Raw genomic sequence first — 72,089 nt, forward strand, 5'->3', positions numbered from 1 at the left:
AATGTTAAACCTCCTACCAAGAGGATTGTGTGCTTGTTTTCTTCCCTCTTTGGTTTTGCAAAATGTGAATTTAAGGACAAATTCCTTTCAAGATAGAGAGGATGATACAAGCATGAAAAGCATAAAAAGTATAAGGTATTGTGGAAGGTTCAAGTTTCGGATCTTGCAAGTGATTAAAGACCTTTTTGGAGCCTTTCAAAGCCTTGTCCAAGTGAAAAAAGGAGGAGGGTCCTTACACTCAAAGAGGCACCTCAATTAAAGGGAAAGATGGACTTTTTATACTCCAAAATAACACTTCATAGACGCGCTTTTCCTAAGCCCTCATTAAGGGCATTTTTGTCATTTGGTTGTAATAAGTTTAAATAGGCCTTTTAGCTTGTATTTTCCTTAGTTTTTGAGAGAATGACTTGAGTGACTTTTAAATTGTAGTGTTCTTCTTCTCCTTAAGAGAGAGAAACCGAAATTAGGGTTAGCACAATTGATGATTTCAATTGTGTTGATAAATTGGCAAGAAAGGTGGGTGCTTGAGATTGTGAATTCCTTTGCGTCCACCTAAGAATGTGGTGTTATCTACCATTGGAGTTGTGTGTCTAGGTATTTGAAACACACTTTAGTGATATTCTTTGGTGTTGGTGTATGTCACATTACTATCCATTTTATTTTATGCATTCTCTTCTTCCTCTCTTTTCTTCTATGTGTTGTTTTCTTTCTCTTTAGTGGCTGGATTTTGTTTCTTTAGGCCTTAATTTTGTTTTAGTGGTTTATTTTTGTATCATTCCTAGCTAGAGCCAAAGTGCTTACAATAATTTTGCAGCAAATGCAAATCACTTGCAGATAATGAGAAATGTGTTTCTCTTTGAGAAGCTACTTCATCCTGCTAGATACAAGATTTCTGTTTTTTTTTTTTTGTGTGTTGTTTTTGAAATCCTAATCTGATTTTTTTAGTGTCATTTTGGTAAGACAAAGGTTGAAGCTCTCTTGAAATGGCTATGGGACATCAAGATCAAGATAGTGTTCCAGATAATTGAGAAAACAACTTGCTCGTGCTGTTAGAGGTATTCAAAGCCAGCTCTTGCTGGCATTCTTCTTTTACTCGTTCTTTGGTTAATTGTTTTTAGCATGAATTTTTTGCTACTTTATTTGTTTTACTTACTCTTTTTTGAGTCCGCTTTATAGAGATAAGAGTATTTAATTACTGTGTGACATAGTAAGTGCGTACCAAATTATATGTGAATCATGGTTGGAAAGAAACGCATTCTTTCAATGAAAAAGATGTGTTTGATATTTGAATTTGAACTTCTACACTAATTTAATCATTAAATTTTATTTAACAGATATTGATCATGAATGCTCAGCGATTGATCACAGCAGGAAGGAAAAATGCATTCTGCTATTGTAGAATTTATTAATGCATATATACCAATGTAAATAGGCAACAATCACTATGATATGTGAAATGAATATCATGTGAGTATCCAGTAGTATGATATTCTCACGGTTGTATAAAACATAATTTGGCATCTTATGATATATCTGTGATAGTGATATTGTTGTATTAAAATGTATTTATTTAATAATATATATACATATACATATAAGTTAAGGGTTGTACCTTATCTCGTAAAAGACCTTTGGTCACTGCCACATGTTTATCGTTATCCTTAAGGGGTCGATTGGTAGGGAATATCTATATCTATAATTTATATCTATATCTATAATATATTAAAAGTGTGAAAAGTCTTAAAAATATTATTTGAACTTTTTGCCTTTCATTAAAAGTCCATCCTTTAGACAAAATCGTCTTTTCACTATTTTCTCCTAATATTTAAGAGTTGAAAATTAATTAAATACATTTATGGTAAAACCTTTCCTTATTAGAAGTCATCATAATTAATGACAACTAATATTTTTTTCATTAATTTAGTTAAATTTCTAAATTTATAGTAATTATTTTTAATGATAAAATATTTTTCATCGAGAAAATTAATTCTAATTATGATAGATAACTAGACAAACCTTCACATAAAAGGACAAAAAGTTAAGGGCTCTTGAATCAAAATCTTATTAATAATTTAATTATTAGTCAATTGAAGTCATCAATAATTTTTGTTAAAGAAAAACAGTTAATTTTTTCTTCTTACCCATTATTGAATCCAAGTTTTCCTAAAATAAAAAAAAAATTATATAAGAATCTTAATGAACCATTTATTTTAGAAATTTTTAATTAATAATTATTAGTTTTCTAATACCAAACATTAGACCTCACGTATGTATTTTCCATTTTTATTGAAAAAATAAATGTGGTTAATAGTTTTACCAAAAAGATTTTAATTGTTGAGTCCTTCCCTATTTGAACTAACATTAAGTCCTAATATTTAGTACTTTTAAATGTAATTGATCTACATCATGACATTTAACACTTCTAAATTAATTTAAAATTTATCTTATTTAAACTAATTCTATTTAAGCAATATTTTAAATCAAATTTAACAAGAAACAAAATGTCTTCATGTATTTCTATTTTTTCTTGTTATATTTTTTATTTTGATTCAAGTGTTCTTCTTGCCTTCGTTATTATCATCCTTTATTTTCTCTTTATTTCTTTTTATGAATAGCTTTAAAAATTGCTATGAATTATACGTAATTAATAATTGATCTCAATGAATTCTCCCGTTTTGATAATTTCTCATGTTTCTCTTTCAGTTGAAAATTTTGCTGAAAATATTGGACGAAAGCATATTGCCGCTGAATGAAAACAACCCCAAAAAATATAAGGTTCATCTCTTTCTTTTTTTCTTTTCCCATTTTTGTGTAATTGTGAGTTGATTTTGATTATGTTATTTAATTATATTTTGAAATATCTTTAATGTTTTAGTTGAGTCTTTCGTTAAACTTATTTGGTTAATTCAAATATAAGATTGCAATTAAGTGTTGAATCTGGATATGGAGAGTTTTATTTTGAAAAGGAACCTATAAATTTCGGATTATAATCCACTTTTTCAATTTTGGGTTTGCCAATTACGTTAGAAGTTGGATCAAGTACATTATTTATTGTAAATAAAGTTTAATCTATCCATCTAGTTATGTTCTTAATAAAGAATGAATAATAGTCCTTAATTAGAAGACTCTATAATGGACAAAATTAATTTTAAATTCTCTTATTTGTTCTTGACATCTCATATACAAAGGTGGCTATGAACTCTGATGGGTAGACAAAACTCTGGATAAAAGCTTATTGAAACATGTATTCTAGAGCAAGTGAAGAGTCTTGCTGCAACTGCTCATAATTGCATACACTTACGGGCGAAATTTTGCATGCAATATTGAAAATTGTTTAGAAGGTATGTATTAAATTTTGTAGGTAAGATGTTATTGAGTTATGCAATCGCTTATTTTGGATGTGGAACAAGCTGGGCTCTTAATATTAGTATGATATCTTGTGTTTGAGAGCTGAATGTACTTATTCAATTTTTATTTTTGGACTAAATCTTTATTTGATATTAATGTAAATAATTTATTGGTGTTGAAAATATCTGTAAGTAAACTATAGGAAATTACATGTTATGGCCCCAATAGTGGGTGACTTTGAATTTTTGACCCCAATAAGAAAAGTCGTTAAAGACTAGTCCTCCTACCCCTTTTAGTATAGTACAAGTACAGTTTTGTCCTCTACACCTCAAATATTTTTAAACTTTTCGTACTCATTTGTCTATCGAATTCTATTTTTATTTTTATTAATTTCTCTTTTTTTATTTTATCCTTTAATTTTATTTTCATGTTTTAATTCATTTGTCTCAAACTTTATTTTTTTCTCAAACATTATCTATTTCTTCATTTTTTTAATTCATTTGTCTCAACCTTTATTTTCTTTTATTTTTTATTTTTATCATTTCTCTTTTTTTCCCCTCAATTTTCTCAAACTTTATTTTTATTTTTCTCTCTTATTTTTATTTTTTTCAATTTTTTAATTCTTTATTTTTTTCTTAATCTTTATTTTTTTATTTTTTTTCTCAATCTCTTTTTTTATTTCTCTATTTTATTTGATCGTTTTTTTCTTTTTTCTCAACTGTTATTATATTTTTCTAATAAATAAAAAATTGGATAATCTGTAAAGGAATTTTTTTTTTTTTACATCAAAGCAAATTTAAGGGCATGAAAACATTACGTGGTAGAGTCAACTCTTGCCCGTGGGGCATAATTGTTATTTGAAAGTCATTGAGCTAAGTTTTGCTTCTAAAACAATAGTTGTAGAACATCTCATAAATGAAAACATAATGTGGTAGAGTCAACTCTTATCCATGGGACATAATTTGTTGTTTGAAAGTCTCTGAGCTAAGTCTTGCCTCTAAGGTAAGAGTTATATAACATCTCATAAATCAAAATACAATGTGGTAGTATCAACTCTTATCCATGAAACATAACTTGTTGTTTGAAAGTCATAAGTCTTGCCTCTACAATGTGGTAGTGTCAACTCTTACTCATGAAATATAGTTTGTTGTTTGAAAGTTATAAGTCTTGCCTTTATAATGTGATAGTGTCAACTCTTGCTTATGAGATGTAACTTGAATGAAAGAAATAGAAGAAAAGAACAAAATAATAAAATTACGAAAAAGGAAGAAAATGAAGAAAAATATTAAAAAAAATAAAAATCAAAGAAAATGTAGAAGTTGAGAGAGAATGGGAAAAAAAATAAAGGTTGATAAAAATAAAATATAAAAAAAAACAAAGGTCAAGAAAAAATAAAATAAAAAAAATAAAAAAAATTTTTTTGATAAAAGTAGACGTTGAGAAAAAAAGTAAGGGTTGAGAAAAAATAAAAAGAACAAAAAGAAAAAAGAAAAAAGAAAAGTAAAAAAAAAAATCAAAGTACAATAAAAAAGAAAAAAGAAGAAGTTGAAAGGAAAAAAGAAAAAAAAAGTAAAGATTGAGAAAAATCAAAAAGAAAAAGAAAAAAATAAAAACAAAAATTAAAGTACAATTAAAAAGAGAAAAAAAATAAAAGTTGTGTTATAAATGTATTCTTTACCATATATAGTGAATATCTACTTTACTATATATTTTGTATGTCTATTTATGGAAAAGTTACAAATCCCAAAGTTAGTTTTCCCCTATAAATAAAGGGATTTTCCTTCACTGTAATTCATCCTCAAGAGAAATAAGAATTCCTTATGAGAAATAAAGAAGTCTCCTCTCTTTTCTCTATTCTTCTTGTTCTTTGCTTTATATTTCATAACACGTTATCAGCACGAAACTCTACCAAACAAGGTGAGATTATAAATCTAAAGGTAATTGCAAGGTTAGTAATTCTTTATGTTATCTTTCGTTTGCTACTAATAATATAATTATTATTGAATTTGAAAAAAAATAATTGGTTTGAATCCATTTATGTTTTAAATTTATCCCTCAAGAGAAATAACAATTACTCTCTTTTCTCTATTCTTCCTGTTTATTGTAAGATTACTGAAGGAAAGGTTGGTCATAAATTTGGAGAGTTTGCTTCTACACGGAAACAAAGACCTTCGAAAACAAATATTGGACCGAAAAAAAGGGGGGGGGGGGGGGGGGGGGGGGGGGGGGGGAAGTAAAGTCTAAGCACATATGGCACGAAAAGTAAATCCAATTTCGGTAAGACTTGATCTGAATCGTACATTAGATTCAATTTGGTTTAGTGAGGGCGACCGCGAAAGTCATCGATTTATGTCTAAGACTCCTTTATATGGATAAGACGTCGAGTTTGAATCTCAATGCACCATATTGATGATGTTATGATGGCTAAGGCAAAATAATGGGTATTTGGTTAAAAGTCATGAAATATGTCCCATTAAATATTCTTCATTCCCTGAATTGAATGTGGTAGCAATAAATCATATGTATGCCTCAATTTGCTTTTGTAGTAGCTATCATAATTTGATACGCTTAAGGCATGATTATATTCCATTCCTGGGATTGAGAATTTCGATTATTATAAATACAGATCTATACCCTGGGATTGAATGTGATTGTATATACACTCGAACGTATTTTTAATTGTGAAGATATCACAATCCACCTTCAAAGGAGGTGTAATAATTGAAAGATTGAATATCTCCAAGTTACTATGATAAGAAACCCGAATGTGAAAAGTTACCCAAGCATGATGAAATCACATGCCATAATAAACTAAGAATTTATTGTTTATTGATACAAAATTCATGTCAGAGTAAACAAGAAGTTTACTAAAGTAAAAGACACATGACATAGTAAACTTGAAGTTTACTAGTACAAATAAATTCATAAGTTGACATGAACGATTATGACATCCCGAAGATGTGCATATTGAGTATTAAACATATATTGAAGAATTCGAAAAATCTTCATGAACTTTAATGTTATTTGTTCTCATGATAAGTTGGTTGGACCAACTAATGTTGGAGTTGGATTCCCTAAATTTTGAAAAATATAAAAGGTGAATATGGGCCCGTTCACCTATCATGTGATATGTTTTGAAAAGATACATCAAGAAGATGATCACATGTACATTTATTGTCAAACTGCAGTTTGACATTCATAAAGTTGCTTGCTCAATCTAAATTGAGTTAAGAGCACAACTTTTAGATTGTGTAAATCAAGACAATTCATCTTGATGATGATGTTTTGACATTGAATTCCTTCGATAAATAGCTAAATCATTTCTAATGAGAACAAAGCTTCACGTATTGGTATGAAATATGATATGTTGCATACAATAACACTTGTATGCATTAGACCAATAAATTATGATTATTTCTTCTCTCTTAATTGGTTCAAGGTCAGGAACCAACTATTTCATCTAATAATTTTGATGTGCGGTATACGATTAATGAATATACCATGATGCACAAGGAAGAATTTTCTCAAAGAAGATGGAGAATATATGTTAGTTTTCCTAACATAAGGGGGAGATTATAAGCGGCTATGACATATGTTAGGAATTATCATCAGATCCTCATTCAAAAGATAATTCAAGTCAAATGCCGAAAGCATCTCATATTTAAGCTGCAAGTGCTCCTATTTTGTATTCCTAAAAGACAAAGTCTATGCATGCATGAAGCATGGTAGGCCAATCGATTTCAAATGGAATAATCCTTGAAAAGGATAAGGAGCAAATAATCATAATACGAAGGCAATGTGCTCTTAAAGAACCTACGACATAACACTTCATGAAACCTTATGAAAGGTTCAGATACTTGAAAATAATGAAGTGATGAGATCTCAAAATGTTATGTCGCATTGTGAATCGATACAAAATGATATATCATCAATATTTTTGATACAATATTGGCGTAATATTGTGAAAGATTATGAGGATCTGAATTCTATGTTTATTTAAGTATGCTGACGTAGAAACATTTATCAAGTAACATGAAAGGGTGTATCTTGGTAAGTGAAAACTTATTTGATTTGCATTCCACACACTTGATGTCACACATGAAATATTGAATATTTTCACTTGACAAAATATAGCTTGCAAATACTACAAGGCCTGATATAGCCTTTTCAATTAATTTGTTAGCAAGGTATAGTTTTGCTCCTACTAGGAGACATCGAAATGGGATCAAATACATGATCTTATACTATTATAAAGATTGCAGTCTCAATCTTATTGATTATGCTGATGCTGGGTATTTAATTAACCCGCATAAATCTCGATCTCAAACAGGCTATGTGTTCATATGTGAGGATACTGTCATATCTTGGAGATATACAAAGCAGTCTATCGTAGCCACTTTATTGAACCATGATAATATAATAGCTATTCATGAAGCTAGTCGAGAATATGTATGGTTAAGGTACATGATATATCTCATTTGAGAAAAATGTGATTCGAAATGTGACAATGTACCCATAATTTTAAACAGAGACAATGCAGCATGCATAACACATCTTAATGGAGGATTCATAAAAGGAGATAGAACGAAACACACTTCATCAAAACTTTTCTACATACATGAGCAACAAAAGAATGGTGATATTAACATGTAACAGATTCGTTCAAGTGACAATGTGACTGATTTATTCACCAAGTCTCCTCCAATTACAACTTTCAAGAAGATGATGCACAAGATCGAGATGCAAAGATTCAAGGATGTTATCATTAGGGGGAGTTAATACGCGTTGTACTCTTTTTTTCTTACGAGGTTTTGTCCCACTGGATTTTTTTGTAAGGTTTTTAATGAGGCAGCCTATATGCGTATTATCTATCAATTAGACATTCAAGGGGGAGTGTTATAAATGTACCATATATAGTGAATGTCTACTTTACTATATATAGTGAATATCTACTTTACCATATATTGTGTATGCCTATTTATGGAAAAATTAGAAACCCCAAAGGTAATTTTTTCCTATAAATAAAGGGGTTTTCCTTCATTGTAATTCATCTTCAAGAGAAATAAGAATTCCTTATGAGAAATAAAGAAGTCTCCTCTCTTCTCTCTATTTTTCTTGTTCTTTGCTTTATATTTCATAACAAGTTGAAAGATATAAATATAGAGTTGTTATCCTTTATAAGGATCATTTATGTAATTTACTCCATTGGTCAGAGATAATTTGGTCCAAAAAAATATTAGTTAATAGGTAAAGACTATTTTAAGAAAATTTTTTTATTGGGACTAAAATTTGAAAGTTACCCCAATTTAGATCTATTCCTGAGATTTACATTTAAATAGTGGAAAACTTAATTGACATCATAGATATCATATGGTTAACTTAATTGTGTAATAGACGAGTGGGAAAACACAAATAAAGAAAATTAAATTATAAGTGTTTGATATGAATACTTTATTACGTGGTCATATGTTCAGTTGAAATACATTGTAGTTTGAGTGTCCAGATGAATTTTTCTTGTAAGTTTAAGGAGATGATGTATTTCACTAACATGTTTGTATCTTAACATAACAAGCTATCTGTATTTACAACACTATATACCTAATTCAATTTGCTTTATTTTACAATTCATTAAAAGTTTCGCAATAGATAAAATCACTTAAGTTTGGCCAAACCCATTGATAGCCCATCTTTTACTTTGGCACCTCAAGTGGACGTTGCTCACTTTTGACACCTCAAGTAGCCATAAAGTATGTCACTTTGGCACCTTTTGCCGATTCAGCAAAGAGAGTATCACACTCGATTTTGAGCACATTTCAGGTTATATGACATGTAAATGAATCAATTATAAAAGGACATGTGACATTTTTATAAAAATAATCTTTATATAATTAATTTAAATAAAAAATTATTAATAACCACCCCACCCCACTCCATATCATCTTCCTAACCACCCCACCCCATATCATCTTCCTCAACCTACCCCACCCTCAAATCGTTGCTGCCATCCCCACCCCAAAATCGTCTTCTCCTACCCTCTCCCCACCCCCAAATCATTTGCCGCCACCTCATCCATTAGTTTTTCACCATTTTTTTTCCTAACACAATTGATTTTTAATAATTTGGAAGAATGCAAGCTAGTGCATATGGTAAATTTCTTCCTTTTATGCATCAATGACTTTTCCTGTGACCTTTTAATTCAGTCGTTTATATTTTCATGAATTAGTTTTGTCATTCTCACAAATTACATTGTCTCTACTATGCAATTTTCGTTCCCGGACACTAATTACATGGGGAGTTTGATGAACTACTAGAACCTTCACTAGTAAAAAATTATGATGTACATGTTTTTCTTTTGTCACTTAAAACTTCCTCTTTCCGACTTTTTTATTTGTACTTTAATTTTTAAAAAAATGGTACAAATTATCTTGTAGAGAACAAAGAAAGCACTGATTTCTTTTTTCAACGGATGTCTTGTCAGTTGTTCGTTGCTGGTGGAGCGGCGACTGGTTCGGTGTGGCTGCCAGCGCTAGTTCGTCGGAGGAGGAAGCGGCAGCAGCCATCATGGGTCGTCGACGGCTGTGTGTGCCGATTTGGGGTTTCACTGGTGTTGATGGTGGTGCGACGACTATGGGTTTGACTGGTGGGTGGGAGTAGAGGAAGGTGAGGTAGTGGCAAACGATTTAAGGGTGGGGTAGGGAATGGTGGCAGAAGACAATTTGGGGGGTAGGGGTGGCGGCAAACGATTTGGGGTAGGGTGGGTTGAGAAAGATGATATAGGGTGGGGTGGGGTGGGGGTGGGGGTTATTAATATTTTTCATTTAAATTAATTATATAAAAATTATTTTTATAAAAATGGCAAATATCCTTTTATAATTGGTTCTTTTCAACGTCATCAGCGCATGTAATACACGCATACGGTATATTTTTGCTGAATCAGCAAAAGGTGCCAAAGTGACACACTTTATGGCTAATTGAGGTGTCAAAAGTGAACAACGCCCACTTGAGGTGTCAAAGTGAAAGATGGTGTCAAGTTGGGAGGATTGTCGATGGGTTTGGCCTTTAAGTTTAAATAATCAAACGTTACACGTGCAACGCACGTGCGATTAAACTAGTTAGGAGAAATAGTTCATGTATTATGTATGGTGTTATTTTAGTATGTCTGATAGAATTTCAGACATATATATAACTGATACATGTATTAGTTATATACCCTACTTGATATTATAGGGTGTATAACTAATACCTTCTATTTGGTGGTATTAGTAATACATAGAACTTAATATCATGAGATTAACATATATAAAGACAAAAATATCCCTCAAATTCTTTTAAGCATTTTTTTTATTTTCTGAATTTTATATTTTATATTTGTAAATTTATTTAATTAAATTAACTTACAAATTTTATTATTTAGAGAGAGTTATCCGTTGCTAAATGAAATTCAATATCAATTGACACTATTTGAAATATGAGTTGTTTAGCTTCTTCTTCTTCTTTTTTTTTTTTTTGGGGGGGGGAGGGGGGGGGGGGGGGGGGGGGGGTTAGAGGAGGGGGTTTACTATCAACTTTTATTTCAGCACCAAAAGTAAAAATTACAAAGCAATAAAGTTAACGGACCCTGCTTAAACTAGGAAGGATCACCCCATGAAACTATATCGACTCTTGTTTTTAATTGAAATTTAACATGTCATGAGTAAATCAATTTATTAAGATAACAATTATTTATCCTCAAATAATTTAAGTGAGGATATAAAAAAATTAAGAATAAATAATAAGGCTTTGAAAAGAAAATACACAAAAAGTATAAAATACACAATTATTTACACTGTGTTATCAAGGATTTTCATAGTTGCACATCACACCTGAAAATTAGAAACAAATTTTTATTCATATTTTAGATTTTAACTTGACTAATTTAATCAAACAAAAAATTCCACAAAAATTCAAGGGTATAATTGTAAGAGAAATTTTATAGTATTTTAAATCAAACACAATGCATGGTATATCTAATTTTTAATATAATGAATCAAACATTTATAAAAAATAATTCAAGCACTACAATCCCCGTATTTCTAATTCCTACATCACTAATCCCTACGTTACTTATCTTCGTACGAAACAACCCCTAAATGTCAAGAAATCCCTCAACAATATTTATTAAGGGCAAAAGCTCAAAAGTGAGAAATCTTCTTCTCATATTGTTTTGGAATAACATGAAGACATAATTGCCAGCTACGATGATGCACTTAGTATCTCGTATTTATACATGACTGGCTAGGATTTTGCAAGCCAGAAAGTGACTTAAATAATCTATCTTGACACAAGCATCAACAGTTGATTTAAGCTAACATGCACCCCCATTCACATGGGTTGGGAAAGAGTCTCACACCAAGATCTGATGAAGGCAATTTATCCTGATGCATGGTTAATTTATGCTTGAACCTGTGATCTATAGGTATCATGAAGATAACTTTAACATTACTTCAAAGAACTCCATACAAAATAGTACTAAATACAATCAATATCCAGTTAATCTTTTGTAATTCCTAGGTAAAATAATTAATGAACAAAGTGGTCCTTATTAACCCCCATTACTCCACACTCTCGTCTCATCAAATCAGAGCTCCATTATTTTCCTTTTGTTGCTTCTTAGATTAGGCATATAAATATCTATGTACTGGATATCTACTTAGCTCTTTCTGGAATCAAGAAGAATATAGCACACTCAACTCAATGGATCTTCTTTTTTTTTTTTAATCTAAATGCTATTTACTCAATCAGTTAATAAGGCTTAGAATCTAGTAGTAAAACTCTTGTTCTTCATAATTAGCGCTTGCAAATGGTGCTCCGCTCTTCAAAGATTCAACGAGGGCATATCGGATTCTCCAAAAGTAGTGTAATTTAGAGAATTCGATACAGGTGCAGGTGCGGCATCTGAAGTGAAGTCTGCAACTTAGGCTCTTTAACGCCAGTGGTTAGTGGAAAAGGCTCATGCTTGCATCTGGTGCTCTAAATATGCCATTAAAACAAAGCTCACGAGTTTGAAAAAGTCATGCAAACAGAAGCATAAAAGGCATTACTACATAATTAAAGATGGCTATACATGTCAAACCTATACTAATTGGGGTCGTATTCAAAACGCTAATGAAATTACTTTATCACTTTCTTCTCGTTGAAAAATTTTATATTTTTCCAACACACACCACCACATTTTTAACATGTTTTTATCACGTTTTATGAACCACTCACATGCCAGTTTACTTTTCCACCCTAAATTGCAAACCTTTTTTCTTTTCTTCTAATAGTGAGACCCAAACTCACACACACCTATTCTTTCCCAGTGCTAGAAATATCAACTATGTCCATCAAAACTTGGGCAAATGTGAGCAAATCACCCTGTGGAGTTTTTCATTTTTTGCGTCTGTTAAAAACATCCAGAAATTCTTCTAGATACTCGGAGAATTATAGGTGGCCGTTCCGAACATGCCTTTTATTTGTAAGGTAATATCGATGAAGCTACTGTGAAGGGCTATTATTACCTTAAGTACCAATTTTTTGCAGTTCAGCACTAATACAAAGTTAATGCTCCCATGCATCAATTATGAACTGGTCATAAGAAAATTTCCAACATACCAAGATTCAATAACAATTTTAATTACTTGCTCCTAAAGGAAAATGACTTGGAACAAATTCTTTCTATATCATCAAGGAATCACAAACCATAAAACGAACATTTCTCAAGAAGGAAAAGGATAAGATTAGGTGGGCACATGTTAAGTCTTATGTTGCTCAAAATCTCCAAAAATGTTGTCACACTCGTGCCGGACCTCCAAAACTGTACTACGAGTGTCGGACCTCCAAAACTGTACTACTTTTAAAAAATCTGACATGCAACTGTTGACATTTTGAAGAGTCTGAGCAATGTAACATGTTACTTGACCTACTAGCTTGATCTTTGTCTATCTTGACCAGCTTCAAGCTAGATTTTCAAAAACCTTGACTGAAGATGATCTCTGAAGACTAGAGAAGCAACTCAAGAAGTAGCAACCCAAAAAAACTAGCATAGCACAAAAGAGATTTAAGCTTGCAAATCGATTCAGCTTTCTTATGACAAACATGTATACTATAAACAGCTCAAGCAAAGAATTGCTGCTACTTTGTCGACAGCTAGATATTTCCTCTATTCCTAGACTGAACTGTAGTATACTAAAACCTTTGCAGAAACAAAGAAATGGAATGTCAACTACAGTGTATGCCTAGAGACGATCAAATCTGATGCTTTTGTTATCCTACTGATGAAAATGTGGCTGAAGAGAGTTTGATTCACCAGAAAATGCAGCCATTAACTTTCCCTTCGTCAGCTGTTCGGATCTACTGGACTTGACCACAAATGTATGATAAACTGTACCATTCACTGCAGAAAGTTTTGTCTCAACAACATTGACCTGTGCCTCTTTGGACACTTCGATGACTTTTCACTGGCAGCTTCAATGTTGATATCAGCTACTCGGGATTGAGTTTCTGAATTTGGGCCTCCTAGTCTTGCTCTCTCATCTTCCATGTCCCTAATCTTCTTTTGCATGTCAGTGATGTGAGCAATGGCACCTCCTAAAAGGGAAACTTTGTCCTTTTTGGAAATATTTGGAACAACAGCTCGTAATGCATTGAACTGCTGGTTCAGCTTTGCCCTCCGCTGCCTCTCCACCTCTGCATGATTGAGGCGTTCTTCCCTCCCACTGGGGTTCAGCTTTTGCCTCCGCTGCCTCTCTGCCTCTGCCTGATCGAGGGCCTCTTCCCTCCCACTGGCTGGTTCTCTTCCATGCTTTCGCGGCCTTGTTTCATCAGCTGGTCCTGCATAGTTCTCCTTACATGAGACTTCAACATCTGGATGCTCTGATTCAACAGTGTGCACTGGAGAAACAACAGGCCTCGAGTTACTGAAATCTATTTGCGTTCCACCAGGCTTTTGATGCTGGAGGTTATTTATCCGGAACTCTTCCCTTCCACCATTGACAGCAAAATTTCGTAAGTTGTTTGCTGGGGCCTTAGGACTGTAGAGCTCTGCCGAGTTCACTGGCTTCACATTACCAAATGAAGCCCATGATACGGGGCGCACACCACTTTGTGCATTCATGAAGGGAACCCTGTTCCCATTTCTGTACGTTTCAACTTGCCTATCCGCCGCTTTCCTAACAGCAAGATTTTGCCTAAATTGGGTACAACCAGAATTCAAATTCTGCCCAAAAATCTTAGGATTTCCATTTGACTGCTCCTGAAGAAAAGAGCTGGAAAATGTGGAATTATTTCCATTGTTTTTCTCAGCTACAACTGTTGCAAATGTTGCTTGCTTAGCCCTAACAAGAGACAAAATCATCGAGAAGCAAGATTTTATAGACTGTACAAGCTCCAAACTTTCCGGTATAGGTCGTATAGATCCCAATTCCACAACCCCTATATCAGTTGGAATCAAAACAATTGTTTGCATACCAGCAGACTTCATCAAAAAAGATCTAGAACAATAATCTACAGACGACTTCAGAACATCCGATAACCACACATGTTTACCAGCACCAAAACATTTCCCCTAGAAGCAAGTAAAAACATTTCAGTATCGGTAACCCTATCCAATCCAAACACAGAGTTCTCTTTGTCTGATCCACCAAAGAACATATGCAACTTCCGAAGTACCCTTTTCCTCATCCTTTGTTGAGCCTCATCCTCGAGGCGTAAATTCAGAATCCTGGTAACTTCAGATTCCTCTCCTTCCCTAGCTTCTCTACAACAACCATCTCCCCATCCTAACACCAATTCCCCCAACTTAGACTGCGAAATCTGCCAAAAAATGGAGTAATTCCAACTAAAATTACTTCCATTCGGGCGTTCCACAAGATCTGATAGCATATTTTGCAAATTCTCATTACTTCCCATTGACATTAAAGAAATTTCAGTAGAAACTATACTAGACATCAAGTAATCATACGCTTTTATTCCTAATATAGCTTCCACCATAGTCTTATCCTCATCACTCCACAACATAGTCATTTCTAAGAAATAATAACAAATACCCAAATACTTAAGACTGCAACTTTCCCCCCCAAAAAATGAAACAAGAACTGAAAAAAACCCTTTTTCTCCAAAACAAAAAGATTTAATCTTTTTCTTGATACCCAAAATTCCAAAACCCCACATTCAGATCTCAAAATCTTGAAACACCAAAATACACAAAAGGGAATATGCACTTATATATAAAAGTGAGCATATATGGTATCGAAAAAAGAGCTAACAAACCAGTATCAACAAGTTCAAGAAACAAAGCAAGCAAAAACACTAACCCCCTTATGAGCAAAAACTAAAATTCAAATTTTTGCCCAAATATATATTTTTTTGTTTTTGAAGATCAAAGAGGGAAAGATACGCGATTATAGGCATTTTGTTGTTTGTATAAACTATGGTTAATAGGGTTTTAAAGGGTTAAAGAGATAATCATGGTTCAACTTGGATTAATTAATCAAACAACAAATTAACAGGCTTTTCTATGGTAATTGTCTTGATTGATAGTTTGATTTTTCGATTTGTTTGAGGGGTAATTTATAGGGGGTGAAGGGGAATTTTTAATGATGAAAAACATGATCACTTTGACATGTTTGTTAAGATGAGATTGACACAAAACATGTGCACTCACATTAATAGTGTGTGCATTTTTCGTGTTTGAACAACTCATCAATCAAATCCGTCACATTTAGTACGTGACATAGATTCAGAATCAGATTTTAAAAATCTATCTTTTAAAATTTGTTAGACAAACAAATTAGACCATTTCATCAAATATTTGAGATATTTAAAGATTTGATCAAATCTAATAACAAATCTAAAAAATAAATTTTCAAAATCTGATCCACAATAAGAGAAAAGTTAGTTCATTGGAATTGGTTAAATTTTTATTTTTTAAAAATTAAAATACATGTCTAAAGACAATTTTAAATTTTAAAAATCACAGCTTTAAAACTTGAAATTTCAGCTTTGAAATTTATGATTAGGGAGCTTTTCAACTTGGATTAAGCATGTTTCGGCCCCCTCCTAAAATATATGAAGGACATTAGTCTACACTCTGCACTCCAATTATTTTCTGATCAGTGCCCATGCTAATATTTTCTTTTCACTAATAGTAGTGTCAACTTTTAAAGGACATTAATTCTTTATTGTTAGTCACTTCTCATATATTCCCATTATATTGAAAACTATTTGGTATTTGCAGATATTCAAGAAGGAGTTGTTATCACACGAGAATATACTACACTAAGTAATTTGTTTAGTTGCTTGTGTTTCAATGAAGTTCACCTCTTCACGCTGAGAGACCAGCTGAGCTTTGTTAATGTTGTCTATAGGTTAGGAGGTCTGTTTATGTTTTTTAGATTCCCTAATTGTGAGTATAATTCCATTTTTATTTTACACAATCATACCTGTGAACGTTCATCCAAAGTAAAGTGGGTAAAATCTTTTGATGAATTTAAGAAGGATAAAATGGGTAGTATGAAAGAGAGTAAGGAGGATTAGGCTTGTGGACTCCTTATCCGGGGGATCTTGATTCAGTTATGTTACCATCTGTAAAGAGAACTTCAAAAGCTGGATGAGATTCAAATTTCCTTTCTATTATTTCACATTTGGTTTCCACCAAATTCTGAATAACATTGTAATACATTTTGTTATCCTTCATAAATTTGAGGTTTTGTTCGGACGGAAATATGTTGAAACTATAACATTGTTTGCTCATCTGAAAAAACTAGTTCACATAGGACGGTCTCTATCTAAAAATACATTAATGCTTTTTTTTTTTTTGCTTTTTGGGCATGGAGGAAGGGGTTGCATCTGCACAGAACAGGTTAATGAACAGTTCTGGACAATGAGTTATAGGATTCAAACATGAACCAAAGAATTACCTGAATGGAGACGGTGGTCTTGGTAAGTGGTCATGAACTGGGACTTCTTGGTTGGGATAACCGTGTTTCAAGGGATAAATTTGGTCATGACACCACCAACAGTTTCAATACCAAGGGTGAGAGAAGTGACGTCCAGGAGATGAATATCTATATCTGCACATAAAAAATATGCTACAATCAATCAGCAAAAGCTTCAAACTCACACATTATCAAAACCAATAAGCAAATTATGGCAAGAAATCTAATTAGATCATGTACCTTTAGTTTCATCTCCATCCTCTCCGTTAAAGATACCATCTTGAATAGCCGGACCATAAGCAACTACTTCATCAGGATTTACACCCTTGTTGGGTTCTTTCCCATCGAAATAATCTTTAAGGAGCTGTTGCACTTTTGAAATTCTGGTGCTTCCACCAACAAGAACTATCTCATCAATCTGTTTCTTTTATAGCCTAGCATCCTTCATTGCCTTCTTCACTGGTCCCATTTTCTTTCTAAAGAGATCATTGTTCAACGTTTTCCCAAATCAGCGTTGAAACCATGATTATGATTACTTGCTGATACCTGTTAACAATATTATCTTTAAGGAGATGGTGCACTTTTGAAATTCTGGTGCTTCCACCAACAGGAACTATCTCATCAATCTGGTTTTTTTCTAGCCCAGCTCCTTCATTTGCCTTCTTCAGTTGTCCCATTTTCTTTATAAAGACATCATTGTTCAACGCTTTCCCAAATCAGCGTTGAAACCATGATTATGATTACTTGCTGACACATAACAATAGAGTAACAAAAAGAAAATTACTTCCAATGACCTCAATTCCTACTCAATTACATATTTTACACTCTTTCACAGCACGAGAAAAGTTCTAATGGATGCTACATGAAAAAACAAGCAAAAATATTTCAAGTCAAACAAGATATATATGTATAATGGTTTCATTAAGCCTACACTGATGTTACAAACATTAAACAATGGCGGCTTATACATGTTGACATGAATCAGAAAAACTCAAAACTTTAAAATCACCAACTGAACAGGGCAGAATGCAAACAGACCTTAATGTCGACATATTTTGCGTACTAATTCGAGCAGGAAGTCTGTATGAAGTTGAGCTACTGGAATTTCTACGGTTATCAAAAAAATTAGTTGAGCTCAAACATAAAAATAAGGGAAAAGCACCTAGAAAGAGTGATAAACTCGCCCCTATTTTAACATATCCTAAAATTAATCAAAAGCAGGCAAATACAGGCTTCAAAAGCTTTTATTTTTTTTTTTTTTCAATTACTCCAGAAAGAAGCAATTAAAAACTAGTTAGTTTGTTTTGCTCCACATGCAATAAACCCACATCACTCCCAGAGAGAGATAAACTCTATTTCATACAATTTTCTACCTGATCGGATGTGATGAAGCTCTGTATGTAAAGCAGATCGTTTTGTCCCATCCTAAAAAAGTAATTCGAGAGTAGTAGTGATTTGGATGAGTAGTGTGATTTGGGAACTAATTTGTGAGAGTAGTGATTCGAAAGTTCTGTAATTTGGGGCAAAACTCTTTCCGCCTATTAGAATATAGGAAAAGGGCCAGAAATTCATTAAAGTTAGTTCAAAAATATCCTCAACTTATTTCATCAGAAATATTGGCTCAAAAATACTATTTCATCTCTCAAAATAGGTGTGTGAAAAAATCGAACTAATTAAAATGTTATTGATTTATTATTATTGGTTTATTGGATTAACGATTTTTTAATGGTTTTATAAAAAAAAATTATTAGATTATTGGTTCGGTTTGATTTTTTCTTATTGGGTTAAACCGATAACCCAATAAGAATATATATATATATATATATATATATATAATATGTGTGTGTGACTTATTATATATTTCTCTTTAATTTCTACAAATTAACAAACCTATTATTTCAATTATACAAACTCTTAATTTCTCCTAACAATATTTAGTTCAAACTTGAAGATTTTTGTAAATTAAAACTCATTATATAGGATTTTTGATTGTAACTAAGATTCATTTTTTTTTTCATGTTAGTTACTACTATTTCTATTTTATGAGTATTTTCTTATCGGTTAAACCGAAAATCGAACCGTTAAGAACTAAAAATCGATAAAAAATATCTTATTGATTTGGTTATTGGTTTAACATATTTAAAAATCAAAAACCGATAAACTGAACCGATAGTATATAAATCGAACCGAACCGACCAATACACACCCCTAACTCAAAAACATCTTGTAATTAACGATTTTTTAATTTTAAAAAATTAGAAAAAGGCTAGAAATACCCTTTAAATATTACAATTAATTTAAAAATACCTCTTCATCCACTTTTATAGCTCAAAAATATCCTTTCAATTAACATTTTTTTAAAATCATAATTAAAAATTTTATTAAATTAGTAACAGCTTTCTATTGATTGAACCTAAATTAATTAAAATATTAAATCCAATCCGAACCCAACCCAAACCGTATAAAATTTGCCCCAACTAAATTATCCGATAGTATGAGTAATTTTTATTATCAAATGCAGGTTCTTTGTTGACTTAGAATCTGTCAGTCTAATGTAATGTTGTGAAGAATTCTATCCCCTAATTATAATGTTTGTTTGATATTTATTTCTAATGTATATTTCTCTCATTCTTTATGTTAACCAGCAAGACTAATTGAAATATTTTGGTTATGCCACGTCTTACGCAGCACTATCTTGTTACTTTCTCCATTTCATTTTACGTGACACATTTAGTTTGTATAAAAAATACTACATTCTTTCCTAAATAGTTGTCACTATTTTTATTTATATACATCAAATTGTCTTGCCATCACTGGCAAGTGCATTCCCGTGCGAGACCACTTCATACCATTCACCGATCAAAATTATGATAATTTTGTAGGATCTGGATCGGATAGTTTTAGTTGAGTCCGGATTGGGCTTAACATTTTAATTAATTTAGTTTCAACCAATAGAAAATTATCATGCATTTAATAAAATATTTAATCATAATTTTAAAAAATCGTTAGTTGCAAGAGTATTTTTGAGCCATAAAGGTGTTTGAAGGGGTATTTTTGAACCAATTTCAATACTTGAAGGGTATTTTTGACCTTTTTTTCAAAATTTTAATTATGATTTTGAAAAATCATTAGTTGTAAGGGTATTTTTGAGCCATAAAGGTTAATAGAGAGATATTTTTTTACCAATTTCAATACTTGAAGGATATTTCTAAAACAATAGATTTACTGAGGATATTTTTGAACCAATTTTAATACTTGAAGGGTATTTCTAGCCATTTTCCGTAGGATATAATACATTAGTGAATATTTTAGGAGAACGCTTAGGCCATATCTGTAAATTATTGTTTTTAGAAATACAAAAAAGGAAAAGGACACAAATGACCACTCGATCGAAATTAATTCCAAGAAAATGGTCATGGAATTCAAATTTCATTTTCTAGCCATTTTAATTTGGAAAAAAGACACAAATGGACACTCGGTCGAAATTAATTTCAAAAAAATGGTCATGGGAATCAAATTCCATTTTCTAGTCATTTTAATTTGTGGGCTTGTTTTATAAGTTTATATACATATTTTATACAGTCTCTAGACATATCTTAGACACATAAATGTTCTATACGAAAATTATATAGTTTCAATACACAAATTATTTAATAATTGTACAATTTTTTTGAACACATTTTATATAATAATTATATAATTTTTATACACTTTCTATGCATTTTATATATGTATCTATATCTATATATCTATATATATATATATATATATTATATACATATTTGATAGAACTATACAATTTATATACATATATCTTATATAGATTCATATTCTATTGTAATAATTATACTGTTTTTATACAATTATACCTAATTATTATTTTTAAACAACCCCAAAAAAAAAACAAAATATTTTTCAGTTAAAAAATTTGTAGCAGAAAAAAAACTGAAATAATTTTTAAAAAGGGTCAAATTGCCCAAGTTGGAAACTGTATCAGTATTATATATGGACTGTATCAATATGGTATATAAATTGTATCTGAACTACATAGGCCAAAATGATCAAAATTAGAAAATGGCTATAATGTGGAAATAAAGTAGCTGACTGGCTATTTTTTGATAAAATGTCAAACTTGGGCTATTTGTTTTTAAAATGGTCATGTGGTGTCTTTTTACCTTACAAAAATAGCATACTTTAATTGATTGAGAAATGAAAGCTTAATGTGAGAAGATTGTCTGTATTATGTTGGAGTATTATATTAAAGAGTAGTATATGAAAATTAAGAGTGGGTGAATTGAAAAAATTTTCTAAGTCGACTGATCGTTCTTGACAATCAACTCACTTGCAGATTAGCATACTGAATAAAATAGATTAAACTTAAATGTGTAAACAAATAAGCAAGCAAGTAAGAAAATGACATAAAAATTTATCCTAGTTTGAAACATCGGTGTAGTGCCTATTTTCAGTCCCCTTGAGTCATAAGGGTTTCGTTAGAGCTTTCAATGTATGAGTTGGAGTACAGATGAGATAAACAATTTTTGAATCTTATATTTGTTATTCAGATCTTGTGACACAGCCTCAACTGGTATGACAAATTGACTCGACCTTTCTCTTTTCTAACTATTGTAAACTTGAATTTACAAAGCTTTATAGAGACTAAGATTGAGACACACTAAGAATTTTCTGTGAAGTTACGTAGTGTCTTCGGTCTTCGGTCTTCTCATTTATAATGTTCAATTGATCTTGCTTCTTTGCTCTATAAGAAAACCCAAGGAATTTTTTCTCAATCAAGAATTTTGAATTGATTCCTTGATTGAGGATTTACACCATACGGTACACCCATATTAGATATGTCCGTACATGTGATGCAACCTTCCTTTCTAGCATATAGACTTACAACCATACATGACTATATCAAATATGTTCATGTAGAGGGTATGGTCTTCTTTTCTTTCACGATTCATTGTGAGGTGTTGTTGCGATTGACTGTCAATTATCTTTCTTATAATTTAAAATCCAACAAAATCTCTTTCTGATGTGATTTCAAATACAGCATTGACTTCTTTGTAGTTAGAGATCACGCGATATGCTCCTCCATATTTAGCACCTGGAAGATCTTCCTTGCCTTTACTACATCTTCAGTGTATCCTGTACATTTTCGTTTATTAGTTTGTCAATATTAAAATATATTATGTCGATATGGGGCTAACAATATTCCACGTTTTGATAATGACAAATAATAAACATTAGTTGACTTCCTTTTTATTGTGTCGACTTGCTCCCCCTTTCGTGATGACTTTTTTGCCTTTGTCGTCAGTTGATTTCTATGCACTAGTAGTTGACTGGCTTCCCTTTCTTGGAAACCCATTTGATGTTTCACCTTCTCCTCCTTCTAACAAAATCAAAAAGAGCAAAGCATACTAAAAGAGGAAAAGTACATAACAAAGGCAGAAAAAGCACCACAACAAATAAACAAGCAATGTATTATGCAAAAAAAAAGAAAAATAAGTATGGCAGGACATGTGAACATAGATGTTACAGACCTAAAAATAAAGAGAAGGGACAGGACCCACTTTTGAATAACAGTCATCATCTCAACATTTGGCTAGAAAATAGGTAAGAGTGTTGGGCATATTGTGACAGAGTCGCTCATAGGATTTTTTGACATTTTTGGAGAAGCTGGAGTAGAAATTTTGGATTGATATGGCAAGCTTATTATTAGATGAGTTGGTCTCGGATATGATGGATTCCACACGATCAAATAGTCTATTTAATATCTTGCACCTTCCTGCTTAAATCCATCAATAGTTAGACATACCTTGCCTATATCAGTACTGGTTTCCTTATCCAACTGCAGCAGTCTGGTAATCAACTCTTGAAGAAGCCGCATACCTTCTTCGATTTCCTTGAGTTGATCCTTGAGTTCCTTAATTTCCTTCATCATAAGGAGTATAGGATTAAACAAAGATTTGCTTACCTTATGGATATTCGTTTGGGATTTGGCAGAGCTTTTCTTACACCATTTCTTGTCAAGCAAAACATATCTCATGCTGGCAAAGGTCTTAGAATCATAAGTTGAGACCTCCAAAATAGGGTATGCAGAAAGATCAATGGAGTAATAAAGGAGGATTCTGGTGATCAGCTGTCCATAGGGTAGGTTAGCAGAGGCATGAGCATCTGCAGTACTTTCCAACATACATTCTCAAAACCAGACAGCCGAATTGATTTTGTACTTTTTCATAATGTAATACAGAATAAACACATCACGACACGTCGCATTACTAAGAGAGCCTTTTCAAGGGATAAGTGTAGTGGAGATAATATGAGACAGTATTCGATATTTGAAGCAGAGAAACAGAGGTATGAAGTTGGATAAACTAACATCTGAATCAGACACGGCCTTTTTAGCTTCCTCGAAGCTAACCTAAAAATTTCCAGGCCACATACCACTCATGAATGGAATGACCCAAGAGTTCTTTGTGTCAAAAAACTTTTCAAACACAAAATCATTTAGAATGATTCTTTTTCCAAGCACAAGGGTTTCTAATTCACCGCTATCTTGAGAAAGGCGAAGATTTACATAAAGCATGCGCACAGGATCCTTATAAAATTCTATACCGCAAAGGCGAAATACCAGAGATAAGTCTTGAGATTTGAAGAAGGAACTTATAATGCAATAAAATTATTTCAACTGAGAGATTGAAAATTCGGTCGGGCACAACTGAGCGGCTTCTGAAGGCGACAAACGTCTCTTATTGTGAGCTAGTCCAAAATTTATGAATGTCCTCTGGTGGAAAAAAATCTAGAAGGGGAGGACAAGTTTTATTGACAGATGAATTTGGACTCGGGGTTGAGCATTTTTTAGGAGCAGTTGAGTGCACGGAGTGCGAAGAGGCTTCCTTAGAGAAGTCGGAGATGAGGACTGGATCATAATTGTCAGAGTGGCAATTTGGAGGGGTTTTTGTAAGATTGGTCATTGATCTTATTCTGGTCACTGAGGAAGGATAAGTTTGGAGAGAGTTTATAAAGGCAGAGAGGGAGATAAAAATGTTGAAAGTTGAAGAGATATGAAGTGAATAGAGGTGACTTATAAAGTGAAAGGACGATAGAGGTCTGGGAAAGAGAAAAGGGTAAAACTGCTGTAATTAAGGGGAGAGAGAGAGAGAAAAGAGGCGTGAAAAGGGTGAATAAAAAGAGGTGACGATGCTGAGTCAGAGAGGGTAAAATTTTTTTAAAAGAAGTTTCTTTTTTTTTTTTTCAATTTAAAAGATTGTACAGTTAAATATCATTAATGCAAGTTATATCAAGGCTTTTCCTTAAGGAACAAAATATTTCTTCTAACAGGGGTTTAGAATATCAGCCAACGGATTTTTCAAATCAATAAATTTTAAGGAAAAATCTTTATTTTCTACATGATCTTGAATAAAATGATGCTTGATATCTATATGCTTAGCTTTAGAATGATGCATAGTATATTTTGATAAACTAGTATTGTCACTCATGATAGGCACAAATTTAAAAGATAAAATGAAATCAAGTAATTAATGCATAATTCATAAAATTTGAGTACTGCAATTTCCAATGGCTATGTATTCAGCTTTACTGTTATTTGTTTTTTGCTATGCCATGAAATTAGGGCATCACCATGAATCTGAAATATTCTATTAGTACTCTTTCTATCATTTTTGTCCCCTACAAAATCAACATCTGAATAGCCAACTAAATCAAAGTGAGAGAAGTGAGGGTACCATAGTCCAATATCTTGTGTCCTAGTGAGATAGAAAATGATGTTTTTGACCGCAGTCAAATGGGACTCTTTAAGAGTCGACTGAAACCTTGTATATTTGCACACACTGAACAAAATATCTTGTTAATTCATCAATATTCTTTTCGGATGTGTCTGAATTAAGATTTATGGCGGAACTCATATAAGTTTGGAAAGCCTTTTTTTTTTCCATACCAAATTTCTTGATGAGTTCCTTTGTATATTTGGCTTGACTGATAAATGTACCTTTGGGAGTTTGCTTGATTTGTAATCCCAACAAAATGTGAGTTCTCCTATAAGACTCATTTCAAATTCTCCTTTTATTAGATTTGCAAAATTCTCACACAAAGAAATGTTAAGACTACCAAAAATAATATCATTAACATAAATTTGCACAATGAATAGATTAGAATCTAACTTTTGGGTAAAAGGTATAGTGTCTATTAGACCTCTTTGAAAGTTATTGTTTAATAGAAAAGTACTCAACCTCTCATATCAAGCCTTTGGGGTCTTCTTGAGACCGTAAAATACTTTTGGAAGTTTGAAAACATGGTTCGAAAAAGATGAATTTTCAAAACCAAGAGATTGTTTTACATAAACTTCCTCATGAATAAACCCATTTAGAAAAGCACTCTTAACGTCTATTTGATATAATTTAAAATATTTAAAAGCAACAAAAGCTAGTGAAATTTGAATCAATTCTAGCGTTGCTATAGGAGAAAAAGTTTCATTATAATCAATACCTTCCTGATGTGAGTAGCCTTAAGCTACAAGTCTGGCCTTAATTCGGATAACCTTACCTTCTTCGTTTAATTTATTTTTGTAGACCTATTTAGTTCTAACAACTGAGTAACTTTGGGTCTTTCAATTAGATTTTGAACTTAATTACATTCAAATTAATCTAATTATTCCTTCGTGGCCTCAACCCAAGACTTGTCTTTGAGGGCTTCATCAACCTTTTGGGGTTCAATTTGAGAACAAGAGCTACATACGCTTGATTTCTTAATGACTCTCTTGTTTGCATCTTATCCTCTGTGTTTCTAATGATGAAGTCATTTGGGAAGCTTGCATTGTGTCTCGATTCTCTTGGGACATTTATTTTTGTTGTTTCAGCAATAAATGTTGACTCTGGATAAACCCATAGTAGACTCGGAGGTTGTTGGCTCAGGAGTTATGTCTTTGGCTCCTGGCTGTAGATCATTTACCTACTCTTTATCAAAACTCAAGCTCAAAGAGGAGTGGTTAGTTTCATCAAATACAATATACATAGATTCTTTGACACGTAGAGTCTGTTTATTATAAGCTCGATAGGAGCAACTCATGGGAAAGTATGGGTCAAAATTTCCTAAGGTGTTTTTACCATTATTGTGGATAAAGCATTTTCATCCAAAGAGATAAAAATAACAAATTTTGGGCTTCTTTCCTCTCCAAATTTCATAAGAAGTCTTCTTTAGGATTGGTTTATTAAGAATATGACTTGTTGTGCTCACTTCCTTTGCCAAAAAGTGATTTGGTAGATTTTATTCTAGAAGCATAGTTCTTGTTGTTTCTTGAAGAAATTTTGTTCTTTCGTTCCACCACATCATTTTGTTGAGGAGATAAGAAGTTCTAAGAATAGTCATTTTGAGTACAGTATTCTTCGAATGCTTTGTTTTCAAATTCTCCCCCATGATCACTATGAACATAAGTGATGAAATATTCTGTTTCTCTTTATACTTTCTATAAAAAATCTCAAAATTAGTAAATGTTTCATGCTTGTGAGCAAGAAACATTACACAAGTAAAACGAGATTAATCATCAACAATGATAAAAACATATCTCTTTCCACCAATACTTATAGTTTTGATGGGTCCAAGAAAATCCATGTGGATTGTTTGAAGGGGATTGGTGGCACTGATAATATCTTTGACTTTAAATGATGTTTGAGTCTGTTTACCAAGTTTACAAGCATCAGAAATGTGATCTTTTTCAAACTTTAATTTTAGAAAACCCTTCACCAATTTAAGTTTAGAAAGCTTTTCGATGGTATGCATACTGGCATGTCCGAGTCTTCTGTGCCACAACCTTATGTCATTGGTTTGCATAATAATACATATCAGTGTGGAAAAATTTAAGATTGTTTAAAATGTAAAAATTGTTAACACGTTCACCGATAAGAGAAATATTTCTTTTTTCATGATTGATGGAGCAACTCTTAGCTTTAAAGGATACTCTAACGCCCTAAATCTGATATCCGAAATACTACACGGTGCTCATGACCCCAAAAGATCACAAGCTAACCCATGACTGATATCTATATCTGACCACAACATAATTTATTGTAAAACATGCAAAATCTAAGTTGTAAGGCCATAAGGTTCAAAACTGAACTAATACTGAATATAAAACAATGTCTGTAATGGGGTATAACAATACCCAAAATTGAATAAACTATCTAAAATATGTTATAGTCTGAAAGCCTCTAAACTTTCTGAAATCTGGGGAGTTGATGGGATATGTCCCCAATTAACTCTGAACTACTGAAATAATACAGAAATAAAATAATCAGGCTATCCTCAAATAATGAGGACTCACTGCTAGTCTGGCTGCTGAACGTCTGATCTACTAAGGATGCTTGAGAGCTCGTACTTCTAAACCTATGGTATAAAACACCATAGCGCAAATGCGTCAGTACGATTAAATGTACTGGTATAGAAATGAGGTAAGCTGAATATAAAGGGTTCATATGCATAAACAATACTAATTGACTGTATACATGAACGTGAGAATACATGCATGAATATGTAACTGTAACTGAGGTCGTGATAGGATTGAGTACTGAGTTCTAACTATTGAATCTACTGACAACATGGATTTACTGATATCTGATTTTACTAGTAACTGATAACTAAAAGACTATTTCTGACAATCTTGATTATAAATAACTGATCTAAGTGTTATACGGAGTTGGATGACTGTGTCTGACAGTCCTGATTTCTATAGAATTGGACTGAGTTCTATTCTGAAGACTGAATCTGAAACTGAAATTGTGGAAGGTAATCAACTAACCGACATACCCTGAATATGAACTGGTGGGTTCTAACCTATAACCCCAGCTAGAAGGGTGTCAGTACAGTGTCACAAGTTAAAGACAAGCTGTGAGTAAACCCTCTCTGACAGGGAGCTCTTCCGTCAACCCCTCCTGTAAGGAAAACTCAAATGAGATGTATAGTCCCTAGACTCATAGGGGTACATTTCAACCTACGTTGGCTACATAGTTATGGAATGCAAGGATTGCTTCTAAGGATCATACCCTCTATGGAGCTGAATCCTACTCCTAACTGAAAAAACACTGAACTAATTTAACTGAACTGAATTGTTACTGATCGTATTGTATAACTGATTTGAACTGGGTTTACTAAATTTCGTTGACTGACGAAATACTACTGAGATCTGATAACTAACTGGGATTGTTGATATTATGAAGATTACAGAGATTACGATTATTATTAAGAATATTGAGGTTATTGAGTAGGACTAGAATGATACTGAATTCACTAAATTTTCTTGAGTCATGAGATTGACTGAACTCTAATGATCATGGCTTGACTGAGAGTATCGTGAAAACTGACACTGACTCTAGGCACACAGCTAAATTATCGGGTACAAGTATCCCCAGGACTCAATAGCATGAAACTGATAAGACTTGACATTTCTTGAACAAATGACCAATATCAACAATTCACCATACAATAAATTTGGGGATTTCATGAAGCACATGGTTATCATAATGTTGTACATGGATAGAAATGCATATAATCATGTCATAATTTCATACTCTATCATCATGAGAATTCCAACAAATATCTACAATGCACATCAATAGCATGGGAGTCATTTGAACATAAGGGTAAAACATGTATTTATCGTTTGGGTCACAATTAAGATATAATGCATGATTTCTATTCTCTTAGGCATTTTATCAAACACCTTGCATGCACAACTTAAGGCATAGGCATAATCATCAAATCATCACTTCAAAACTCCATGAATCGACTAAACTTATAGATTTCAAGCCACACATTAACATAGTTTCATGAACAACATATAAAGATTCCAGCTTGGGAATCACATCATCATAATCTCATGAACATAATCAACCCAAAACAAAATATTCACAATACAAGATTTAAAACTTGATTCTTGAACTTCATGGATGGAAGAAATCCATGAATGAACACTATGCATACCTTAGTTCTTGATTATACAAAGATTGATGGAGAGATTTTTGAATTTGAGTATTGAATTTGAATCTTTAATTGAAAACCCTAACTTGTTCTTGAGAGAAACTTAAGAGAGAGACTATATTTTAGTTGAATTGAGGCTAAATCCTATGTTTTAGACTTATATAGGGGTAGAAAATTGACCCTTTTGCCTTTAAAAATAAGGAAATTTAATAACTAAAACTGGGCATCAACGCTATTATCAATGTGGAGCGTCGATGGCATCGACACAATAGTCGACGCGTCGCACCATCATCATGTAAAGTCTCAGTACTTTGACCCTGGCAACCTGCAACAATATCAACCAACGTGATTGGCGACGCGGCGTGCCAAGATCGCGTTGGTCCACTATTTTGGGCTTTCAAACGTGGTTTAAACGTGGTCCAAAAAATCTGAAACTTATCCGAGACCACCTATGGACCTCTCTGATCATGAATTAACAAAAATACAGACCATTAAAGGACGTTAAGGTAGAGAAATGAGATTTTCAACTTTCAAAGGCCAATAATAGGCTAAGTCTGGGAACTTAGTTAGAATTTTCTAAGTCTGGGACCCCTTGACAAGCTTAAAGGACTGATTTAATCTTAGAAATTTGTAGGGTCTTACAGATACTTTGAACCCTGTGCCACACAGCTGACTGATACTTAATAGGTTGTGTTTGGGTCCATCTATGAGATATACTTCAATGAGTTCATAGGAGGAGCTGAGATTCACTGAGACAACTTCAGTGACGTCACCTTTTGCATTATCTCTAAATATGACTGATCCTCATTTAATTTTCTTTAGAGAACAGAAGTTTTCTTTCTTTTCGGTCGTGACTCATGAGTCTAGAACATTCGCTATCTATGACCCATTTCTTTTATGTAGCTTTTGCGGACATGTTCTAGCAAAACAAGAAGATTAATTTTGCTTAGGTACCCAAGTGGTCTTACATCCTTGAGGGTTAGATGTGCTCCATTTAGGTTGCCAAACCTACACTCCCTTAGACTTTTGTCTGCAATTATGTGATTTGTGCCCTCTTTTACCACAGGTGTAGCAGACTGGTCCACAAAAAAAGTTTTAGCAGATTCAAACGAACTTGATGAAAAGATTGATTCAGTATTAAGATAATTTGATTTTATAAAACCATGATTTGGTGATTTTCTAATGCTGCATTCTTACATCATCAAGTTTTTCTTGAAGTAGGTCAGTTTTAATTTGATATGCTTCAAGTTCAATTTGTCAGTTCCTTCTTTCCTCTTCAAGCTTGTATTTTAATTGAGCTTGTTAATTTTTTTCTCGAGCAAGTTTTTTGTATTCATCAATGTTTTTTTGAAGCGCGCCAATAATCATATCTAGATTTGATTAAACAAGGTTACAATTATGAAAATTAAAGGGTCTTATCTCACTTGGTTTACCTTTTGCCTTGAAGCACATATTGGTTGTTTTTGCATCATTTTTAGTTTCATCTTCATCACTCCATGTCCAAAAATTTTTATTTTTCTTGGATGATCATCTCCTTAATTTAGGGTAATTCTGTTGCATGTGTCCAATTTTACCACCGTGATAACAATGATCATCATTCCTTGTGAAGTCATTATTCTTATAGCCTTGTGGTCTCTACTGCCTTTGTCTTAAGATTTGCCTTACTCCACAATTTATGAGAGTCATTTCTTCGTTGTTGTCTTCATCTAGGGATTCTTCTTCTCTTGTTATTATAGCATTGAAAGCCACAAGTTTCTTCTTTTTCTCCTTGCTGTATCTGTTTATATGATTTTGTTCGTAGGCAATGAGGTTACCTCCTAATTCATCATAGGCCACGTTGTGGAGATCCCCATTTTCTAAAATGGCAGCTTAATTTCTTATGCTTTTTGAAGACTTCTTACGAGCTTTTTAACTTGCAAACTATTTGGATAGATCATTCCTAAGGACTTCAACTCAAATAGAATTTTGCTAAATTATGCAAATGTTGATTCCACGCTTTTATTTTCTTCTATTTTGAAGAGCTCGTACTCATTGAACAAGGCGTTGATTCTTGCCTTGTTTACTTTAGTGGTTCCTTCGTAGGTCACATCTTGTCCAAGTTAACGCTGCTTGATTTTTTTTCTTTTGCTTGTCTTTGTTCTTGATTCTTGAAATAGGTTTTGATCCCTTCTTAATAACAACCCAGGCTTGAATGTCGTTTGACTGAACAAAAATCTTGAATCTATTCTTCCAGTGAGAATAGTATTGTCCATTAAAGTATGATGGGCAGGTTGATGAGTGACCATCTTGAAGGAGTGCTTCTAGAATCTGATAGTTTGCCATTAATCTTTGCTCACGTGCGGTTAAGCAATACTTTGGTAATACTTTCTCTGATACCAATCGAAATTCAAGGGAAGGGGTGAATTGATAACTTTTTTTGAGTCGATTGATCGATCTTGACAGTCAATGCACCTGCAGATTAGTATACTAAATAAAATAGATTAAACTTAAACGCGTAAACAAATAAGCTAGAAAGTAAGAAAACAACACAAAGATTTATCCTAGTTCAAAACACCAGTATGGTTTCTATTTCCAGTCCCCTTGAGTTACAAGGGTTTCCTTAGAGCTTTCAAAGTATGAGTTAGAGTACAGATGAGATAAACAATTTCTAAATCTTATTTTGTTATTCAGATCTTGTGACACAACCTCAACTGGTATGACTAAGTTGACTCAACCTTTCTCCTTTGTAACTATTGTAAACTTAAAATTACAAAGCTTTATGGAGACTAAGATTGAGACACACAAAGAATTTCCTATGAAGTTGCATAGTGTCGTTAATATTTAGTCTTCTCTTTTGTAATGTTCAGTTGATACAACTTCTTTGCTTTATAAGGAAAACCACGGGATTTATTCTCAACAAAGATTTTAAATTGATTTCTTGATTGAGGATTTACACCATATATTACGTCTATATCAGATTTATCTGTACCTGTGATGCAACCTTTCCTTCTCAGATATAGACTCACAACCATACATGTCCATATCATATATGTTCATGTACAGGATGTGATCTTTCTTCCTTTTGTGATTTCTTGTGAGGGGTTATTGCGACTGATTTTCAATTATCTTTCTTATAATTTGGGATCCAATGAGATCTCTTTCTGATGCTATTCCAAATCCAATGCTGACTTCCTTGAAATTAGGGATCACGCAAGATGCTCCTCCATATTTTGCTCTTGGAAAATATTTCTTGCCTTGACTACATCTTCAATGTATCCTGCATATTTTCGTTTATTAGTTTGTCATTATTAAAACATATTATGTCAATATGGGGCTAATAGTATACTACAACAACTTATGTTTAATTTTTATTTTTTTTATTGAACTAATGTTTGATCAATATAAACGTTGTACTTTTTAGAATAGCTTTGTGATAGTGTGTTATATTTTGTTAATAAACTTTTACTTATTTAGGTAATTTTGATAGTTTTTTTTTATATTTATGAGAAAATATACAATATAAAAAGCCCAAATTACGTGTTCAAACAAAATTTCAGATTCATTTCATGATTTCAACTTACATGACCAAACAGAACCTGAGAGTGTAGCCATACGTGTAAATAGGGATTGCCTAAAGCACTAATGAGCATGCTTTACAAGTGTTGTCAATATTATCGAGGTCAAAAGCTGTAAACTAACGCTACACTTCAAAATTATACCTAAAAATATTTTAGGCAACACTTTTCAACCGTTGTCTAAGTTTAGTGTGGTCATAGGCCTAAAATATTGTAGTGATAATTCAAGTTCTGAATGTGAAATCGTTGTTATTAAGGAACCTTTTTACCTTAATATGAAATTCTTACAAAAATTTGTATATAGTCTGGTCCTGATGTAAGTGTGAAAAGTCACATATCGGTCCTTTGGTGAGTGTTGAATGGTCTTTTACTATGACTTGTGTAATTCTCACACCTTGAATTAACTTTTGAAGTTATATACTGAACACCGCGTGAAAAAGAAAGTAAAAAGAAAAAGATTACATTGCTTTATAATTCTCCAAGTGGAAAAAAAGGGGACAAAGTGACATTGCTTTATAATTCTGATTAAGTCATATTGTTGGATGAACAATATTAATCATATTATCCTCAAAAAATAAAATAAAAATAAAAAAGAAACTATGGCAGGTATCTAACTAAGGGAAAATGCATTGTTTCCACCCCAAACTATACCCGAAAAGTCGAAGTCACACCTAAACTAAATAAGTGACCCATTACACACCTAAACTATATAAAAGTGATATTATAACCTTCCCGTGACACCCATGCCCAAGTTTAATGAGTGGAGTGCACTCCACTCGCCCTCTTGTGGTGCCACGTGTCTAATTTAATTTTCCTTTTTTATTAAAGCTTAACCCGACCCTATTACTCTTTTAACGTATCTATCTATTTAACCCATCTGACCCGACCCAACCTCATATTATACCCTAACCCGATTAAACCTCTTCATCCAAATGAAAAATCATCGGATAAGAGCAAAAACATGGTAGAAGATTCACCTATCTTTTTTTTTTTTTTATAATTTTTTATTAAATTTAAACCCGATAAAAGATATAAACAATAATTTTGCTCTATTTTTCGTTGTTGACAAGTAAAAATTATTTTTTATCTCTTTTCAGATAAAGTTGATTGGGTCGATTTCAATGGAGGTGGTACGATCTAGGATAAACACTTAAGGTTATGATCTTTTATGTAGGAACTACTGATTTTCAGTTCAAAGGTAGCTTTTCTCTTTCCTAAATATAGTAGATCTAGGATTTATTTTCGTTCCTAAATTAGATCTAGGGTTTTTTGAGCTAGGGTTTTTTCGTCTTTAATTTGTCCAAATTAATGTTTTATTTTCATTTAGATGCTCAATATATGATAATATAACCCTTGACATTTATAATAGTTCAATTTTACTAGGGTTTTGACTAGGGTTTTTAATTAGGGTTTTTGAATTATGGGTTTTTATTGTCTTTAATTTATCTTGAAAACTGATCTGTTATAGTTTGTTTATGTGCTTCAATCTGTAAAAATATGAGCTGTGAGGTTCAATATGTGATAAATAACCTGTGATCCTTGTAATTGTTGCATAAATACTATAATTTTTTTATTTTTGTGTACTGTTAGACTTGTATCCTTTTGGTTTTTGTGTATTATAAGACTTGTATCTTTATTGTGTTTTTATGGTCAATGATTTCAGGTTTCTAAAATAAGTTTTGAACTGATCACTTTGAGATTTTACCATGGTGGAGAACTTAATATGGGTAAGGTCGGGGAAAAAGGAAAAAGATATGAGGGTGGACAAGTTACTGAATTTTTAAATGTTGATGTAGATAGGTTGTGTTTATTTGAATTTAGGGATTAGGTAAGGTATTTAGAGTATATTCCCAAACAATGCTTACTATATGTCAGATTTCCCAAGTGTTCTAAATTAAATGAAATTAGGTCAGACAAGGACACACTTGATATTTCAAAAAAAATGGGTAATGGGCAAGTTTTAGAAGCTTTTGTGTGTCACATAGTTGGTGAACCTGAGGTGGCCCCACTTTTGGAATTTGTAAGTGATGGATAAGGGCATGTGGAGGGGAAAAGTGGTGTGTCTTTTAATAAAGACACTGAAAATAATATTGGGAGTGTTGACAGGGCATCTAAAAATAGTGAAGATGCCCCTCCTTTTGTCCAACCTATTGCTCATACTTCTTCTTTTTTTATCTAACCAACTGATCATATCTCTTCTTTTGCTACTGACCAACCTAATGCTTATGTCTCTTCTCCTCCTACTGACCAACCTACTACTCATGTCTCTTCTTCTATAGCTGCTGCTCCTAGTAGTTGTACTGCTGCTCCTAGTAGTTTTATTGCTTCTCCTACTAATTCTACTGTTGCACCTTTTGAATTTATTGTAGATTCAGATGTAGAATATATTGATGGAGGTGTAGAGATTGGGAGTAATATGGATGAATATGTAGATGAAGAGTTAAGAGGTTTTAGGGAAGAAAAAAGAAAAAAAAAAGGGAGAGAGACCAGTAATTCCTGAACATATTAAGTTAGGAACTGGAAGAAAGGGACCAGATATTGGCTATGCTGAATCTGCAGGTGGTGATAGAAATTGTTTGGAGGGTAAGTTAGCTGGTGATGAACCTTTTTACCCATATGATGAAGTAGCCAACTTTGAAACTGATTCAGATGATGTAATAGATGAAGAAGATGAAGTTAAACAGGTTGAACATAGAGACAAAGCTAGAAGGAGAAAAAAAGTTAAGAGAGTTGCATATAGTTCAGGCTGTCAGAAAGTTGTGTGGGAGTTAGGACTTGTTTTTGAAAGTGTTAATGATTTTAGAGTTGCTGTTACTAAATATGTTGTTGCTGAATATGTTACAATTAAGAAATGTGTTAATGAACCTACAAGGGTAAGGGTTAGGTGTACAACTGGTTGTCCGTGTCTTTTTTATGCTAACATTGATTCTAGGTCTATGAACTTTGTTGTGAAGACCTACAATCTAGTTCATAAGTGTGATCCTATCAATAGGAACATACTTTGTAATACCAAGTTCTTAGCTAGCCACTTCAATAAAAGGATAAAAGAACAACCAGATATTAGAATTTTTGAGTTTCAGCTGCTTATTAAGAAGGAGCTGGATTTACATATTAGAAGAACAATGTGTAGTAGAGCAAAAAATAAGGTGATTGCAGAACTGATGGGTGACTATAATTTGGAATTTGAGAGAATTTCAGATTATAGAGATGAGTTGTTAAGATCAAATCCAGGTAGTACATGTGTAGTGAAGCTTTATGATGAAATATTTGAAGATGGTAGAAAAATGTTTCAAGGTTTATACATATGTTTTGATGAAATGAAGAAGTCCTTTCTAGATGGTTGTAGGAAGTGCATTGGTTAGATGGATGTTTTTTAAAAGGAGTGACAAAAGGACAGTTATTAGTTGTTGTGTGTAAAGATGGTAACAATCAAATGTTGCCACTGGCATGGGTAGTGGCTGAGATTAACAACAAGACCACTTGGAGTTGGTTTATCAGGATTGTAAAAAAAGATCTTCAGCTGGGAGATGGTATAGATTTGACAGTGCTAACAGACATGCAAAAGGTAAAGAAATATTATTTTTGCTTCTGTTTCTATTTATGTTTATGTTGTAACTATTTCTGTTTTTGTTTTTGTTATAGGGATAAGAAATTGCTGTAACTGAATATTTACCAAATGTTGAACATAAAATGTGTGCAATGCATATCCTTGCAAACTGGTCAAAAGATGTTATATGCAGAGGTATTGAGAAGAAAAAATATTTGTGGAGGTGTGTAAGATCTACCTTTGAGGCTGAGCTTAGGGACAACATTAGCTATATGAAGATGTTGGGGGGAGAAGAAATACTAGATAAGTTAATGTATTTTAATCCAGAGAGATGGAGCAAAGTTTACTTTAGCTTTGGAACAAAGTGTGATATTGTAAACAACAACATGGCAGAATATTTTAATGCATGGGTTTTAGGAGCTAGGCATAAGACTATAATTACAATGTTAGAGGAGATAAGGGTAAAAATGATCAAAGGAGTGGGATAGAAGAGGGATTTTTGTGAAACTTGGATCAGTGACATTTCTCCAATGGCTATGAAAGTGCTAAATAATAATACAACAAGGTCTATGAAGTGCAATATAGAATGGAATTCTGATACAGGGTATGGGGTGCTTGATAGAGGATATAGGCATATTGTGGATCTTCCTAAACAATATTACAGTTGTAGAGCATGGATGTTGAAGGGTATACCTTGTCCTCATGCAGTGGCTGCTCTTTACCATAAAAAACTGGAACCAATAAACTACATTTCTCACTGATACAATAGAGAAACTTACTTGAACACATATAGTTTCTTCATTCAACCAGTTTTGAATATGAAGATGTAGCCATAATCACAAAATATCTCTGTTATGCCACCTCCTATTAAAAAGCTGCCAGGTAGGCCCAGAAAGAATAGGAAGAAAGAAGAAGGTAAAACCAAAAAGAAAATTGGAAAGTTGTCCAAGAGGGGGATTGAGATTTCATGTGGCACTTGCCATAGCAAGGGTCACAACAGAAGAAGATGTCCAACAGGTGCACCTGCTGCTGGCACTAATGAAAATCCTGGCCCAAGTTCATCTGCTGGTGCAGACCCAAGTGCAGGTCCAAGTGTAGTCCCAAGTACAACACCTACTGTTGGAAAAGAGAGAGGTTCAACTGGAAGAGGGAGGGGTAGACCACCAAAGAATTCTACAAAAAAGGTATTTTATTTAATTTGACTGTGTTGTGAACTAATTATGCTTACCTTATACTAAATATCTTCTTTTCTTTCTTTTTAGTATGCTGGCAGACCAAGAATGATTAGAATGGGATTACTTCACACACAAAGTGGATGCACAATTCTTAATGTAAGTTTACTACTATATTTACTATCTAAATTTATTTACTACAATTTTATTTACTAAAGTTGAAACTTTCTTCATTTGAGCAGCCGGGAATGTCTAGTGAAAGATTTAAAATTGCCAAGTCTTCAGCATTTGTGACTGAAAATCTCAGATATACACCAAAAATTGGTGTAAAATGGAAAGAAAAAAAAAGCTATGACCTTCAGGCAACTATAAGAAATGAGAGGCAGAAAACAAATGCAAACAAGGTCCAAGGCTGCACACTTGAGTCAAGAAAGCCCCAATATTCAATCTCTATGAGAAGTTGGTGTAGACTACATTTAACACTGTATAAAGCTTGGCAGTTGTGACTGCATTTAAGACTGCTTTTGATAATTCACTGATGTTGGCAGCTGGGACTGCATTTAAGACTATTTTTTGGTAGTTCACTGATGTTGGCAGTTGTGACTGCTTTAAGAATAATTTATTAGTGGCAGCTTTGACTGTATTTTGTAACTGTAATTAGTTTAACAGTATTGATTTTTTTGTAAATGTATCTGGCTGCAAGATGTAATTGGCACTCATTTTTGGTTAATGATTATGCAGTTGTAAGTTCATTATTGCTAAAATTTGTGTTTGTGCTTTTGCAGCAGTTGTGGCTGCATTTATTAATGTTGAATTTGTGTTGTGATGTTGAAATTTGTGTTTGTGCTTGTACAACAGCTGTGATTACATTTAGTGTTGTGATGTATACAAATTGCAACACAAAGAACCACTGAAAACAAAGCCAAAACTGTCAAGCTCAACCTTACAATTTTATTACACAAACTAGCAGTTTTTTCAAAGGTAACACCTAATAATTGATACAAATTTCAGCCCCTTAAAACATAAGAAAAACAAAGCAACTTAGTTTAGGGCAGCTTTCTTGGAGCTCCTTTCAAGAACATGAATTGAAATAGAAAATTAACACCCAAAATACATACACAAATGAGAGTAGTCCATAGTTGTTTTTCCCTTTTCTTGGACTTAGCTAACTTGATCTTCCATTTCTTCTCATTTGCCTTCATCATCTTCAAATCATCCTGAAAATTGTCCATTTGCAATTATATTTTGTTCAAGTCTATTTTGCTCTCCACAGATTTGGTTGTCCTAGTAGTCTTTTCATCAACTATTTTGTGTTCATAAAATGCACAATTTGCCGAAGATTCAACTCTTTCCTCAAGCTCCCCAATTCTTTCCAATAATTTAGGAATAACAAATTTTGATCGTTTATCAATAGAATTATCCTTTCAAAGCCAAAAATTGCATGATCTAGCATTCTAAAATGAAAGCAATTAGATTCGTATACACTATTCAAGATCAATGTTTGAAGGAAAAATTCACTTACTCCATAGTAAGGACAAGTCCAATATCGTCTACCCGAATTTCTTGAGGTCCATGGAGTCATCAAAGGCAAAAAAATATCCATGTTTGCATCGAACCTCGACCAACTCATGATCTTCTTTTTGCTTACAAAGTCTACTCAAACTTATCTTAGTCATTAAAGTACCTTGATTAAGAAAACAAGGTTTAAGAGAGATTGAACAACACTTGAGGGAAGAAAAAATTATGAAAATGGAAACAAAATTAAGACAAAATAATCATCAATATAGCAAGAAATAAAAGGATTAAAAATATTTAGTTACCAATTCTTCAAACAAATGCCCTTCAATTTCGATTTTGAGAGACAAAATTGGGAATTAGGATTTCCTTTTGATCCCCAAATTGGCTTTAAATAAGAATAGATCCATTGCAAATTAAAGATGATGTACTTTTAGCCATTTATATTTGTTATTTAATAGGCTGGACGCGCCTAAAACAAGTGTAACATACGCGCCTAAGAATGGGTGTCGCGGAGAGGTAATAATATCACTTTTATATAGTTTAGGTGTGTAATAGGTCACTTATATAGTTTAGGTGTGACTTTGACTTTTTGAGTATAGTTTAGGGTGGAAACGATGTCTTTTTCCATCTAGCTAAGCCATGAATAATCAATTATGTAATGTCAGAATTGAATAGAAAACTGTCATCACTCATTTGAATACATCGATCCTTTTAAAAAATGAGTGGTCTTTTAATATGACTTGTGTAATTCTCACATCTTAAACAGAAAGGGGTCAATATACCCTTCAAGTATTAAAAATGGTCCACGAATATCCTCACTCTACTTGGAGACTCTAAAATATCATTTCATCCACCTATATGACTCTAAAATACCTTTACAAGTGATTAAGCTTCTAACTTAATACATGACAACTTGTAATTGGTTGGAAGTTTAATTAATTAAAAATAAATTATCTTTTAAAACTCAACCCATTTTGTCTTCGAACCTAAACAATACCCCCAAACCACAATCCCCATTTTTCAGTTACGGAGCTTCCCATAAAAAACTAGGTCTTCTTTCTTAACGATAATTGGGAGTTTCGATTGCCAAGTTTTCAAAAAATAAAAGGAAGATTCGAATTGAAGATTGATAAATGGGATAATCTAAAAGGATAAATTGGTACTAGGGTCAATGTTAGTGTTTCCAGTCAACATTGGGTATAATCGTACCAATTCGGATCCCAACTTTTTTCCTCCTTCGAGTTTATAATGTATTTTCACAATATTTATCCTTTTAAAATTGACTATAAGTAATTATTAATAATGATGAAAAATAATAATTTACAATGATAAAGATAGTGAAGCTAATTCCATTGTTTTAAAATTTTTTATAGGCTCAGGTAATTTAAGTGGGTATGGGGATTGGGTTTTAAGAAATAAATAGTTTTTAATTAATTAAACTTGCAACCAATAACAAGCTGACATGTGTTAAGTTAGAAGCCTAATCATTTTTTATTAAGTGGAAGGGTATTTTAGAGCCATATACGAGGATGAAAGGGTATTTTATAACTTAAAGATGGAAGCTATAAAGGGTATAGCTTAAAGAGACATATAGAGGATATTCTTGAATCATTCTCAATATTTGAAGGGTATATTTGACCCTTTTCCGCATCTTAAACTAACTTTTGAGGCTATTATATTCAAAGTCCATAACTACATGTATTGAACACCACTTGAAAAAAAAAAGTGAGAAAAAGTGGCATCGCTTTATAATTTTGATTAAATAGGCATTTGACTGTGAAAATTAAAAAAAATTGAAGTTGGGGTTGAAGTTGTGTTTGACCATAATATAAATTGAACTTGTTTTTTTATTTTTTTGTGAGAGAAATGAAAGTGAAAAAAGTAAAAACAAGTTTCACTTGTTGTGACATTTTCACTCACAACTCGGAGTTGTATTTGATTCTTATGGTCAACACCATTTTTCAAAAAAGTGGAGAAAATTTTTTTTAAAAAAATTATGGTCAAACGGGCGAAAATTTTTATTGTTGGATGAACAATATGATTGATGTTATCTAAAAAAAAATGAAAAAATGAAAACAAACTAGGCCAGGTATCTAGTTCGGCCACGAACAATTAATTATGTATTGCGAAAAAGGTATTTGTATAAATAATATAAAGAAAAAATGCCAAAATATATCATTGAACTATTAGAAATGACTCATCTATGTCATCTGTTATAAGTTTGGTTCATTTGTGTCACTATCTTTACAAGTTTGGCCCATCTATGTCATTATCGTTACAGAAAAATTCATTCGTGTCATTATTTTATAATGGTGATTTTGTAAAATTATTTTTGTCACGTGCTTATTAGAGGTTCATGTCACCAAATTTAAATTAACCAATATTACCCAAAGTCAAAATTGAAAATCAAACTCATTTAAAAAGTTCGAACCATACCGTTAAAATAAAAATTGAACTCAATAAGAATAAAAATCAGACTCATTAATTGTATCAAGTTTTATTTTAATGGGTTCGATTTTTAATTTCAGTTTCTAGTAATATTGATTGATTTAGATTTGATAACTTAGATTTCTAATAAGAGTTTATGTGGCAAAAATAATTTTGACATGAATGAACTTTTCTATAACAACAATGACATAAATGAGTCAAACTTTTATAGGCAGTAACATAAATGAGTTAAACTTATAATGAATGACATACACAAACCATTTCTAATAGTTCAATGACATATTTGAACATTTTCCCTAATATAAATATGTAGTCTTATTTACTAATTATAGTACACTTTTGTTCTTAGAGTTGATAGCATGACTTTTTTTTAATTAAAAATAGTTCAATACATACACAATACATTTTGAATTCAATATATTATAAGAATTAAAGACGTTTTTCAATATACGCGGTGAATATATCTATATCTATAATCTATAATCTATATCTATAATATATTAAAAGTGTGAAAGACCTTAGAAATACTGTTTGAACTTTTTGCCCTTCATTAAAAGTCTTTGTTTTAGACAAAATTGTCTTTCACTATTTTTTTCTTATGTTTAAGAGCTGAAAATTAGTTAAATATATTTATGGTAAAACCTTTCCTTATTAGAAGTCATCATAATTAATGACAACTAATACTTTTTTCATTAGTTTAAGAATTTTAAATCAACGAAATTTGATTTTAAGAAGATTTGAAAAATCTAGAAATAAATATAAAAGCCTTAAATAAGAAAAATTTAAGAAATTCCATTTTTTTGAAGTTTTAATTTCGTAATAAGAATGTAATCAATGATTGATTTAACTTTAAAAACAAGAAAGATTTTAAATATATATAAAAAAAAATAATCATACCACAAATATGGTTCAAATCAATGCGTCTCTCTTAGCCCCTGACAGTAAGAAAAAGGTACTACATTACAAACGTAAAAGTGATAATCCATCGACCACTTGAAACTTTTGATGGTAAAATATGTATGTGCTTATACTAAACTATATATATTTATATTTACATTATTATATTAAAGTGTGAAAGAACTTTGAAAAGTGCTTTGAACTGTTTACACTTCATTAAAAATCTCTACAATAAACAAAATTATTTAATTTTAAATAATACGTTATATATGTGAAACACATGCGATTAAACGTGTGTGTATATTTATATATATATATATGCAAAATATTTTTGATACGAATATATTAGAAGTATTATACATGAATTTCCAATATCCCGTTACAATTTAAATTTAAATTAGTCTACGTCATTAGAAATGATTATATTTGTATGAAGTAACAACTTTCGAATTCATAGAAATGTATAATATTAAATTCAAATTGTATTACGTTGATTCTTTACTTTTAATTCAATTTTAATATATATCACAATGCTGCCACCACCGCATACCACTCTTTTTCGTCACCACAACCAAATTTCGGCCAGAACTTCACCAGCACCACTAACATACCATTACTTCCCTTTTCTCATTTTCTTCGGCAAGAGCTTTGGTATCACCACCAAACTCTAACCAGATCTCCACCACCACCATCACTCAACCTTCATTTGTTTGAACAGAGTATTACCTTCGCAATTAACTTCATCCGGTGAATCAGTCACCAAACAATAGCCAATCAAACAATCCCCATCTTCTACGGTAAACTTACGTTGCCGAAGCAACCAACAGTTTCACTATCCACTCCGTTTCTCCTCCATCATCAAACAATTCCATCAAAATTCAATAATTTTGATCATTTGGACAAGTCCAACCAGATCTGGCTGCTCCACTATAATTCCGCGCGGGGATGTGGTAGTTGTTGGAGTCGAAGCTCTGACGATGATTGTGTAAAAAGGGGAAAAATGACTGGTGACTATTATTTGATGGAGCAACGAAAAAATGGAGAGACCGCTCCAGCATCGTGAGTTTATCGGAGAAGACAAAAATGACGGAAAAAAGGAGAGACAAGGGATGTGTTTGATAGGAAGGAAAATATTTTCAAGTTATTTCTTACTTATTTTTTTATGTTTAATTAGTAGATGAAAAATATTTTTTTAAGTATTTGATTGGTGAATGAAAATACATTTTAATCTTTGATTAAAGCGTAAAAAAATATTTTAAAATTTTTTTTAAAAAGTAAATTAAAAAAATTAAATTCTTTTTGAAAAAGTGATTGGTGCCTGGGTGAAATGTCAGAATAGGCAGTGGAGTAAGAAAATATTTTGAATTTATTTTGTTAAAAAAAAAAATATTTAAAAATTAGCAGGGAGAGGGAACGGGGTTAGTAGGTGCTGCGGTCAGGGCAGGGAGTGAGGTGGAAGGGGGAAGACGAAGAAATAAAATATTTTTTTTAAATTTTTTTTTTTTTTTTTTTTTTTCTTTTTTGAGGTTGTGGGTGGGGTAGGGGAAAGGGATGGGGGACAGGGCTGATAAGGGGGAGGGTAGGTGTGTGGGATAAGAAAAAAATTTAAATTTTTTAATAAAATATGAATATTACTTTTGAAAAAGGGCTGATAGGAATAGGGATGGACTAAAATTTTTTTTTTGAAATACTTTTTAAAATAATTGAATTTTAAGGGGTAGGGATAGGGTTAAGAGTAGGGGTAACGTCGGGATGATAGAGTATTAAAGACGGAATAGATAATTTTAAAAATTATATTATATTTTAATTTTAAAGTAAAGTTGAAAGAGAGTTTTAATTTATTTTAGATTCAAGGAAAATAAATTAATTAAAAAAATATTTTTCAAATATATAAGTCAATTAAATATAAAAAAATTAAAAAATGTTTTCTTTCGTACCAAACACACCCAAGGTTGAAAAGAGATGCAAGAAGTGGAAGTAGAGGACAATTTTGTTATTAAAGTCAAAGATAACTATAAGTAATAATAAAATATACTCTCTTTCTATCATTTTATATGTTGTTATTTTTTTTGACTCGTACAAAAAAAATATCATATTTTTTTATTTGATAACTATCTAAAGACATAATTACACTTTTACTCGTTCAACATAATTAAAGATAGTAATAGCACATTTTTTTTAATAAAGAATAATTTGTTAAACATCAACAAATCTTTTTTTATATTTTTAAAATTCATGCCCAATCAAAGTATGCCACATAAAATAAAATAAAATGGGAAAAGTATTAATTATGTAAAAAAAGAATTGTCAAAATCGAATAGTCAACTGATAAGTATTTATCAGTAATTTTAGAGTATGGAAACTGATTTAATATATATATTAGTAACATGTTTAGATAGAAGGATTAAAATGAGCATACTTAAAGTATATATTTTTCTGTTAAAATATAAATGTTCTGAAAACTGCTTACGCTAATACGAGACAAATTTGTGCGAAAAAAATTTAATTCCAAATTGATAGATAAGTTTCTCTAAGTTACTTTTAGTTCTAAATTAACTAGATAAGATTAAATTTTAGAAATATAAATTATTTATGATAAGCTTTGTTTTAGTACCATATAGAAGCATGGTAAAACATGCACCTTTTCTTGAACGTGCATGGTTATTTGTGATTTTATTATATCATTCCTAATTAATTATTATAAGTCATTTACATATTAAAAAATTAATACTTAATGTTTAATTAAAAAAAAAAAAATTAAACATTTATGACATGTTCAACTACCATACGTGTTCGTCGACATGCTTGCTTGCTCCATCATTTTACTATATCATTTTTAATTAATTATTATATGTCATTTACGTATTAGTAAATTAATAATATTTAATAAAAAAGTAAAATAGACATTTATGACATGTCTGCTTCAGCTATTTCAATCTTAATTTTACTATATCACCCCTAATTAATTATTATAAGTCATCTAAGTATTAAAAAATTAATAAATATTTAATTAAAAAAATTAAAATAGACATAAAATGATAAATTAACTCTCAATATTTTAAATTAACTTGACATCTTATATGAGGCCTCTTTAAAAAATTTTCACAAGTATTTGTTATAACAATTTTGTTATATTTCTTCTAATTAGTTATCAGAGCCATTTAAGACATGGTTGCTTCGCTACTTCAACCGTGATATTTGATTGACTCTTACGTATTATAAAATTAATCATAGTTAGTAAAAAAGTAAAATAAATATTTATGGCATGTCTGCTTTAGCTGCTTCATGCTAATTTTACTATATTACTCCTGATTAATTATTATAAGTCATCTAAATATTAAAAAAAATATTTAATAAAAAATAAATTAGAAATAAAATAATAAATTAACTTTTGATGTTTTAAGTTAACTTGACATCTTATATGAAGTCTACTTAAATTTTTTTCACATCTATTTGTTTATAGCAATTTTACTATATCACTTCTAATTAGTTATTATGAGTCATTTAAGACATATTTGTTTCGCTACTTCAATCATGATATTTGGTTGATTCTCAAAATTATATCAGTGTCATTTAAATTGAAATAGAAGCAAAAGTATTATAAATCACAATAATAAAAAACTTATAATTTTAAAAATATAATTGTCTATCAATGCAACAAAATTTTGGATGAGAAAAGTATTATAAATTACAATAACTAACAAATTAAAATACTTAAAATATATTAAAAATATAATTAATTATCTAAATTTTATTTATATTATATAAATTAAAATAAAAAATAACATATATATTAGACCTGTACTAACACGGTCCCTGATATCAGTCTTAGAAGCCCCATACTAATCTATACTCACAGTAGTGGGGACCATTATGAGCTACCCATCTAGCTTATGATAGCGAGTGCTGTAATATTAAAATGTCGGGATATCTTATAATAGTATATATTATTGAATAATTTAAATTATAAATGAAGAAGTCACACCCTTTAACAAAAGATAAAAGTATCGGTATTCTGCAGCTAGAGGTGAAATTATGATGTCAAATGTTTTTTTTCAAGCTTTTTTTTATTTTATTTTTTTGTTGTGTGTGTTTGAATGAGTTGAGAATTGTTTTTACACCTAGGAGGAAATGTATATGTTTTATTCGTTTGCAAACAAATTATATTCTTACAAGGAAAAATTACTCCTTATTAAATAAAGAATAGTTTTGGGGGAACAATTTCTTTTTTATATATACCTATATCTATAATATATTTAAAGTGTGAAGAACCTTAGAAAAGTAATTTGAAGATTTTGTCGTTCATTAAAAATCTCCACAATAGACGAAATAGTTTTTTCACTTATTCTCTCAAATTATTAATTAATTATCTTTAGTATTTACAATTAAGGAATCCTAAAATATATGATAATGAAAAACATATGGTAAGAGAACTAATAATTAAGGAGTCCTAAAGTGTGTATATATATATATATATATATATATATATATATATATGTATATAAATATATAAATAAAATTATATATATATATTAATGTAATGAACAGTCCAAATCATAAAGATCAAAGTATATTTTCTCCCAAATATCATAAAGAGAGTAAAAATTCAAATATACTTTATGGATTTCAAATTCTTTTATAAATGATAAGACTTTAGCAAAACTTTTGACAACTTGGGTGGGCCCACGATCACATGGTTATGTCTTTACTTTATCCGTCTATTTATTTATCTGTTACGCCATTACATACATCTGTAATTTTATCTTTCGTGAATATCGTCATTGCTTACGTATCCAGATTGTATAATGCTTCTGAAATATATACGACAACAACAACAAACCCAATGTAATCCCATAAAATGAGTTCTGGGGAGGGTAAGTTATACGCAGTCCATACCGCTACCTCCGAAGAAGTAGAGAGGATGAAATATATATATATATATATATATATATATATATATATATATATATATATTAAAAGTGTGAAGGGCCTTAGAAATATCGTTTGAAAATTTTGTCCTTAATTAAAAGTTTTTGTTTTAGATAAAATCGTCATTTCACTATTTTTTTCTAATATTTAATAGTTAAAAATTAATTAAATATATTTATGTTAAAACTTTTCCTTATTAGAAGACATCAAAATTAATGTCAACTAATATTTTTTTCATTAGTTTAAAAATTCTACAACAACAACAACAACAACAACAACAAAAAATCTAGTGTAATCCCACCAAGTGGGGTTTGGAGAAGGTAAAATATATGCAATCCATACCGCTACTTTCAAAGAAGTAGAGAGATTGTTTCCGATAGACCCTCGGCTCAAGATAATGAATGGTGAACAAGGTCATAGTAATACCTGAAACAGAATGGGTGGTATAACTAAAATAAGAAATGATAGATAATCAAAATAGAGCTAAGAGAGCCACGGAAATAAGAACGATATGAAATCAAAAAATAGAAAATAAGAAATAAGAAAAGGTCACCCCTAGTATAAGCCATACACAAGTGGCTCCGACCACTGGACACAATCGTAGGCTTACTAACCCGGCTACACAAGAGCTCCTTAACTACTAGTTACAACCCACACAAGCACTAACCTGCTACCCTAATCCGCGACCTCTACACCTTTCTATCTAGGTTCATGTCCTCAGTAAGCTGTAACATCCCCATGTCATGTCCAATCACTTCTCTCCAGTATTTCTTCGGCCTACCTCTACTTCTCCTGAAACCATCCCACGTTAGTCTCTCACACTTACGAACTGGGGCATTCGTGCCCCTCCTCATCACATGCCCAAACTATCTCAGCCTTCCTTTCCGCATCTTGTCCTTCATCGAAGCCACTCCCACCTTCTTCCGGATAATCTCATTCCTAACTCTACCCCCTCTAGTAAGTCCATACATCCAACACAACATTCTCATTTTTGCTATCTTCAATTTTTGAATGTGGGAGTTTTTGACTGGCCAACACTCCGCACCATACAACATGGCCGGACGGACTGCCACTCTGTAGAACTTGCATTTAAGCTTTAAGGGTACCTTCTTATCACACAGCACTTCCGAGGCGAGCCTCCACTTCATCCAACCTGCTCCAATATGTTTAGAGACATCCTCATCAATCTCGCCATTTTCCTGAATCATAGACCCGAGATACTTAAAAACTATCCCTCTTACAAACATCCTGAGAATCCAACCTCACCACCACTTCGTCCTCCTGCTTCGAGTCACTGAACTTTCATTTCAAATACTCCGTCTTGGACCTACTCAACCTAAACCCTTAGTTTAAAAATTCTAGATCAACTAAATTTGACTATAAGAAGATTTAAATCTTATTAAGAAGCTTTATTAAGATTTTAATATATTATAGATAAAACTCTAATTATACATAAACACTAATATATATTACAAAACTTATAATACCCACAAAGACAAAACCGTGCAGACCCAAAAAGGCAAAAACATACTTATTTTTTTTAAATTTTTTACTTCCTTTACTTTTTTTAGTTCCAAATTCAATGGTCTTTTCTTAAAATTCTAATCTATAATCTATAATCTATAGTCTATAATCTATATATATCTATAATCTATATCTATATCTATAATCTATAATATATTAAAAGTGTGAAGGGTCTTACAAATGTTGTTTGAACTTTTTGCCCTTCATTAAAATACTCCGCTTCAAATAAAATCGTCTTTTCACATTTTTTCTATTATTTTGGTAATATTACATAGTGACTATATTACCAAAAAAAAAACAAGACCTTTCCTTACAAAAATATAATTCCTCAAACCAATCCTTCCCCAACCTGAAATTGAAGAAATACTAATAAAAACAAATCTATAATATATATAGGCCTTTAGAAATGTTGTTTGAACTTTTGCCCTTTATTAAATGTCACCGCTTTAGATAAAATGGTAGTTTCACTATTTTTCTCAATTTATTATCAAATAATTATATTCGAATAGAGTTTGAAATTAATTAAAATCATCATTTAATTTAGCTAAGAAATTACGATATTTAATAATTCTAAATTAATTAGAATTTTGCCTTAGATAAAAATAATTTTTTGAATTCTATGCAAGGTAATAATTTTTAATCGTTGCCTCTTTCTTATATATTTTTCTTGCTATTCCACGGGATATTCTTCTACCTAAAATTTTCAAACACTTGCCATTAATTTCCTTAATTGAAGGTGTAGGAAAAGTTTCGTGCAATATTTTCTACCTAATTTCACCATTTTAAATTACTTATGGATTTAGATTTTTTTCGTGTGTGAGTCTTTTAGGTTAACATAATTTAATTTTCCTTTCATGTTTTAAGGATTAGAATTTTTAAATTTTCTTTCATATTTTTTTTCCTTCCCTATATTAAGAATTTGAATTCCATTAGGTGTAAAATTCATGTTTTATTTCATTAGGTTTTCCTTATTTTAAAGACTACTTCTTATTAATTTGAATATAACTGCACCTAATGTAGTTGTTCCGTTTACGATTTCCTATTATTAAAAAAGATGTGTCTGTTCATAAAAAAAAAAAAAAAGAAGATGTGTACGAGAAAATCAAATCAAAGGCTGCTAATTGCTCCCACAAAAAGATTAAATGTAGAAGAGTTACGTATATTTTTAATTTTGAATTTTTTGTTCATATTTTTTAACATGAAATCTAAAGTGATTTTAATTTTGTTCGTATTAGAAATTCATCAGTTTGTTCATATTTGCTTAGAAAATAAAGAGTCCATTAGATGATTCTGGGAACTGTTTCTTATGATTTAAGGTAGACTTAGTAGGGGGCTTGGGCTGTAGGCGATAAAGAGTTTTAAAATGAGATGTAGGTGATACAAGTCTTACTAATTGAGTGGAGGTGACAATTACTTTATTATGGATTAAGAAAGTTGGGAAAGTTTGAAAATAACTCACAAGTTTTTAATTTGTACTTTGATCCAAATGTTAGTTAATATAATAGAAAACAGAGGAAAAAAGGCGCACTTCTCTCCCTTCTCATCCGTTGTTGTTTTCTCTCTCTTCACAATTATTGTTGTTCATTGTTGGTGCTGCTTTATTCACCATCTTCTGCTTCATTATCATCATCTTCTACTTCCTTATCATCTTCATCTTCTTCTTGTCGAACATTATTGTTGTTGTTACCGCTACTGTTGTTGTTAGGTCAAATTTTATTTCCTACATTATTTTCCACTTTGGCATTACTTCATAAGTGGCTTTGGTAAGTAAAATTGTGATTTTTATTTGAATTTGTCATCTGGGTACACAGTTACTATTGTTTTTTCCAATAATGGATAGAACCCGATCATGAATCCAACATAAGTGCCCACAATTTAAATAGATCACTTATCAGGTGCATCAGATAAGTAATCTGTTGCAATGGAAGACTCATATATTGGATTCATATTTATGCTTCTATAGTGTTCGTAATATGAATCGAACAGATGGATAATCTGTTGCAACAGAAGATTTATCTGTTGCAACAGACTAGTTATCTGTTGCAAAAGACTAGTTATCTGTTGCATCAGACTACTTATCTATTGCAATATATGAGTAATCTGTTGCGACAGATGATTAATCTGTTTGGAACAACACAAATCAGCCTCTGCCACAAACCCAACAGATAACCAATATGTTTCAACTCTTGCTATTGCTACTGGATTCAAAATTATTTTTTACGTCCAATCATTAACATGTTTGTTGAGAAGATAATAGATAGAATGAAAATTAATAACTCCCTTTATCTCAAATTATCCGTCTCAAATTTTCTAATTTGATTTCTCATTTTACTTGTCTTTTTTCATTAATCAAGAAGAGATAAAATTTTTTTCCATGTTTTACCCTTTGCATTAATTACTTTTTATTCAAATTAAAATGTAAACATCATTTAATAGGGGTATTATGGTAAACTAGATATGTTATTAATTATTTTTCTTAATCAATGTGCCATCTCAATTTGAGACGGGTAATTTGAGATGGAAGGAGAAATAATTAAAACGTCAAAGCCGTGCAGCAGACTAGTTATCTGTTTAAACAGACTAGTTATTTGTTGCATTAGACTGATTATCTGTTGCATCAGACTGATTATCTGTTGCAACATATGAGTACTCTGTTTGGAACAACACAAATCAACTCCTGCCACAAACCCAACAAATAATCAATATGTTTCAACTCTTGTTATTGCTACTGGATTCAAAATTATTCTTTACGACCAATCGTCGACAAATTTGTTGAGAAGATAATAGACAGAATGAAAATTAAATATGAATTAAAACGTCAAAGTTGATCAAACATAAATTTTTTTACTAAACAAAAACAAATAAAAATACATATACATAGACTAAAAGAAAAAAAATTTAATTATCATTATTATTATTATCATTATTATTATTATTATTGTTATTATTATTGTTTGCCGACCAATCTTCAACAGGTAGTAGCAAAGCCTCCTCAGCTTGCGGATCTCACGGAGCATCCTTGCTTAACTGCTCCCAGTTCCCATTGCAGGTCACGAACCTGCATCCGAAGTTCATTCACGACGTTTTGCAGAAAAGCAACGTCCCACACTAGATCAGCCATATCTAGAACATATATGAATTGACAAAAAACATAAAAACAAAACTAAGAAAAAGAATATCCGAATGTAATACAACATATACTACAAATTGACAAGAAAAAAAGTTACCTGTGTCTGGGAAGAGAAAGTGGTGGAAGGTGTAAGATGAAAGACAAGATGCAATAAATAAAGAGAGTGTAGTTGAATGGACAATTGAGTAAGGAGGAACCTATTTATAGAGGATTGAATTTGAATAAGTGGCAAAAAGGCGCGATTGTTCACCTCCATTTATTAATTACATTTTTTATTACTGTAAAAAGTTATGACTTAATTAAATTAAGAAATATTGTGATAAATTATGAATTTTCAGATTATTATTATTAATTAGTTCTTTCCAAGAACTATTTTTATTGAGTTGTGACAACAAATTCTATATCTGTTACATCAAATAACTCATCTATGACAACAAATATATCATCTGTTGCAACAAATAGAAAATCCGTTGTATCAGATAATCTACCTGTTGCAATATATAATCTAACTGTTCACCTCCATTTGTTAATTACATTTTTTATTACTGTGAAAAGTTATGACTTAATTAAATTAAGAAATATTGTAATAAGTCAAGAATTTTCAGATTATTATTATTAATTAGTTCTTTCCAAGAACCATTTTTATTGAGTTGTGACAACAGATTCTATATCTGTTGCATCATATAACTCATCTGTGACAACAGATATATCATTTGTTGCAACAAATAGAAAACCTATTGCATCAGATAATCTATCTGTTGCAACATATAATCTATCTTTTAAAAAAAAATTATCATCATATCATTAATTCATATTTGCTGACTTTTTTATTATATAAATTTAAAAAATAGATTTTAAAATAAAAATTTTTTCTGTGAAAATAAATGGCACCTATTTAATATTAACGTCAATTATTCAAATTAAATAACCATTTTTCTACGGTTATAAATTGTGTTTACCATTTATTTCCTTATTGTTTTCTGTAAAAAGAAATAACTTAATTAAATCAAGATGGTGAGCTTTTTTATTATTGTGACAAGTCATGACTTTTCGGCTTATTATTATTAAATAACTTTTTTCTCAATTTAAAAATCTAAGACACCTTTTCAATAATTATTTTTAATAGAATAATGAGTAACCATTTTTATTGAGTTCTGGCAACAAATTGTATAGCTGTTGCATCAGATAAACCATCTGTTGCAAAATATATACCATCTGTTACAACAAATTGATCACCTGTTTTAATAACTTTTTTGATTTCGTCTAACAGCTGATACAGCAGTCGCAACAGATGGGGAATTTGATGCATCAACAACATTGTTGAATGTATTTTAGACAAAAAGTCATGACGTTCACAATTCCAATATTGTGACTTTTTTTTATTATATAATAAATAAATAATTTTAAAAAAAAATTAAAAAAAAGTGAAAAGTCACGATCAGTTATTAAAATTAAATAACCGTTATTTTATGATTATAAATTGTATTTATCATTTATTTCCTTATTATTTATTTACGAACTATTTTTCATATTAAATAATTGAAAAGTCATGTCTTTTCACCCTCTCAATAACAACAATAATCCCTTTTTATTAATAATCATCTGTTGCAACATATGATCCATCTGTCGTATCAGATTAACCTCTTTTGCCATAAATGTTCAATCTCTACCACCAACCGTCAACATGTTGAGAATAATGAATAAACAAAATGATAATTAAACATTAAATAAGAATTAAAAAATCAAAGTCGACTATCAAACATAGATTTTTAAATCCCTTGGGTAGATCCGATATACAAATGGAGGAAAATACATACGCTAAAAGAAAAAACATAACCTAATTATTATTATTACTATCATTATTATCATTATTATTATTATTACTATTATTGTCAACCGGACAATTTTCATCCGGCAGCAGCAGGGCCCTCCTCAGCCTTGCTCTGAAGTCAGCCAAATCCCTCTGGAGTTCATCAAACTGCCTTTGAAGTTCCCGTAAGTACTTGATATGAATCTTCTTGTACGGATCTGGATCAACCATATTTGTAAGTGTAGTAGAATGAACCAGTAAGGAGAGATCTATTTATAAATGATTGAATTCGAAGGGGTTAGTCAAAAAGCCACGACTGTTCATCCCTTAATTAAATAAAATTGGTGACTTTTTGAATATGTTAATTAAAAAATGGATCTAAATACAACATTTTATATTTTATTGTATTTCAGAAAGAAAAAAATTACTTTAAAATAAATCTAACAGATGGATAATCTGTTGCAAAATATATTCCATCTGTTAGATAACTTACAACATATTGTCAATCTCTGTTAGATAACTTACAACATATTATCAATCTGTTGCAACAGATGGATATATCTGTTTGATTTTTCCAACAGGCATGTCATATGTTGCAACAGATTGATCATCTGTCGTAACAGATGTCTGCAATTGTTTGACAATTTAAACAAATGTGGCATATGTTGCAACTTGTTAGTCATCTGTTTATTTAATTTAAGCCATAGATGGGCTAGAAAGAATAAGGTGCGTGTAGATGGATGGATCCACTGTCATGTGTGGGAGTTGAGTATTACTTATAAGGTCATCGGTACAACACACACAAAGTACAATATTTTTGTGAATGCAATTTTTAATTGATTAGGCACTGATCATTTAAACAAGATCCTGCATTGTACAGTTAAGTTTGATGGGTTCGAATTGATAAGACCGAGGGTCTTATGAAGATGGTGTATCTACCCTATTACAAATTACTGATGATTGTTGCTCATGTTTTTGCGTGTCAAGTTTTGAGAAGGGATCAATATTTGGTGTCATTGCAGAGATCCAATAGCGATTGGACTTAACTTTAAGTGTGCATTGGACTCTGAGAAGGCCTTCGAAGCCTCGCACTGTATTAAACAAGAATGGAAAACCAATAGAAATTCCCTTGGCCCAAATTTATATGGAAGGGTTGTTTGAGAAGATGATTATATGCCAGAAGGAGCTGAAGGAGAATGTCTGCGAGGGAAAGGGGAGTTGATGAAAGACTATATCATTTGACAGCTAATTGAAGTGGAGACATAGGGTAGCAAGGAACTTCTAGTGAATATGGCCGATGAAATTATCTTAAAACATTGAGAAATCCAAATCAAGTGCAAATATAAAGTGTGTACCCGGTAATTTAAATTCATCTGATGTTTCTCTGAAAGAAATATAATGCAGATGGACACTTTGCTAGGAAACTGTGACTAGGTAGCATGGTCAGAATTATCACCTAGATAGAAAATAACAGAAGACCAAGAAAGTAGCCTTACGGGTATTGAGGGTTGAAATGATGTACAATAAGTCTAGAACACTTACGCCAATAGCAGCTGTAGTTAAAATAAGGAATCTAAGCGAAGGAGGTAATTTCTAAATTTTAAATTGCATCCCATGCCTTCTTGCTTGTAGTTCCAATTAGGTCCACTGCTGTTGACCTAATCGGAACCACAAACGAGATTGAAAGACAGATTGAGTGTCATTACTTCCTTAGCAATATGGATTAATTGATTGTGTTTTCTTGCCTTAGCATGCTTTCAACATTTCTTAGAGAAGATTAGAGGTTCGGTGTAGTATATAAATCTCGATAGTTTTCAAGCTTTCCTCCAGCTTGCCGATTTGGTATCCAAGCTTGTCGTTGCTGTCTTTAAAGTTGGTATATAGTTCCTGATCTCTTGTGAACTCGATCAGGAACACTATCTTCAAAGTTATAACTTTGTAGAAGGCCTTTGGAGCACCTTCTTCAGAAACCTTAATAGATACATGTAGGGTCGCTGTGTATGTTTTTAGGTCAAAATATGTTGATGCACAGTCAAGATGTGGTCCCAACAGTTGAATAACTCACTTTTATCGAGCGTTGCTCAATGCAGCTTCCTCAACCAACCTTCAAGGAATTTGATAAATTAATAAGCAAGGAGTTACGTAACGTTTGATCTAAACTGACGCCTATCAAATGTTACGTAACTCCAGGCTCATTACCCTATAAAAAAACTTTGCTCGAGTTAGTGGACAAATCAAATGAGCTCAATCTCTCAGCCTTTCTGCTGATTGTTGTTCTCTAATATAGATGACAGGATATTTCCCATGCAAAAGTCTACACCGTCAGTAGAAATTCTTGTCAGAGCAAAAGTCTTCAGGAGACATCAATAGTAATCTCTCAATATCAAGTGATATTACGAGATTACTAGTCATGCCTTCTAAAGACTTTCGCTCTAGCAAAAATTTCTGCTGATGACAAGATATCTGCCATGCAAAAGTCTACATCATAAGCAAAAATTCTTGCCAGAGCGAAAGTCAAGCATGACTAGTAATCTCTTAATATTCATGCCTTCGAAAGACTTTTGCTTTGACAATAATTTTTGCTGATGGTGTAGACTTTTGCATAACGGATATCTTATCATCAGTAGAAATTCCTGCAAGAGTGAAAGTCTTTAGAAGGCATGATTAGTAATCTCTCAATATCACTTGATATTGAGAGATTACTATTGATACCTTCTGAAGACTTCCACTTTGGCAAAAATTTCTGGCGACGGTGTAAACTTTTGCATGGCGAATATCATGTCCTCTATATAAGAGAAGAACGATCAGCAGAAAGGCTGAGAAATTGAGCTTGTTTGATTTGTGCACTAACTTGGGTACATTTTTTTGATAGGGTAATGAGCCTGGAGTTACATAATGTTTGATAGGCTTGGTAGAGTCGGTTTAGATCAAACGTTACGTAACTCCTTGCTTATTAATTTATCAAATCTCTTGGAGGTTGGTTGAGCAAGCTACATTAAGCAACACTAGATAAAAGTGAGCTATTCAATTGTTGGGACCACATCTTGACTGTGCATCAACATATTTTGACCTAAAAACATACACAACGACCCTATATATATCCATTAAGGATTTAGAAGAAAGTGTTTTGAAGGGCTTCTAAAAAAAAAACATCGAAGATAGCGTTCCTGATTGAGATAACAAGAGATCAGGAACTCTATACCAACTTCAAAGGCCACAACAACAAGCTTGAATACCAAATCAGCAATCTGGAGGCAAGCTTAAAAATTATCAAAATTCACATATGACAACAAGTCTCTAATCTTTTCCAAGATATATTGAAAGCATGCTAAGGCTAGAAAACACACTTAATTATATCCATTTTGCTAAGGAAGTAATGACACTCAATCTGTCTTTTAATCTCGTTTGTGGTTCTGATCAAGTCATGTGTAGTGGACCTGATCGGAACTACAAACAAGAAGGCATGAGATGCAATTTAAAATTCAGAAATTGCCACCTTCACTTAGATTCCTTATTTAAATTGCAATTGTTGTTAGTGCAAGTTTTATAGACTTACTGTACATTATTTCAACCCTTGATGATTGTAAGGCTGCTTTCTTGGTTTTCTACTATTTTCTATCTAGGTGATAATCCCGACCACACTACCTAGACACAACTCCCTAGCAAATAGACTATATGTACTATTTTTCTTTTAGAGAAACAACAAACGAATTTTTCATTATCGGATACAATTTCATATTTGCACTTGATACAAATTTCTCATGTTTTAAGATAGTTTCATCGGTCAGATTCACTAGAAGTTACTTTCTATCCTATGTATCCTCTTCAATTAGCTCTCAGATAATATAGTTTTTCATCAACCACCCATTTTCTCTCGAATTCATTCTGCTACCGCACCTTCTGGCGTATAATCATCACCCCGAGCAACCCAACCATATAAATTTGGGCTAAGGTAATAACTATATTGATTTCGTTCTTGGTTGAAGTAGTGGGAGGCTTCGAAAGACCTCTCAGGGTCTAATGCACCCTAAGAGTTAGTCTAATTACTATTAAATCTCTTTATAATGCCACCAAAACTAGATCCCTTCGCAATGCTTGACACATAAACATGAGCAACAATCGATATTAAATCTTAACAGGGTATTAGAACCATATTCAGTGTCCCTCAGCCTTATCCGTTCGGACCTACCAAACTTAACTGTAAAATTACAGATATCTTATTTGAATAATCAATGACTAATCGATAAAAATAATTTTCACAAAATTAGTGTACTCTATGTGTGTTTCCATGATAACATTATCAGTAATACATACCTCTCACATATGAAGTGGTTCCACCTGCAAGCATCTTATTCCTCTGAACCCATATTTACTATAGACTCTTATGTTAGTTGGGCAAAGTTGATCAAATTTAAGTTCCTTATATCTACAAAGAAGATAAAAAAATTGATGTCACAGAAAGAACATTATCCATCTATTGCAACAGATATGAAGTCTACTGCAATAGAAGTAGATCCTATTGCATCAGATGTGGAGCCTGTTACATCAGATGTAGAGCGTGTTGCAACAGATGTGGAGCCTGTTGCAATAGAAATAGAGTCTGTTAGAATACATCAAACCAACCTTGTTGGTGGTTTGATTTTTTCCAACAGTTGCTCCATCTGTTGCAACATCAACAACAACATAAACTACAAAGAAACAATAAATAAAAAACATCAACAATAAAGAAACCACATCATTTATTCCAACACCATCAACACCATCATTAATAACAAAGAAGCAATATTCTTTGTTCCAACACCATCAATAATACCACGCCATAAGTTCCAACAACGCCAACTCCACCAACTCCACCAACAACATCAATAACAAAAAAACAAACAAAATACATATAAAAAAATGATACTGCCAATAAGGCTTTTAAACTTCTCCCAACAGTTGACTTTTTTTGCATATTGTAATAAAAAATCCTCGGTTCGTTTATTCAACACTTAAAAGTTCCTTCAAATTTTTTAAATAATATGATATGGGTAAATAATAATTAAATAAAAAATAAATATAAATAACTTACAAAGAAGAAGACAAAAATGAAAGAGGAATAGTAAACCATACCTTAATGTCAAAAGGAGATCAAAACAACAATTTCAGTCGAGAAAAGATATGGATCGGTTTAGATCTGAAAGGATCTTTATGAGAAAGAGAGGAGAAAAGAGAGAAAAAAGGCTGTGATAACCCTAAAGAGGAGAGAAAGAAAAAAATACGAGATGAATAAAATAAATTTAGGGCTAAAGGATATTTGAGATAATTCTAGATGTATTAAGGGTTTCAATATTCATTAATTAATATTCATTAATAATTTGAGGGGCATGAGGAAGAAGACGGGTGACATTGAATAGACAAGATAAGACTACTTAATGAAATTTTTGAGTTATCCAAGAAATATTTTTTACCGCCTTTAATAGTACTACTTTATCTGCTCGGAAAGAAGCTTGCTTTAAAATTAAAAGAAAAAAAAAGATTTTCAAACAGATATATCATCTATTGCAATAAATATCAATATCTGTTTGAAAAAACCCAACAACTCAGTTATCTGTAACAACAGATGCATATGTCTATTTAATAATTAAATCAGATATGTCATTTGTTACAATAAATATCAATATCTATTTAAAAATTTCCAATAACTTAGTCATCTATCACAATAGATGCAAATGTCTATTTGATAATTAAATTAGATATGTCATCTGTTGCAACATATATGAATATCTATTTGAAAATTTCCAACAACTCAGTCGTTTGTTGCAATAGATTTTATTGCAATTGATTTAGGTGGAACTAGGGATGAATGAATGAGTTCATAGGGTCAACTACAATTTCAATTGAGTCTTTACAATTGCATGGTGTTGGTATTGTATTCATCCCGACCCGAGTCATCGATCGATCACTCTAAGTTAAAAAATTCTCATTAACTTAATGTTAATCTAGTACCTAAATTGATTTAGGTAGAACTAGGGATGAATGAGTTCATAGGGTCAGCTACAACTTCAATTGAGTCTTTGCAATTATATGGTGTTGGTATTGCGTTCATACTGACTCGAGTTGTCGATCGATCACTCTGAGTTAAAAAGATTCTCATTAACTTAATGTTAAGCTAGTACCTTAATTGATTTAGGTATAACTAGGGATGAATGAGTTTATAGGGTCAACTACAACTTCAATTGAGTCTTTGCAATTGCATGGTATTGGTATTGCGTTTATCCCAACCCGATTCATCGATCGATAACTCTGAGTTAAAAAGATTCTCATTAACTTAATTCTAAGCTAGTACTTTAATTAATTTAGGTGGAACTAGGGATTAATGAGTTCGTAGGGTCAACTACAACTTCAATTGAGTCTTTACAATTGCATGGTATTGGTATTGGGTTCATCCCGACCCGAGTCGTCGATCGATCACTCTGAGTTGAAAAGATTTTCATTAACTTAATGTTAAGCTAGTACCTAAATTGATTTAGGTGGAACTTGATATGAATGAGTTCATAGGGTCAACTACAACTTCAATTGAGTCTTTGCAGTTACATGGTGTTGGTATTGCGTTCATCCAGACCCGAGTCGTCGATCGATCACTTTGAGATGAAAAGATTCTCATTAACTTAATTTTAAGCTAGTACTTTAATTGATTTAGATGGAACTAGGGATGAATGAGTTCGTAAGGTCAACTACAACTTTAATTGAGTCTTTACAACTGCATGGTGTTGGTACTGGGTTCATCCCGACCCGAGTCATTGATCGATCACTCTGAGTTGAAAAGATTTTCATTAACTTAATGTTAAGCTAGTACCTAAATTGATTTAGGTGGAACTAGAGATGAATGAGTTTATAGGGTCAGCTACAACTTTAATTGAGCCTTTGCAATTGAATGGTATTGGTATTGCGTTCATCTCGACCCGAGTCATCGATCGATCACTCTGATTTGAAAAGATTCTCATTAACTTAATGTTAAGTTAGTACCTTAATTGATTTAGGTGGAACTAGGATGAATGAGTTCGTAGGGTCAACTACAACTTTAATTGAGTCTTTGCAATTACATGGTGTTGGTATTGCGTTCATCCCAACCCGAGTCGTCGATCGATCACTCTGAGTTGAAAAGATTCTCATTAACTTAATATTTTAAAAACTATATCTTTTAAAATTTTAAAAATTAATTAAGATCAATTTGGACCAAATTAATAATTTCAAAACTTGTTATTCTTTTCCAAAATTACAAATCAACCCATACAAATCATCCATTTGCATGAAAAACTTTTCCTCTTTTTAAATCTGAAGTTCTCGCTCTTTTCTCTCTCTCTCTCTCTCGATATTTTTCTCAACCCTTCAAAATAGATTAATTTTTTCCCATTTTCGACCACATAGTTGTTAATTTTGATTTTATTCTCGCTTGTATCCATCATTTTCTCTGTCTTCCCAGGTAATCGAGTTCGAGAAGAGTTCTACATTTGTTCTTTAATCTAAAAATTAGGGTTTTTTAGTTAATGATGAGAAAAAAGATCTTTAGTTGTATTATCTTCGTGAATGGGTTAACAATTTTGAGTTTTGATGCTAAAAAAGATGAAAACACCCGAGAAAACCTAGTTTTTATCTCAGTGTTTTTTTACTGTCGTGGTATTATTGGATGGGGTTTGTGGTGTTGTTGATGATGTCGATATTTACGATTTTGGTGGTGATATCGATGGTCTTGGTGTTGGTATGGTGCTTGTCTTGGTGGCATTGGTGGTGACATTGGTTGTGGTGATGGTGGTCTTGGTGGTCCACCTGTTGCAATAAGTGGAAGATCTATTGGGAGATATTAAATAGGTCTTCAAACAGATTCCCCATCTGTTCCAACTGATGGGTTATCCGTTGAAGTATTTTTTTGTAATGTGGCGTAGAATAATTTATTGAAATTTGTCTTACCTTTTTTTAAAAAATTATGCAGAGATCAAATGCAATATATTTTTTGTTTTTCTATTGTTTGGAGTTAAAACATGTCTCCCTCCAAAAAAGAAACTGAAAGTGGATCAACTTCTGACCACCCAACAAAAGAGGCTAGAGTACAGATAGATTCAGAGGAACTTCCTGAACAATCTCAGTCAGGGTAAAATAAAGCTGAGGAAAATGATAACTCATTCTCACCAATGGGGCATGAATTAATATCAAAATCCTAGCATGATTATGTCAAAACCATTAGTATTGGCAGATTTCGAGTTGCGATGCCTATGGATAGCCCTAAAAAAGTAACTGGTGATCTTGTACTTAAATTTCAGTTGGGGAAACGTTTTGATGAACTTAGGAGTATTATGAAGAATAAAAACATAGACAAACTTTTTAAGAGGAGTTGCTTTGCATACTTTCTTAAGTTGCCTAAGGACCATACTCTTTATTTCCCAATGAGCATGGTATATGGTCTTCTCAAGCGTAGGACCAAGTACGCGGGGGATGATAAAGATTCGAAGAAGGACAAAAAAAGATGGATAAAATCTGGATCAACTATTGTAGCATGCCGATTTATTTTAAATTGAACGAGTTTACCATAGTGACGGGCTTGAGATGCCATCATCCAGAAAAATCTCTCATCAAGGAAACACCCCACAAAGGGTCCAAAAACGCAAGGGATAAAAAGATGGGTTGTTGGACATTGTTGGACATAGCTACAAAATGGAGGATTTGATGGCAGATCTCGGGGATAAAAAATACCAAAGTACTACAGGGAGAAAATATTCTTAGTTTGGTTTGTCTATTCCATTTTATTGGCAAGAGACATCAGGAAAGTCATAGAAGATGATTTGTTGGCACTTGTTGATGATTTTGAGAAATTCAACGATCATCCCTAGGGATATGACAGCTACTACTTGACTGCCCAATATTTACTGACAAAGCTATCCACAAGGACGATCATATTATACAGTTTTTCTCAGGCTTTCATGGTAAAATTGATCACTATTTTTACTCATCCATTAATTTATATCCAATATAGTTATTATAACTTTTTTCTGCTTGCTTCCTACTTACATTTTTTAGGTTTGGGCATGTGAAGCCATTCCTCCCCTCTGAAAGTAGTTCAAGGATTACCCGGATGAGGTTTCTCATCCAAGAATCCTTAGGTGGTTGGCTACAAAGGGCAGGAAAAAAATATATTAAGGAGGTTGATCTTTTAACCCTCTAGATGATGCATTACATCTTTTTTCAACTAAAATAATTTGCCTCAAAGAAAGATATTGAAATAAATGCGCCATCTGTTGCAACAGATTACCTGTAAACTGCAACTAGTGCTATAGATGGGTAATCTGTTATGATAGACGATCCTTATTTTACAACATATTAACTATCTATTGCTCTGGTTCTCTGAACCCGACTCAAAAAATTACCCATCTACTATAAATTATGCAACAGATGGGTAATCTGATATAATATATTATCAATCTGTTGCGACATACAGATTAGCTATTGCGGCATCTAGATCATCTATTGCATAAGTTGGCTGTGTTAACATGTAACCCAACTGACTGCAAATTATTATTATATGATTTAAATGCCTCATGTCTATGTTTATAGGTTGTGCATCCTTGGATCTTGCCTACTGAGCAGGAGTTGGGGATGACATCTTTTATTACTCTAGGTCTTGTTGATACAAAAGCAGACCCAATAGTAGAGTTAATAAATAAGGAATTGGCTGGGGCAACAACTATAAGAAGAGCAGTTAGGCAAGGTCAGCTTAATGTTGAAGCTCTTCATGACCAACCTTTTACTGCACTAGATTCAGGTGCTTCTTCTGGGGGTGTTGCTAGTGGAGTTGTTGATGATGGTGGCAGCCATCCTGATGCTGCTTCCAGTTGTGATTATGAGCATGTTGGTGCTCAGGAAAAAATAAATACGTTTGAAAACACCCCTTGCACAAGTCCCTCTCACTCCTACACCGGTCCCTCCCACCCTTACTATGGTCCCTCTCACCCCCCTTCACCCTTATGTTCTCATTGCAAATGTAAAGTGTGCAAGGACAGAGAGGATAAACTCCTTAAAAAACTAGAGGCTATTGCTGAAGTTGTCGAGGAGTTGAAATTCAAGAGGGTTGTCATACCATCCAACAAGTTGAGGGAGACATACACTGCTGCAATGGCAGTTAAGAGAAAGAAAAGAGCAATTAGCCAAGTACTATCCAATCGAAAATTTAAAAAAATTACAACTCCTCCCGCTCCAAGAGTTGTTGAGGTTCAGGGGCCGCTAAAGATAGTGGACATATATGCGACAGTTGGCTACGAAGAGAAGAATAAACTGCAAGAAATCATGACTGATAAGACAAAGGTTCCACAAGAATACACCATGCATTCATTTGACCCAAAGACTTCACGAGTATGACAAATATGCGTGAGTGGTACGTGGATAATTTAAGTTCACTTTTGCTAACCTAGCCTTCCTATCTACTCCTTGAAGAAGAATCTACGTAACAGATATGTAATCTATTGCAATAGCTGGGTATTCTGTTACAATATAATACATATTTGTTGCATAAGTTGCGTTAGCTGGGTAATCTGTGAACTGATTCAGAGAACCCTCAGCAACAGAATCTTTCCACTGTGTTTTTTTCTTTACAATTACTAACCTATTTAAAAATTGTTTTCTTATACCACAGTATGTTGATGAAATTCTCTACCTCATGAGGGGCAGACAATTAGCGTACCTTGATGCTTATGATACTGCTGATAGGATAGTGGACCTCAACTTCTACAATAATTTCAAGGATAGGTACGATGATCTCCGTAGGTAGGCTGGTCTTGATGGCTGGAGATTTGATGAGTTAGTTTCTACATTCAAATGGGATGAAGACATGATTAACTATCTACATTCAAATAGGATAAAGACATGATTAACTATGTCAGAGAGAAGAGACCATATCCATATGACAAGAGCTGGACCAAGGCAAAGAGAATTATTGCAATCATAAATGTGGAAGTTAAACATTTTCTCATTGTTAAGATACTACCCGATGAGGGAAATATTAAGGTTTATGACTGCAACTTACCTGTCTTCAATGAGGACACGTTTTTAACCCATGTGCAGCCACTCTTGAAGTTGTTCCCCAAGTTGTTGACACAGAGTAAACTGATGGATCATTTGGGGGTGGAAGTCTTGATGAAGGAATCATGGGATTTTCAAGGTCAAAATAAGAACATCCACCTCTAAAAAACTAAAATCGGTGTAGCGTGCAGGCCGCACTCGCTTACATTTATCGAGTGTTTGCTGAACGACATAAAAATAATCGGTATGTGTGATGCCATTGTGGGAAAGATACAAGAGGTCTGGGCTTAACTAAATGGTTAGAGCCCATGTCTAAAGAAGAATATGTACAAAGAAAGAGACGAACACTATAACAATTTTTTATTTCAAGCCACCTCACTTTACATGTAGTGGCAATAATTTTTATAGCTGGCAAAAGTTGAATTTTTATAATTCAACAGACTGTCTATCTGTTGTAACAAATATAATACCTATTGTGATAGATTGATTATCTATTGGAATAGGTTGGTCATCTATTGAATTATGCAGATGTTTCCAAGTCTGTCTATCACAACAGATATACAATCTGTTGTAATATATAATCTATCTGTTGCAACTGATAGGTAATCTATTGGAATAAATAAAAAAAGTAGGAAGACCTATTGTATAATTTCCAGCAGATGACCTAACTAAATGGTTGGAGCCTGTGTATAAAGAAGAATATGTATAAGGACAGACATGAACACGATAATAATTTTTTATTTCAAGCCACTCCACTTTACATATAGTGATAATTTTTAGTCTGGCAAAAGTTAAATTTTTATAATGCAGCAGATTGTCTATCTGTTGTAACAGATATAATACTTGTTATGACAGATTGATTATATGTTGGAATAGGTTGGTCATCTATTGTATTATAAAAATATTTCCCAGTCTGTTTGTCACAACAGATATACAGTCTGTTTCAATATATAATCTATCTTTTGCAACTAATAGGTAATCTTTTAGAATAAATAAAAAAAAGTAAGAAGACCTGTTACATAATTTCTAGCAGATGACCTATATGTTGTAATATATGTCTAAATCTATTTGATAAGATATGTTGTCTATTACAACAGATGTATTATCTGTTATGATATTTGAATCTAGTATTCTATTTCAATTAACATGTTCAAAACTAAGGATTAAATTATATTCATATATAGCATAAAATAAATCGAAGCCTTTGAAAATTACATGAAACAACTCAACAAATAAATGAAATGTAAAAAAAATCATTATGGGTACAAATGATCTACTCTACAAATAAATCAAATTGTTAAATCAAGGAGGATAGGTTATTACATTGACAAACTCAAGCTATAAAGATCTACTCAATATGGACAAGTTGTTTTTTATCTGGTGCTATGAAATTCGGCTTTGGTCATCATGAATCTTTAATGTCGCTTGCGTACGGCTTCTGAGCTTTTGCTTCTCCGTATTTCTATAAAAGAGCAATATATCTTTTGCGGAGTAATCTGGCATCAAGTCCTTCATTTAATACTTATAATCCATCACTCAAATACTCGGCGTAAGCGGCAATAAAAAGATCGCAATACCTGGGTTTTAAAGAAACAGATAATCCATGTCTTGTAGTTCATGTAAGCGTTGTGAAATTTATGAAATGAAACTAAATTATGATAATTATACTTACAGGCTACCAATGGTTTGTTGAGCAATTCCTTTAACATATTGTACATCAAATGGATTACCCATTTTATCCGGTATGCTTCAAACGTTGACCAATTAGTACGAACTTTTAATCTAAAAGTCACTCATATCAAGGTAAGTAGGCAATATTTTGACTAGCTTTTGTATCTCAGATGACGGCCTGGAACATCTCCTTCATGACATCGAGTCATAAACTTGGATGGGCCTCTCTTTTAGAATAACGACAGCCAACACCTAATGGAATTCATCACCATAATTGATTGGGATGTACACTTTGCCGATCAAATGACAAGGTAAGCCAGCTGGAATGTTAAAATCTTTGATGATGTTGATTAAGCATTCCTCATTTTTGAAAACTTTTGACTGTTATTGACAATACCTATCGTAGGTATTATTGATGTAAACTTTATACAAATAATTGCCTATCGTGTATCTGTATTTTTCTTGTATTTGCAACTTGGTTTTCTTTCGGAGGTAGTAAAAAATGGCATCGATGTGCTGCATATATTATCAAATATTTTAGATTACGTGATAAAAAATTAATATGCAGATGCAATTAAATAAAGTATTAATTAATAGTAATATGTATGACATTTAAACCTCATCATTCTAGCAAGTTTAAGGCTGTGACATCAAATAGAACCAATTTTTCATTTTGGAATGTGCAACAACAAAGTCGAACATATCACAGCCAAGACTCGATTCGTTCACTTTGTAGTTTTTGTCATTTTGTTTTCTACATGATGATTTATATGTGTTAATGTCATGTTCTTACAATAAGAATTGTATAAATCAGTATTTTTAAAATTAATTAATATACCTGTTGACTGATGCTTTAACAGCCCATCGATAATCCATTCTGAATAGTCATTGATCTGTTGTTTTTTTTAGAGACTCGTCCGAGATATTGAAACCTTCAAACGGGTGATTCTTCCGTTCTCTCGAACTGACAGGCTCTACTTTTTCTTTTTCTTTGAAAGCAATTGATGGATTATCAACTGTGATATTATGTTCTTCAGCAGTAGCTTCTACTGTGACTTCCACTTGGAAAGCCAGAATTGTCAATGCTAATTACAGCTATACAACAGATTGTCCATCTGTTGCAATAAATGAGTCTTATGTTGCAATAGATGGATAATCTGTTAGGACAAATTTGAACAGGTAAAATAGGGTGGTATGATAATTTTGAACAGATGATCTATCTGTTGCAACATAAGACTCATCTGTTGGTAGAAATTAAAATAGTACGAAAACCTGTTTGATTTGCTCAAACAAACGGACATATATTGCAACAGATAACGCATTTAATGCAATAGGTTAGACAACAGTTGCAATAGATGTATATATCTGTTTGATAATTTTTAGCAGATATATCATCTGTTGAAATAGATATGTGCCTGTTTGTTTGTTGGAACAGATGATATACATTCACCTTCATCAGCACATGCTGCTCTCCTGTGGCCCTTGTACATTAAACAGCGGTGCAAGAAAAAGACAGAGGTGTTTTAATTTTACTTTTTTCGATGCTTGATGATGCCTTGGATATATCTTTCCTTCTCCTCTTAGCCACCTTGATCTCTAGTGGAGTATATGAATATGAAATCCTCTTTGATGGAATGACACCCCTCTTAGATGTCATTTTCTTTACAGAAGCAATTAGTGCATTAATAACATTAATCACTCCATTATGTTTCGCCTTGCAGTCTTGATATTTGCATGTAAAACATTCGCAAGATGTGGCAAAATCTGGAGAAAAATCTATATAACCAGTATAATCATAATCATAATGGTTTGTTTTTTCAAAAACTGTAAGAGGAGCATAATTAGCTCCAATAGCAGCACCACTACCACTACCACTACCACTACCACTACCATCACCAACAACATGAAGCCCACCCTCCAAAATTATTTTTCTTGTGATGACTGTTGCTCTAAACAATTTTATTTTTATTCTATAAACGACCTTAGAGTCCGATAAAGTTTGCACAGACCGTAAAGTAAGAAAAATGATATCTTCAACTCTCGATTGGTCGGAACAAGCTGTGGATGGACAATCTCAAATAAATCAGTACATATATTAGAATGATGATGAAATCATTTAAAATAATCATTAATCAAAACAAAAACTTGATTAGAATTAGACTTACTACTTCCTTTGAGAGATTGAAAAGATCAAGAAATTTTATATTTTTATCAGTTTTGACCGATAACCATCTCAGGATTCTTGGACAGGAAACTTATTCCTGATAGTTCACTTGTTGTCTCAAATAAGGAATGACTTTAAATGCCCAAGCCTATAACACAACTCCAATAAATCAAAAGCATTATTGAATAAAAAAATTAATCATATCATAATAAAAGAAATATTTATCATGAAAAGCAATATAGTTGACTGTCTTTGGTATTAACGGAGTCAACAAATATTTGACAGTCATTTTGAAACTTTCATAATCCCAAGGATAGCTGTTAAATGCCTCAAGATCCTCGGAGAGATTTATTAAACCGAGGTTTATATTGTTGTTAACGTCTCTCTCCCAAAGAATATTATGTACAAACCAAATCAAGCACAATAATTGCTTGTGCTTATTTGAAAGTCCTTTACCTTTCAACGCTTATATCAATTTTTTATTTTTAAAGCTTAGACCAACAATGGACATAGGTCATCACGATCACTCGACTTGCCTTTGCCTTTGTTAGATGTGCGGGGTGATTTTTTTGGGTTAGAGTAGGTATAACTTGAGAATGAGAAGGAGGATAACATTTTAGTCCAGTAACTATGGCAAACTCCTTCCAACCAAAACAAACAGGTATGCCATAGTAATTTATCTACACCTCATCTATCTTATCTTTGTTTTCATACATAAACCTACACTTGAGAAGATCACATACCATTTTCATCTAGAAATGAGCATTGTTGTCCTCCGGCAAATCAAGATATTACTAAAAACATCTTTCCCTGAAATAAGAATCCAATTTTTATTCTTTAAGTATTTTTCTGAAGGCGTCAAAAGATTTTCTCATGGTTGACTTAACCACGAAATCACCCGTTAAATCCGTGGCACCATCGCATTGCATTCTCACAGGATAACGATCAATGCTGAAGGTTTTGACCAACTTTTTGGTGGAAGGGCTATTAGCATTTGGATCATCTCTTTTGAAATATTCCTCCTCCCCTTATTTATTATCTCCTGCTCCTGATTGAGATAACACTTGTAAAACAAGCTCATAGAGTGGTAGATGTAGCCTAGCTACTTCACTTGTTCCTTTACTTGGACTTGATTTGGTTTATTTTATTTTGGGAGCCATATTATCTTAAATTAACAGGAACATAAAATAGATTATAATGGATAAAAGTAAATCTAACATGCACAATAGTAAAATAACAGTTCCAACAGACCACATATCTGTTGCACCAGATATGTTATCTGTTGCAACATATAGCCGACTTGTTGCAACGGATGAGTAAACCATTGAAAATAATAAAAATAGATCACTAATTTATTGCACCAGGTAGTTTATTTGATGCAACATATAACCAACATATTACAATGGATGAGTAAACCGTTGGAAATAATAAAAACAAATTATTAATCTATTGCACCAGGTAGTTTATCTGTTTCAATATATAACCAACCTGTTGCAATAGATGAGTAATTTATTGGAAATAGTAAAAACAGATCACTAATTTGTTACACTAGATAGTTTATCTGTTGCAACATATAACCAACTTGTTGCAACGGATGAGTAATTTGTTGGAAATAGTAAAAACAGATCACTCATCTGTTGCACAAGAAGGTTATCTGTTGCAACATATAACTAACGTGTTGCAACGAATGAGTAATCCATTGGAAATAGTAAAAATAGATTACTGATTTGTTGCACCAGGAAGGTTATCTGTTGCAACATATAACCAACCCATTGGAACAGATTAGTAATCCGTTGAAAATAATAAAAATAGATCACTCATCTGTTGCACCAGGTAGGATATCTGTTGCAGCATAAAACCAACCTGTTGCAGCGGATGAGTAATCCATTGGATACAATAAAAACGGATTACTCATCTGTTGAAATAGATTACTTATCTGTTGTAAAATGAGTTATCTATTGCAAAATAAGTTATCTGTTAGATTTTTTTCAAACTGAAGAGTCGTTTGTCGCAACAAATAAATTATCTATTAGATTGTTCATCTATTGCATCAGATTTTTATTATTGCATCAGATTTGCATCTGTTGCATCAGATGGTTCATCTGTTGCAACACCATTTTTACCAAAAAAATAATAAATCAACCTAGCAATACCAACATAACACATACACAAACTAATAACATCAATGGTGATAAAAAGTCACCAATGAATTGAATCAATAGTTCGACAACAAGAAGAAGAAATGCCAGAAATTAGGGTTTTATTCACTCTATATTTTAAATTTAAGCAAGAAATATTGAAATTGTTAACCAATAGCAAAGAGAAGTTGGCTCAAGTTCTTCTGTTTCTTCATAACTAAAAAGACCTAACCTTTTACCAGTGAAAGAAGAAATGGGACGACGGAGAACTCAAAGTTGTTGTCGCTGGAGTTTGAAGTTGACGGCGATTAAAGGAAGAAATTTTGTAGAACTATTGGTTGAGAGAGAGGAGAGATACTGGTTGATTTAGATTGAAGAAGGGTGTGGGTTGGGTTAATTTATATTTTTGAAAAGATTAGAAAGTTTTGAAAATATTAATCAAGTCCACAATTAACTTGATCAAGTTTTCTAATTATGTTTGACCCTTTAAGTTGGTCAATGTCACCAATCCTTCATTAAAGACTTAAAAGACACCTTTTCTTCAGTTTTCTCAACTTACCATATCTTTCGTTTGTTCTTGAAATTATATATAATTCATTATGAGCTTTTTTTGTTCATATATTAGGAACTTGATTTTTAATCATGTGTTGTTTGTCTTAGAGTTAAGTTTTTTGTCATTGATTGTTAGAGTTTGCTTAGAGAGTAAAGATATCGGTATATATTAGTTTAATTTGTTCATATTTTTAACATGAAATTCTAATGTAATTTTTATTTTTTTTATATCAGAAATTCATCAATTTGTTTGTGTTTGCTTAGAAAATAAAGAAACAATTAGATGATTTCGAAAATTGCTTCTTATGATTTAACATAAACTAGTCATATCATTAATTTATTCTTGAAGTTATTTAATATATAATTCATTATGTGTTTCTTTTCTCTTCATATTAGAAATTCACCGCTTATCTCATAGTAGGAACTTGATTTTTAATCGTTAGTTGTTTGTCTTACGTTTAAGCTTTTCATCGTTGATTGTTAGTATGGCTATAGGGAATAAAGATTCCATTAAAGATCTGAGAACTACTACGTATGTTTTGAGGTAAACTTACTATATCTTTAGTTTTTCTTAAAGTTATGTAATATAGAATTTATTATAAGTTTTTTTAATTTTTCGTATCAGTTATTTATGAGTTGTATCATAGTAGAGACTTCATTTTAATCATATTTATTGTTTGACTTACACTTAA

General features: G+C 32.1%; 1 pseudogene; it reads right to left on the reverse strand.

Annotated features, from left to right (window-relative positions):
* Positions 1–13,389: 13,389 nt before the first annotated feature.
* On the reverse strand, positions 13,390–18,871 carry LOC107870587 (annotated as a pseudogene).
* Between the last annotated feature and the right edge of the window lie 53,218 nt (positions 18,872–72,089).

The sequence above is a fragment of the Capsicum annuum genome, chromosome 5 (assembly GCF_002878395.1).
Source record: "Capsicum annuum cultivar UCD-10X-F1 chromosome 5, UCD10Xv1.1, whole genome shotgun sequence".
Classification (NCBI taxonomy): domain Eukaryota; kingdom Viridiplantae; phylum Streptophyta; class Magnoliopsida; order Solanales; family Solanaceae; genus Capsicum; species Capsicum annuum.